General features: G+C 43.6%; 5 protein-coding genes and 1 non-coding gene across 7 annotated transcripts; 3 read left to right on the forward strand and 3 right to left on the reverse strand.

Annotated features, from left to right (window-relative positions):
* Nucleotides 1–2,511: 2,511 nt before the first annotated feature.
* On the reverse strand, nt 2,512–2,584 carry trnak-cuu (transfer RNA lysine (anticodon CUU)). The gene has a single exon. It is a non-coding gene; the product is annotated as a tRNA-Lys (tRNA).
* A 1,136-nt stretch (nt 2,585–3,720) lies between these two features.
* On the reverse strand, nt 3,721–16,101 carry copz2 (COPI coat complex subunit zeta 2). Of its 2 annotated transcripts, XM_069674612.1 has the most exons (10): nt 15,977–16,101; nt 11,509–11,577; nt 10,575–10,659; nt 9,890–9,981; nt 9,707–9,762; nt 7,886–7,963; nt 7,560–7,611; nt 6,184–6,222; nt 5,642–5,674; nt 3,721–4,685 (listed from the first exon to the last, which is right to left on the reverse strand). In XM_069674612.1, the coding sequence occupies exons 1-10, from the start codon at nt 15,992–15,994 to the stop codon at nt 4,638–4,640; spliced, it is 570 nt and encodes a 189-aa protein (XP_069530713.1). In that variant the 5' UTR covers nt 15,995–16,101; the 3' UTR covers nt 3,721–4,637. The 2 variants fall into 2 exon arrangements, with proteins under 2 accessions (XP_069530713.1, XP_069530714.1); XM_069674613.1 differs by lacking the exon at nt 5,642–5,674 and having other exon boundaries at nt 15,977–16,100.
* A 2,641-nt stretch (nt 16,102–18,742) lies between these two features.
* Nucleotides 18,743–23,217, forward strand: praf2 (PRA1 domain family, member 2). Its single transcript, XM_069674856.1, has 3 exons — nt 18,743–18,923; nt 19,961–20,178; nt 20,435–23,217. The coding sequence occupies exons 1-3, from the start codon at nt 18,745–18,747 to the stop codon at nt 20,572–20,574; spliced, it is 537 nt and encodes a 178-aa protein (XP_069530957.1). The 5' UTR covers nt 18,743–18,744; the 3' UTR covers nt 20,575–23,217.
* A 4,028-nt stretch (nt 23,218–27,245) lies between these two features.
* Nucleotides 27,246–40,211, forward strand: nfe2l1a (nfe2 like bZIP transcription factor 1a). Its single transcript, XM_069674889.1, has 8 exons — nt 27,246–27,644; nt 28,418–28,579; nt 34,117–34,275; nt 35,602–35,670; nt 35,763–35,909; nt 36,007–36,169; nt 36,524–37,189; nt 37,341–40,211. Exons 1-8 carry the CDS (start codon nt 27,372–27,374, stop codon nt 38,330–38,332), a joined length of 2,631 nt encoding a protein of 876 aa, XP_069530990.1. The 5' UTR covers nt 27,246–27,371; the 3' UTR covers nt 38,333–40,211.
* Nucleotides 40,212–40,700: 489 nt separating this feature from the next.
* On the reverse strand, nt 40,701–48,743 carry cbx1a (chromobox homolog 1a (HP1 beta homolog Drosophila)). Its single transcript, XM_069674086.1, has 6 exons — nt 48,662–48,743; nt 47,631–47,759; nt 44,676–44,970; nt 44,270–44,441; nt 44,043–44,137; nt 40,701–43,726 (listed from the first exon to the last, which is right to left on the reverse strand). The coding sequence occupies exons 1-6, from the start codon at nt 48,741–48,743 to the stop codon at nt 43,576–43,578; spliced, it is 924 nt and encodes a 307-aa protein (XP_069530187.1). The 3' UTR covers nt 40,701–43,575.
* A 1,827-nt stretch (nt 48,744–50,570) lies between these two features.
* LOC138602690 (NACHT, LRR and PYD domains-containing protein 12-like) lies at nt 50,571–59,187 on the forward strand. Its single transcript, XM_069674220.1, has 12 exons — nt 50,571–50,830; nt 50,921–51,030; nt 51,475–51,803; nt 51,952–52,059; nt 53,195–55,046; nt 55,144–55,317; nt 55,463–55,573; nt 55,768–55,926; nt 56,406–56,579; nt 56,657–56,830; nt 57,453–57,499; nt 58,463–59,187. The coding sequence occupies exons 3-12, from the start codon at nt 51,524–51,526 to the stop codon at nt 59,005–59,007; spliced, it is 3,624 nt and encodes a 1,207-aa protein (XP_069530321.1). The 5' UTR covers nt 50,571–50,830; nt 50,921–51,030; nt 51,475–51,523; the 3' UTR covers nt 59,008–59,187.
* Nucleotides 59,188–70,080: the final 10,893 nt, after the last annotated feature.

The raw sequence follows: 70,080 nt of genomic DNA on the forward strand, positions 1-70,080 counted from the left end.
AGGATGGAGAGTTAAGGCACAAACTAAAGCTTAAAGAGCATCAAACAGAGAGAGCTGCAGAGACGAGGAGAGAGATCGATCACTGTGTACTTTGATGCTTCGGTAAAATCCTCCCCGACCTCCTGTGTTCAGATTTCATGTTTATACATTTTAATTTCTTCATATTTTCAGCAGCAGCGAGAGAGCAGAGCTGAAACTCGACCGCTGTGTTTATACTGCAGGGACATAATGAACGCCTCACACACACACACACACACACACACACACGCTCTCTCTCTCTCTCTCTCTCTTTCTGTTTCTCCCATGTAGTTGCTTTGTCTCTTTACCATTATAACCCCGCCCTCTTTCTTCTCTCTCTCTTCCTCTCTCTCCCATCCTCCCGCCCCTCCCACGTCCAGTGACATCCCAGCTTAATTACCCAATCATCAGCCGTGCCATCAGTCACTGTCACCGCCCTGGCCAATCAGACGCTGCATGTTAATCCTCCCCAGCCAATGGTGTGAGTGTTAGCTCTGCTGTGCTTTATATAAACCAGACAGGCAGTGATACAGGCACAGACAGAAGGAGCGTTCTGTCACCTGTTAGACGTAAGGTGATGTGTAAGTCCCGCCCATGATGTTTGATTGACAGGTGATGTCTGGCACAAAATGATGAGTCATTTTAAACCTGGGTTTCCTCTCTGCTATAACATAAACCTGCTCTGATGGAAACCAGACCATCTGACAGATGATGATGATGTTGAGATGTTTCTGCTGAGTCAGCACCGAGTCCACAGCCAATCATTACACACGTCCGTCCTCCAATGTCCTCCCTTTTTCTCAGTGAGATAATATTTTCCATTTCTCTGTTGTTTTTTTTGCAGGACTCTGTTTCCACCTCGGCTCTGGCTGCAACGCGGTCCAAAGAAAACACAAGAAGAGGAGGAAAAAGTTCACACACTCTACTCAAGTAAAGAGTGTGAACTGCTGTCAGTAGTGTCCTGCAGCGTCCGGGCTGTGAAGCATCCTCACAGTAAGACGTGTCCCTCTGTCTCATACGTTTAGGTTGGAATCAGTCCTGATGCTGGGAAGGCAGCGTGCAAGGATGCTAAATAACCATCATCAGTAATTCTCCTCTAATGCATTAAAGCTAAAGTGACGAGTCTGTTCTGAAACTGTGAGGAGGAGACGGTTCAGATATTTGTGTAAAAACGAGGGGAAACTCAAAACCTGCAGTTCCAGCAACACTCCACCAGAGGGCCACCTCATTCTGAGGGTTTGAACTGTGTCAGTCCTTAGACTCAACATCTCAATCATCTGTAGTCTTGTTATAAACTCCTCTTTAGTCCTCCTTTCTGAGCTGGATTTAGTCTTCTACATGTGTGTTTCTTCTCTGTTGTGTTTTTTGAACTTTTACTGGGGCGCTGTTTGGCCAAGAGTCCCTAAAACGCAGCATATCACCCAGGTGTGCTCCCTTATGTCCTTTGACACAAGCTTCGTATTATGATCATGTCGAGCGACAACCAGAGACAGTGGAAAGTCGGAGGTGGCTGTGTGTTGTTATTGTTTATAAAGATTGATCCATAAATAACCACCTGAGACGCTCTTTCTGTCATTCTCTGCTCACATGAGGATGAAATGTGAATACGTCCTTTTTTTTAATAACAGGTGTATTTACAGATACTTCGCTCAGTTTCTGAAAACTGTGCCTGAAGATGAGCTGCTGTGAGTTTGGAGATATTTTAAATGATTGCCAGGTTGAAGTATCTGAATATTTATTAGAAGCCGTTTGTTACACACACAACTTTCAGTCAGGCACACCTGTGGACAAAGTTTGAAGAAGAAGTTTGTGTGAACAGGAGCGTCTGCTCGGCTGTTTTCTGCTCTCAGGTTTCTGTTTAGCTGCCATGACAGCTTTTGGCCACCAGAGGGCGACATTACATCTTCCCTCTGCAGAAATCATATCCATGTAGCTATCTGTATAATTAAAGGTATGGAGAAATACATTCTTGTATTAAATTGTGACAAATATAAATATCTTACATTCATAGCTTTAATTTCTCTAAGCCTCAACATATTTCCATCTGTCTGTGTGTCTGTATGGTGATGAGGGGGGATAATACTGATGTCACTCTAAGGCAGGATCAGTCAGCTGGATGGAGAGAGTCGTCTCACCTGTCTGACTCATCCTGCTTCAGCGTGAGGTGAAGAGCTCTCTCAGCACAGACGCTGAATATACACCACCGAGGAAAAACTGAAATCACATTGTGTCCTCCCAATCCAACAGCAGTAGACTCTCATTTAGGACAGACTTACTGTACATTACAGAAGTTGTATAAGTTCCTTCCCTTTGTATTTTTCTAGTGTTTTAATAAAAGCTGAATAATTATAAAACATTGATAAATTATCTGTTACCAAATTCAGGATGATCTTTGGTAAATTGACACTTGGTTCAAACTAAATTTAATATTCACTAAGCAACTGTGCAACTGTTTTCTGCGTTTAAATGTTGGGTAAATCAAAATAGGTTGTGCGCCCAACGTGGGGCTCGAACCCACGACCCTGAGATTAAGAGTCTCATGCTCTACCGACTGAGCTAGCCGGGCGGTGTAATGCCTGCACTAATATCACCTTCCTGTAGGGACGCTGTGGTCTGTTATCTACCGGGCCGAACCGAGTTATAATGAAAGAGAAGAACTAGATTTACGAGTACAGGAAATGATCCACGTCGCGTTAGAGGAGATATTTCTTCTTTTTCTTTAAACTAACTCTTTTCTTTTTAACTGTCTTTCATTTCAGAGAATCACACAAACTGTCTGACACATAAAACACAAAGATTTAGAAACATGTTAGAAAAAGATCTGCACAGCTCATTAATGATTCATACATTTCGTACAATATGTCCACAATAGTTCACAGCTGCAAAATAAACGGACTGACCTGTTGAGTCATTACTTATTTAGCTCATGAACAAAAAATATGACTGTTTTTTAATTAAACCACCGGAAAATCAAATTGTAACACAAAATAAGTCAGAAAAATTTAACTCGTTTTACAGAAAAAATGTTTCGGACTGTACTTCTAATATTTGATGATTTTTAATGAAGAAACTAAATAATATAGGTCTACATTTCTTCTTAATAGTACAAATAATTCATATATTCGTAGTAACAATAATAACATAATAAATAAATGATAAATATCAAATAAATTAATGATTCAGTTTTAAATAATCTTAATTCTTAATCAGATTTCTTGTGTTTCTGGATGACTTGTTGGAGGATGAGACAGACAACCAATCACATTACACGGGAATAGAACCAGAACGAACCATTGGCTGAGGGGGTCACATGACGTCACCGGGTTTCCACCAATAACATCGCAGAACACACCCACGGCCCTGAGGTGTCTTTATTCTGCTCATTAATATTCATGAGGGTCGTGGATTTGAATCCTGATTGGATGAGAGACGCTCAGAGGGCAAATAGATTATACTTTAAATGTTTTGAATGTTTATTTAAATATTTCTGAACTTATTTTAATATTGATCCTAATAATATTTTATTTTCTTGTTTTTTTAGAAGCTTTATGTGATTTAAAAGTATCTAGGAGCATAAAGTTCATGTATGAAAAAGAATAATGAGGGATGTATTCAGGATAAAAACACACTCTGAGTCCGGGATAAATAAACAGATTTATTATCAGTTTCACAAATAAAAGACACAAAAAATGTCAGTTTGAAAAACATTCAAATGTAAACAATATAATTAGTTTGTCTTTGGCCTTTTTTTATTCTTTACCTAAGAAAATATTTAGTGTCTATTAACATTTTGAACTCTTAGAAAATAGCAAAAAAAATATTCTTTATAACTCATGAGCTGTTTTTTATATTCTTTGAGTTCCTTTTATTAATATTAATTAAGTGTGCAGATTTTCCTTCATGAGAGAATTCCACCAACAAAAATAAAGTTTAGCAACAATTAAACTCCTACAAATTAGTTTGTTACAGACTTTTATTACACTTTTATGATGTTTAAGGAGCACGTGCAGAATGTGTTAATTTAACACCACTGCCAATCATAAAACTATTTTCTTATCTTGAATTTGCAGATATTTTCTGCAGTATTGTTTATTTATTGATTTTCCTTGGATTAATTTAGATAATGAAGTATAAAGTATCCTAATTACACAGATAATTAAAGATAGCATGACACACTTATAATCAGAAATATATCTAACATTTTAGGGGGGTAAATTCTCCATGTATAAAACAGTGTAGTTTTACATCATTAATATACAAAACAACAACAAATAAAACCTATTAAACCTTACATTCTGTTTTCAGTAAATGAGAGGGGAAGATCCTGCCCTGCCAAAATAAAAGTAACAGCTCATTCATTGCTAATCAGACCTGCACAGAAGCACAGCTGGAACTTTTCCTTACATGTGGCCTTAAATCACTTTTCTACATGAGTAACATCACGCTCAAACTAAATAAATTAATTACACGTCAAACACAGAATCACAAAATGCCATCACACGCAAACTAACTCCAATTACTGGCTGGTTAAATGCTTTATAGAGCGGATTGTGATGCCTTTCCCTTTAGTCTGTTATTATAAAAAATATGTTTGGGATTAAAAACTCTTCTGGTCCGACTCATTTCAGGATGGACCATTTGATCTGCTCCTTGGCCGACTGCAGAACCTGGACGACATTCAGAAAGAAAAACCCGTCAGTGTTGCTTAGTGAACGTCCACAGACTTACACTATTATAACACTTATAACACATTATCTTTTTATTGCAATTTAATACTGAAGTTCATGTTTGTTTAGTTGTTCATTTTTTCAGTGACAAACATTTTTATGATGACACTAAATGTGTAAAGTAAGCGCAGTAATTCAGGAGTCAGGAACTAGTTGCAGTACCACTGTTCACCCACTAGAGGTCAGACTGAGCACATGTCGTACGCCACCACTGTTCTGTTGGGACAGGAACGGGTCGGCCATATTTATCTGCTAATAATATTAAATACCTCCAAATGTAATTATTCTACTTTACTACTTTTTTTCCTTTTATCTGTAGTAGCTTCCGGTTTCATAAGACTTTATTAAAACTGATAGAAAATATAATTTAATGTATAATGATCATTTAAATGACACCTTTACCCTCAAAGCAACTATATTTTACACCTCTTAAACAAATATGAAGATGAAGAGAGAGACTCTTATCTTTTACACTTTCATCTTAACATCTGAGTGTCCTTGTTAAAGAGTGAAATGTTTTAATTAGACCACAAACAGCTGTTTTTGTCGTCCTAAATATTTCCACCTCAGTCAGAACTTCATTTCAGTGAGATTGTTGTTCCTCATTTGAACAGCAGGGGGCGCATGGAGCTCAGTTAACATTCACTTTACTGTGGAACCCTGGGAAAAGCAGTCTTATTTAGTGATATTTACTGTGTAAGCTGCACTTGACCTCTCCAGGCCTGGTGTGTTTAATAGTAAATTATTGCTGTTTTTATTCACTAAAACAAACAGGACTTCACTCCTGTCATCAGAGCACCCGGCTGTCATGTTGTCAGACATGTTTCTAAGGTGATCACAGTGTGTGTTCATGCAGAGTACGCTGTCGTGCTGCGGTGTGGTTAGTAGAGACTTACGTTAGTGGTCAGAGCCAGTTTCTCTGTTATGTGCTGTCGGGTTAAAGCAACAGAGAGAGAGAAGCTTAGAGCACAGAGACACAGAGACACGACGCACCAGTTCAGCAGGTAAATCAGAGGAACAGTCGATGAAGGAAAAGCTGGATGGTTAAACAGATGTGATCAGAGACACTTCCACATCTGTTCTTTCTTTAGAGCCACACTGCTCTCTAGTGTTAATCCAACTATCCTGTTATTCATCCATCAATCCATTCATTCACTGAAGAGCCTGTTAGAGCTGTCCGGAGCTCTGCACAAGAAGCCAAGCTAGCTGCTAGCATGCAGCCTGGTGAGTTAGCAGACAGATGTCAGACTGCTAACAGTCATTGTTTCAGCATGAAGTCGATCAGCATGAGGGAGTTGAGCTGTTGTTCTAGAAGCTAAGTGTGTCACAGGGAAGCAGCTAAAGATTTATGTTAATAACAGAATAGAAATGAGGTAAACATGCAGTGTCGTGTGTGTGTGTGTGTGCGTGTGTGTGTGTGTGTGTGTGTGTGTGTTACCTGGGCCACGCTTTGTTCAGATAATGGGTTATCATCCGCCTGGAAAACAAAGTGACATCATCGTGTTTGCAGGTAAAAAATGCAAAAGTGATGCAAAACACTCGAAACAAACTGAGAGCAAAGCAAACGTCAAGAACTGTGTGAAAACCACGACACACGGCAGGTCAGTGACACTCGAAGCGTGTTAGTTACATAGACTGTACAGAAGGTGTGGATTTTCTATTGTCCAGCAGGGGGCGTAAAAGAAGTCCGATCCTATAGAAGTCTATGAGAACATGCTCCTCCTCCTCTCCTGATGTATTCCCTCAGTAAACATGTTCCTAATGAGTTTATGGTCTCAGTCTCTAGTTTCTTCTTCAACACAGCATGATGTTCATTTAGTCACTGATGCTCCCATTGAGAGTCACACAGACCAGGAAGAGGGGAGGGGTTAGGGCGGGGCTACCTGTGATTGACAGGTTGCTACCACAACAACCTGAAAAGTTGTTCAGCCGTCAGGTGTACAAAAAGAAATTCTGAATCAGCTGAAAATTGCGTTTAAAGACCGTTTGTTGCATATAATTAAAATCACAGCTAATTACAGGAGCACTCTGCTAACCAAACTAGCGCTAGCATTAGCTGTTATCTTAGCGTTTTAGTCTCTTGTCCAGTGATGGTCCCTTTTGGCTCCAAAAAACAAGATGGCAGCTGCAAAAATGCCGAACAACAAATGACATCACTCTGGTTGAGTCCACATCCTCTATACAGTCTATGATTGGTTAACAGCTCAGCCAGTCAAAACCCACGTTAGAGTGTGTAGCCGTGCTGGTGGCGTGGGTCTGACGTGTCCATCACAGACACTTTGGCCCAAATTAAAACACCTGGACCAGTATTTGATTGGAGTCGTGGTTCCCCGAGGACAGATCCAATGACTGTGGTGATCCCTGACTTTTCCTCTAGCGCCACCAGCTGGCCAAAGTTTTAAAACATAAACAAAGAGCTCTGTTCTTCAAACCTCTCTGTTAGTCAGCACGCTCTCTCACCATGCATTTACCTCACTCATCCCTCCTTCATCTCATCTCACCTCTCTCTCCACCTCCCTGTCTCTCTCTCTCACCCTGTCTGTCTGTCTACAGCAGCTGGCTCTTGTCTGTTTGTCCCTCTAGGTTACCGGTGATGTAATCAAACAGGACGAAGCCATAGGCTGGCTCTGACATAAGCTGACACCGATCAGAGGACAGAAGGAGACAAGGAGACAAGGAAAGGTTAAGCAGGTAAGAGGAGAGATGAAGCAGAGGAAGCTGTACGAGGCCAAACAGCTGCTCTACTTTACAACAAGTCAGATCAATAATGAATTGATGTGATTGGTAGTTGGGATTGAGTGACAGTTATCTTACCCTGTAGTTGACCTTCTGTAGGACCTGCTGGGGGTCGCTCTCCAGAATCACCCTGACAACAGAATAAAGCAGCCAAGGTGAGGAGAATCTCAGCGCTGAAAGGTTCTCCCTTAACAGTGTAAATATCTAAGTTAAAGAAATCAACACGCATGAAAACACGTTACGCATACGTCACATGATCGCCCGACGCAGACCTGCCTCTGTGTGTTCATGTTCATGCAGACGTATAAAAACCAGCTTTAGTTCTGAGCAGATGGTTCCTGTGTACGCCACCTTTATGAACACTAAACTTAAAGAAGGATTGCTGAAGTGTGTCTCTCTCTCACCCTCCATCAATGATTTCATCCACCACCAGGAACACTCCGTCCATGTTGTCCAGTAAACACCTCCGCTCCACGTTTTTCCTGCAGAGAGACACAACAATCACGTCCAGCCCATAATACTCACCATCCCCTTCAATATCATTTACATTCATTCATTTCTCACAATCTGACATGGCTTTGAAGTTACTTAAAGGAACAGTTCGACATTATGTTATGTCTTTAGAAGACATGATTGATGCTGGAGCTAGGAGACAGTTAGCTTAGCTTAGCATAAAAACTCTTAAGCAGGAAAAAAGCTAGCCCAGCGGTGTCCAAAGTTCAAAACATACACCAACACACCTGAAGCTCAAAAATAATCAGTCTGTATCTTTAAATATGAAATGTGTGGTTTCTCGGGGGGCTGGTGAAGCTCTGTTTGAAGCCTCTCTGCCTCTCATTACATCATATTCAGACTCAGATTAGCCAACTGACATCCAGACTAACAGGCTTCCTCTAATGATTATTTACTGTGTTTTCTGACGAACGTTAGAGGTCTGTTTTACATTTTATTCTGCACAGAAGAAAAGAGAGATACAACTTTTTAAATGTGAAATCGTCAGTTGCTGGCAGGTATATCTTTTAATGTGGACAAACCCCTGCTTCTAGCCTTTATGCTAAGCTAGGCTAATCGGCTCCTATACTTAATGCAAAGACGTGAGCGTGGTATCAATCTTCTAATCTTCCAGGGCAAATGTCCAGATCTAAGTACATTGTGGTTTGCCAGAGACGGACCTTTTTGTTAATGAGGAAGTTTTTAAAACCAGAGACAGCTGTTTCACTGCTCTTTTCAAAGCCACCAGACTCCATTGAAAAAACTGCAGTTTTACCTCACAGAACACAGAAGTTTCTGGTCTACAGCTGCCACGATTTGTGGGTTTGTTTGTCATCCTGTGTGTTACACTAATCCTTTCTTGCATCCGACAAAGTCATAAACACCAAAGTCAACCAACAACACAAACAAACTCACTGATCGAGGCGGCCGGACACCAGAAACTCCTCGTGTTCTTTAACTTAAAATGACTGTTTTTGCTAATGGAGTCTGGTGGCTTTGAAGAGAGCGACGTACCGGCTGTTTCTCAGCATCTCCTCTGTCAAACACATGAACAGGCCTGCATGAGGATCACTTCCTGTCCATGTTTGAAAGAAGTGAGGAGCGGCTCGACGGCTTCACTCGTGTTAAACTGAAATCTGCACATTTACATATTTTTCAGCGTGAAACTTCAAACAGCCGATAATCTTTCACACTGTACAATAATCTCCCAGAGTCTCCGTCTCTCACGCCCTGCATTACTACTGCATCTGTTCCCATAGCAACCGCATCAGCCTCTGTCTGGCTGATAGTGTTCCAGTCAACAGTGAGACACACAGACACACACGCACACACACACGCACACACACACACACACAGAAACACTCAAAGACAGAAGCAACATAATCTTGTAAAATGTTAAATTAAAACGAGGTCTGTGTCGTCATCCAGCTGCTCCATCTGTCACATGTTCTTCTTAAATTAAATCCTGATTTTCTTTCAGGTAAAAATAAACACTCGGCTTTAATTTCACATCAAATTCATCACAGTGACTCATTATCTGCAGGAGGGAGGGTTAGCACAGATGATGCTAACGCTACATGCAGGAGAAGACTCATCATTTGAGTCACTGGAGCGCAAGATTGATTTTTTATTCATTATTTAGATGCAAAAAATCAATAACATATAAACGTATTGATTCATATGTCCCTAAAGAAACTCTTTAGGCTGCTATGAGGCTGGTTGAGAGGACGTACCTGAGGATCTGACTGAGCGACTCGAACATGCAGTTCAGGACGGACATCAGCATCAGCTGGAGAGAGTAAAACAAGATAACTTTAAGGTAAAGAGCCGAACGTACGACCCTCCTCTGGGACGTGAGAAGGTGCCTCAAATCATTTACATTTTATTATTATCTATTAAAACTGAATCCACGTCACCTCGTTCTCCTGAGCACTTCCCACCACGTAGAAGAAGAGATCGATACTGCTCTTATACACGATCGTCATCCCCTCCAGGAACGCTATCTCATCTGCAGAAGAGGGAGGGAGAGATGGATGGGGTCAGGGATTAAAGGAGGACAGTTATACCTCTTTTATTTGACTTATCAAGACAGAAGTCCAAAGAGATTTGAGACAGAGTAAGGCACATGAGAAGGGACAAACAAGGGGAGCAATATGACAGAGAGGAGACCGTTATAAAGGGAGGGTGAGAAAAACAGAAGAGGGAGAGCAGGACAAAGGGAGGATGAGGAGGGAGGGAAGGAGAGGGGATATAGCATGACAGGGGAGAGACAAGAGAAGAAAGAAGAGGAGAAAAGGAGGAATGAAGGAGGAGTTTGGAACAAAAGGAGGAGTGATAAGGAGGCCGGGGGCAGAGACTCAGGTGTCAGCTGTGAGAAACTCCCTGAACATTAAACTTATTCTGCAGAACAAAGAGCAGCAGAGTTTCCTCCGTGTTCCTCTGAACAGAATAAACGTCACTTTAGTTGCACGAAACATCATCCTTTGTTTTAGGTGAAGGGACGTTCGAGCCTCCCGAGGTTCAGTTAGACAACAGTTAGTTTGTTGAGACGTTAAACCTTGAAAAAGTAAAGTAAAGTTAGACACAGAGAGAGGAACTCACTGTCTGCTTTGTGCGTCTTGTTGAAAACGTTCCTCTCAAAGTTCTTCTGCTCCTTCATGGAGGGGTAAAGCTCTCGGTCGTAGTACTGAAACACAAACACACACGATGACAGTGAATGAACGCTGGCTCGAGCGCTGCAGCTGTCAGGGTTTCACGTTTAGGTCCATACGAAGCTATGAACACGTGAGAGGACGGTACTGAGAGGAAGTGTGGATAAATACATGAACAAGGTCCTGTTACATCTCTGCAGGCAGCTGTGTTCTATGTTTTTAGATCAGTTCAAACTCTTTTCCACCCTGCGTCGCACACTTTGTCACCATGTTATAAACTCCACAACAAAATGACATCACCAGCGAATGTACAGCTGAATGATGTGAAAGACGAAGGCTGCACGCTCGAGCTATGTTTTTATTCTGGGTCCATTTAAACTGGACTTTTCAAACAATGTGCTGCTACTAGCACAACACCGAAATCTCAGACCACACCCTCATTACTTGTGTTGGATTGTGGGTAATGTAGGAACTAGATTTTGAACAGGAAGAGGATTTGTAGAATTTAAACGTTGATAAATTGCTGGTTCTGTTGCAGCCATTTTTAGCCTTTTCCAGGCCGTCAATTTAAGCTAACTGCTAATAGTAACCAAGCGTGTCTTATTGCTGCTGCGTCATGTGAACTGAATCGATCAAAGAACAGAGCGGCTTTTATTGTGAGGAAACATTTAGCCAAGCTTGCTGTTTTTCCCTGTTTCCAGCCTTTGTGCTAAGCTAAGCTAAGCTAAGCTAGCTGCCTGGTGTAGCTGCTTTATTCTTCTACTTCTCAGCAAAAAAGCATGTCAGCATGTTGTCAGAAATAACGCTGTTAATGTGTGTTTTATAATGAGGCTCAGGACGACAAACAAACAGGTAAACCCACAGGTGTGCTGCTCGGAGCTTACCTTCGACAGAAGTCTGTTGCCGTCATTGTCGAGGATAAAAACAGCTTTCACTGTGTAGAGTGACGGTTCCTGCAACAACAGAGAGAGAGGACATCTTTAATATTTGAGCTCTTCTGAGTCACCTCAGAGGTGTCCTTCATACTGACACAGCTATTCCTCCCACACCTGGACAGACGCTTTGATCAACCTTTATCATCCACACACACACGCACAACATCTATCCGTCTCTGTGAAGAGCTTCAGACCCGGGACAAAGTTCTGTTATGCACTGACTAGCATAGATTCACAGTCAGAGTGTATCACAGAACTTAGACCAGGAACTCACAACATCCACCGTCCGAGATCCAGAGAAGACGGTGATGAAGAGGGAGGTGGATCTGGATCGTATCGCCGGTTCTCAGGGCGTTAGAAACGAACGGCTGACATGGTTTATTGAAGGTAGCTAGCTGATGTTAGCTTACTAACAACGAGGGAACTGAACGCCTACATCTCGACTGATTGCCGTGCAAAGAGTGCGTGCGTTCGTCTATTCGTGGGTCCTGGCGCTCGCAAAGTTTGGAAACTCCGGCATGCGTACTTGTAAAAACGTCTGCCTGGAACGGCGGGTCTGGAAATCGTGCATGTGTGAATGGTGCCTGTGGAACTTGCATGCCTTCATCTGAAACAGTAATTATGGGAGAACACAAACACTTTTGTGGGCGGCTGTGGAGCTCCTGCAAGCGGTCGTCAGTTAACTCACACGCATCATAAAACAATGAGTCTGGCAACTCGGGGAAGTACAGGCCTGAAACATGCTCATGCATTCCCATCCTGGGTTAGGGTATATCTAAAAGTTGACTGTGAAACTCGAGCAGCGTAGGTCGACAACATCACGTCTCAAACTCGTGCTGCAGTCGCCTGAAACAGCTGTGGAACTTCTGCATGCAGACATCTTTGATCTGTTGGCGATCAGAGCGGCGCTACGGTTCGATGTTTCTCGTTCTGTTTGCTGTCGTGAAAACACACAAGGACACACATTTAGGACGTGAGCATCCTCTCATTGTAGTGCTGATTCCTGCCTCTTGTTTCAGGCTACTCTTCAGGTCCACAGTCGGTGAGCGCAGGGAGCAAACGCAGCATAGAAGAAGACTGCAAGCTAGCAAGCACCGAGGTAAAGGTACATTTTGATATTAAAAACTTGCTTATGAATGTTTTTAAAGTAAGAAATGACCTTCACAAGTTTGTCAGGACTCAAACGAAGCATTTCGGTAAGAAACGCTGACGGTTAGCGTAGTTAACATATAAGGTTCTACTCTAAGAGAGAGGCCTGTCACCTGTCATATCTCACATCATTAAACACATCATCAACAGTCAGGTCAGATGTGCTGACTTACATATCCAATGTTTTTCGAACGTCTACATCTTTCAAACTAAAAATGTCTGAGAGAATTCTTTATTGTTGAAACATGCTGACACTTAGATCCTCTCTTACTGAACAAGATAACTGGACTACATCTGACCCTGCGAACAGCTGGTGCCACCGCCTGCTGGTCCGGTCATGTCCTCAGGGAGCGAGGGACGCTGGTGATGAACTCACCTGAGATCAGCAGCTTGAGAGGTGTAGCTGCGTGTTGTAAAGGTAAAAAGAGAAAGCTTAACGTCCTAAAGAAAGATCTTCTCTGCTCTGTGTTTAAAGGAGGTCAAAGATTCAGACAGAACCAGACGACTAATTTAGACGTCTGTAGAAATGTCTCAGTAAAACGACATCAAAGCGTCCTGCAGTTTGGACTTGGCAGATCTTTAAACTACAAATTTAAATGACTTTAGATGTTTTACACTTTCAGGACGTGTCGGCCTTTAGCTAAAGAATCACGGACGAAGCTCCGACTGTTTCTGAGCTCCATAAAAACAAATGACAGGATGTAAAAGGACTTTCAGACGGACATCGTCGCCTCCGTTTGCTTCGCTGAACAGAAGCAGATATTTATAAAGTCACTGAGCTCTGCCGTCGCTTTAAAGTCTAATTTGACAGAAGCTTTGATGCAACAAGAAGTAAAAGCAAAACAGGAAAAAGAATCTATTAAAGGAGCATGTCACGCTTTTTAGCTGTTTATCCCATAAATATGTAGCATGATGTAGAAATGACATCACTCTCATAGCTCTCTCGGTTACTCGCCTTTTTCTTCCTAACAGGGTGTAACTAATAAATAGATTGATTTATCTCCAGATTAACTGATTAAATATGGTCTGTAAGATATCCGAGTTGATGTCTTTAAATGTCGTCTTTGTTGTTCAGTTTTATGATGAAAAGGAGAACAGCAGGAAATTTGAGAGGCCGTAAAGTTTGATCAGTTTTAAAACATTTGATGAATATTTTTCTATTGATCCACCAATGGATAACTCGTCTGATCAATGCAGCTCCTCATCACCACTAACACTTTAGAAATGTAAACAATAAAACCTACATAACTGATGGAGTCAAAATAAAAGATGGCAATGTGTTGCATCATGGGAAATGTAGGATTCAGTGTTTTTGAGCCCTACAGTCTGAACACAGTCTTAATATATATCTTTTTTAATCTCTGGAGTCTCTCTACTTGTAAATATTCTTAAGTGATGGAAACTATCATGGAGCTGATGTTAATAACACCTGCACAGAGAGGCCGACACAGGGAGGAAGGAGAGGTGTGAGGGGAAGAGAGAGAGACGAGTAAAGAAGGGAGAGAGAATAAAGAGAGAGAATCTGAGAAAGATAAACATGTTCAAAAGAAGACGAAGCGTGATGTTTTCAAAGAGCGGGGATGGAACACGTTTTAAATCCATTAATGAAGTTACACAAAAAATATATAAATCTTTCATTAATGTGTCCAAACAAGACAAAAACACGAGCGCAGAACAACGAAGACAAACCCAAAAGAAGAGCAACACACTGACAACTGAGGAACTTTAAACCTGGGTCCTCTTCTCACCTGTTCTGGAGCTCTCTTCAAACACACCAGACTCCATTGACAAAATCAGCCATTTTACGTCACAGATCACAGGAGTTGCTGCTCTGCTGCTGCCTCGACCAGATAGCTGCTTGTGCCATTTATTGACTTTGGTGTTTTAACGGGAATCCTTTGGATATTACACACTATTTGAGCAACACATTATAACATGAACACACTAACCAATCAAGGCATCAGTAGAGCACATGCTCCTGTGTTCTGTGGAGTAAAATGGCTGTTTTTCTGAATGGAGTCTGGTGTGTGTGCAGAGAGCGATGTAACGTCTGTGTGTGGTTAAAACAATCATCTTCCTCTGTAACAAAAAGGTCTATCTCTGTAGGGATCCTTTCTGTCATGTTGTCACACACTTAGAAGAACAATCTGAGCCTGTCAGTGGAAACAACAAGAACTTTTAGTGGACGCACTTTGATCAGGTGCAATGGCCCCAAAGATTTACATCACAGCCTGTTTCACTGCTGAGCCCGAAACAAGCATCTGAACAATTCCAAAACTTTGACTCATTTAGAGCCTAAAATATGTAAATAGAGGGCCCAGGTTTAAAACAGTGGAATTCCCCTTTAACTAACTTTAACTTCTTCACTTGATCAGATGAACTGCCACAGAGACATTTTAACAAACAGAGACATGGAGGCAGAGCGAGAGGAGACAGAGATTAGAGAGTGAGGGAGTGAGGGAGAGGCTGAATAAATGGTGCGCGAGGAGAGAGAGAGAGAGAGAGAGGGAGAGAGAGAGAGAGAGAGAGAGAGAGAGAGAGAGAGAGAGAGAGAACGGTGGACGTGGCACCTACTCCGCTCTACACGTCAACGATCTGTGCACATATGCTCAACACAAGCAGACATTTAAACACACAGAGAGCTGATCTGACTGCACACACACACGCACACACTTCTTCTCCTGATGTGTCATATAAACACACACACACACGCACACAAACACACACACACACACACACACACACACACACACACACACTGGATCGAGTCTCTACAGGTGATCCCGCAGGAGCTCTGGCCGCTCCGCTCCTGTCCTGTTGCGCTCGCAGACTCACAGAGGATAAGTGGATAACAGCTGCGGCTCAGTCGGTCTGTTGTAATGGAGTTAACTTAACACCCTGATAAGTTGTCGCAGCGCGGCCAGCACAGCCGATCTGTACTATTTATACACGCGTGGAAGGAAAAACTGCATGAAAACACTGCGCTCAGATCGGGCCTGCGCGTGCACAGACACACAACATGACGGATCCCATTTTAACATCCAGAATAAATAAAACCTGTTTCTGATAAATGAACAATCTGCAGCCAAGCCCCCCTCCTCCTCCTCACCCCTCCTCCCCCCTCCTCTCCACCGAAACTGCCGTAATGCAACAAATGTCCCGCATGCTCATTAAACAGAACACAAACACAACATAAACTGCCGCGCACACAACCCCACAGGTGTCCAAATGTCGGTTCCCGGCCCGGTGGACCGGCGGACAGGCTCACCAGAGACGTGGAGTCCATCGCCGCCGCCGTGCTCGCCTCTCGGTGTGTTGACGTGGACAGCTCTGAGCTGTCACACCGAAAGCTCTGCTTCGCTTTTTTTTTCCCCTTTACGGAGCCGCCCGGGCGCGCTCCCGCTCCCGCAGCATTCAACCGGATAGAACCACAGAGCCGACAGCAGAGCGCGCTCCCGACACTCCTTCACAATAAGAGTCTTTGTGCTCCTCAAGAGGCTCTGTGGTACGGAAGCCCGTTTCCGCCAATGTGTTGGAAAAGTGTCCTGTTGGTGTTTATAAGGACAAACTTGATCAAAATAAAGACAAAGTACCTGAAAACCATGACTCTAAAATAGTGACTGGATTATTATCGATTTATTTTAAGATATAAAATCAATATTTTGAGATATTCAGTCATTATTTAAACTCTGAGTCACTCATGTAAGATATTAAGTCTGAGAAAGACTCATTAGACACAGTCATACCTTTGAGGAATAACTTGTATAATAAACTTAAATTATTAGACGTTTGTTATTAAATACACATTAAAAAAATCATTGAGCTGACAGATTTATAGTTTATTATTCAATTAATCCAACACACACCTGCTGCAGAAGCTCACGAGCATGTATTAATCCGCCTCTGAAAGTAGTGCTCATTGAATTTCCTCCTGGTGAACGTCAGATAAACTTCACTGACCAACTGTTTGAGAAAATAAAAGAGCTGTTTCCACAATAAAAGTAGATATTATTAGATTATTAGAGAGCCAGAGTCAGGCTGCTCAGAGACCGACTTCGGTCTGGTCACTTGTCAGTGTGAAGAATAAAGATCAGCCTGGACTGTGAGCAGGGTTCAGGTTTGTCATGAAGAGGTCGTCATGTAGCATCTGTTGGTCACATGAATATTCCTCTTAATTGTGCAAATGACTCATTCTGAAAACACAAAGTTATTAACAGCATGTTTTGTCTTCTCTCACAGCTGGTTGGGCGAGGAACAGGTTTTAAACGACTCCAAGTAAACCTGCTCAAAGTCTTCACATGCTGAGTGATGATGAGACTCAGTCTGCAGATGTAACTAAGTACAAATACTTTATTAGTGTTCTTACCTTTTCAGACTCCTCTTCTTTACTTGAGTTTTTATTTACTTCCCTCCAACATTTGAACTCAAATATCTGAGCTTTACTTCACAGCTGCTGCACTGTCACTGAGAATGCTCATTTTGGCTAGAAGATCACACTTAAAAACATAGCGAACAAATGAACATTGGACTCCTCAGCATGTCTTGATATGCAACTGAACGCTGAACAACACATTCTTTAGCTCACCTTGGTAGCGACCTGTCACTCACAGGTAGCCCTGCCCTAAACCCTCCCCTGCTTTATGGTGTCTGTGACTCTAAAGCTGCTTTCCCACTGGTCAAATAACCCGCTAACATGCGGCTTTTTTGCGTAGTGGGTATTCAGACCCGGGTCACATGACTCTGCAGTAGACCCGGGTAACTATCGCCTCGGCCCCAATCGGCATTGATGAGAACACAAAACCCGGGTCGACACACTAATCTCCGCCCCCTCTCCGGCGCGATGCTATGCTCCGTCTGTCACTAATGCGACCTCCACCCGTCTCCGTCCGAGCAGCGCTCGAACATTGTTCCAGAATTGTCGGCACCAAGTTTGATAAACAGACTGAATGAGTAATAGATCCAATAAAGACGTAACCACCGTAACACCTTCACTGGTTACTAACCCTGTCTCTGGAACGTTTGTGACGTCAGACGGTGACGCAGCAGAAAAGATAGCAACAGGAGGATACTTCACTGGCAATGGGAACTAAATGACCATCATGCTGTGTTTAAGAAGACTTGGAACTAGAGATTGGGATCATGAGCTTGTTAGGAAAATGTTGACTGAGGGAATAAATCAGGAGAGAACGAGGGCCATTTTCTCATAGACTCCTTTTTACAACCAGTGGAGTCGCCCCCTGCTGGACATAAGAAAGAATGCAGGTTTGAGCCACTTCTGCATTGGCTTCGTTTTTCAGAGCTGGAGGATACGGCTACTTCTTTCATCACAACACGTTTGTTAGAAACGGCGAAACATCGGTTAATACGGCTCAAAGTAAGATTGGTTTGGATTCTGACTTTAAACTTTCATCAATAAAACAAAAAGAAGGACAAAGACAAAATCAAAATGTGGAGAATAAAGTCGATGTGTTAAAATCAGGTTGAAATATTTATTAAAAGGTCAAAGGTTGAGAATAAAGTCGAAATGTGAAATGTGTTAAAGTTGACCTTTCAGAATAAAAGTCTTTAGGCATGAGAAAAAAATTCATCAGTGGGTTTTTGTTTTGAATGTTTTAAATGTTGTCAATAAAGTTGACATTTTCAAAACAAAAAATCTTTATTCAAACATTTTGACTGTTTCCTAGAAACGCAGAATCATATAAAACAGTCTGACTGCTCTGACTGTTTCCTCCTGACACTAGTTTACAGTGTGAAGTGTGATAATATAATATAACACTGAATACGCTTCCATCCCGTCATCAGTCTAACAGTTATTATAATAAATATTTATTATTAGTGACTTTAAACGGACTGGATGGACTACAATGACTTGTCCAAATACTTCGTCGTGTACTCTCATAACTTCAGGTCTCAAAGCGCATTCTCGACGTTCGTGAACGCGCTTCGTCAGAAACTAAGCGACCCTCCTCCTTACGTCCTCCCCTATTCCCTTCGCGTTGCATTCTGGGAAACACAGTTTATCATCGTCGAGGAAAGATGGACGGCGTGCAGCCGCCACCCCTCCGCAGCCTGGATGACTTCCTCCTGAGCTCGGCCCGGTTCGCGGTGCCGGACGTGCGGAACCTGGACCGCTGGAACAACCGCATCATCAACAACCTGCTGTACTACCAGAGCAACTACCTGCTGAGCGCGCTGCTGCTGCTGCTGCTGGTGGGGTGAGTGCTGTGCTCTGACGTGGTCATCCCCCCCTTCCTCTCTCTCTCTCTCTCTCTCTCTCTCTCTCTCTCTCTTTCTCTCTTTTTCTCTGACAGCGAACTTTGATGTTTCTCGTCTTCCTGTTTTTCAATCAGCGTCTTCACAAACATAACAGATGTCACATTAATAACCGGTTAAATGTCTAGTTATCTAATTATCAGGGTGTTTCCCAGAGTTACAGATAATTAGCTTGAAGTCACAAGTTTGCAGCATTTAATAAGATATATATTTCAACCCCACGTGATCTTGTTTCTGATTATTACAGAATATCTAAGGGTCACACTTAAGGACAAAAGAGGAAGAGTTTTTATTTTTGGCATTTCAAGAAGAAAGTGAAAGTCGACATTTCAGTTGTAAAGTCTAAATAAAGTAAATTGTTTAAAATAAAGTTTTATAAGAGAAAAAGACAAAATAGTATCAAATATCGTTTTCATTTAAAATAAAGTAAAGTCGTTGAGGATATAGATGATGCTCAGCCGTGTCACACGGTGTGGACTCATTTCTGTTTCTGTTACATCCTTACACTCGATGACGAGAGGAGGTACGATCACAGTTATGGCTGAAACTACAGTTAAAGGGACAGTTCAGATTCTTTTAGTTGTTAGTTTTTAGAAGTGTTTGTTCGAGGTAGGAATCAGTAGTCGCTGCTTTGTACCACTGGGACGGGTTCAGAGCAACATGTACTTAAGTAGCTTTAGTTATGAATATTTTCACTGCTTCACCTGGCCGTCAGTCAGCTGGTGCGTACCTGTCCTGTACGTGTGTGAAGTGTTGTCTAAAGAAAAATCTCTTCACCTTCCTGATGTTCTGGTTTGCTTCTTTCGTCGTTCAGTTTAGTCGAGAAGTTAAAAACTCCTCACAGTTGAGTCGTTCAGGCTTTGTTGTTTTGTTGCTGCACATCGCCAGCAGCCTTTTCCCTCTCTAATTCAAGCCTACACCCCTTTTATTCTGGTAGGTATTTTCATCACTTCCTGTTTGCTGGTGTCCTTCCTCTCAGGTATTTCCATCCCTTCCAGCTGTTGGTCGGAGCGATGGTGGTCACCTTGTTGTTTGTGGGCTTCGTCTGGGCCGCTGAGAATCAGGCTCCCATTCGCCGCTTCAGAAGAAACCACCCGACAGTCGCTGTGCTGGTCATTCTTCTGTGCAGTTACCTCTTCATATCAGTGCTGGGGGACGTGGCCGTGTTCCTGTTCGGGATAGCCTTCCCTATACTGAGTGAGACACACACACACAGACACACACATGTACTGTACATAATTGCATAGTCCGCCAAAGCATGAAATTAAGCGGACCCCAGCGCGCCGAGCAGACAGATCCAAATAAATCCAACTGTGAAATATCTGCTGTCTTAGAATCTGACAAATCTTTAAACGATTATTTTATATTTTGTTAATCCTCTTCATACTTCCACATTCATTTTCATTTACGAAGTTGTTTGAGTTTTCTTCCTTCTTGTCCCGTCTCCTCGCAGTGGTTCTGGTCCACGCGTCGGTGAGGCTGCGCAGCCTGAAGAACAAGATGGAGAACAAACTGGAGAGCATCGGTCTGAAGAGGACACCCATGGGACTCCTGTTAGAGGCGCTGGGACAGGAGCAGGAGGCCGGGTCGTAGAGAGGAGGAGGAGGAGGAAGAGGAGTTGTGTAGGGGCAGGGAGAGAGGTTTGTAGGAAGGAGAGGGAGGGAGGGAGTTACTGCCAGGCGAGAGGAAGCGTAAAAAGAAAAGGAAGTATAAAGAAAGAGTCGGGAACAAAACATCTGGTTTGATGTGATAAACGAACAAACTTTGCACTATAAGCATGTTTTTTTATTTAACTTGACGTTATATGTTTCAGTTCTTGCACTACATTCTGTAAGTGTGCTTTCTCATAGCCATATGTACATATCCACAGAGCCTTAAACATGTAATGTATTATGAAACGTTTGCAGCCGATCAAGCAGCAGTAACAGTTTTTTCAATGGAGTCTGGCGTCTCTGAAGAGAGCAGCAGCGGTCACACAGGAGCTGCTCGTCTGCCTGGCACAGTTTGATTTGAGTTGGATTCAAACAAACCACTTAAAACACTAAAGTCATAAAACAACACAAACAAACTAATCGGTCAAAGCACTGCAGTGTTCTGAGAGCTTAAATCAGTGTTTTTATGAATGGAGTCTGGTGTGTGTGCAGAGAGCGATGTAACAAAAAGGTCTATCTCTGTAGGGATCCTTTCTGTCATGTTGTCACACACTTAGAATAACAATCTGAGCCTATCAGTGGAAACAACAAGAACTTTTAGTGGGCGACCTTTGACCCATCCAGGATTATGTTGCATACATTACAGCCTGTGTCACTGCTGCAGGATGAAACAAGCAGAGTCATTCAGGCCCCAAATGATGTAAAAACAGGGTCCTGGTTTAAAACACTGAGGATCCTCTTTCAAGCTCATCTGTGTTCTGGATATTCCCCTCCAGTGTCTTCGTTTATAAACCCATTACATTGTTCTTAAGTGATTTACCTGTTACTGAAGCAGTTTCTACTTTAATCTCGAAACATTATTTCAGATAACAAACATGATCTCATGTTTCTGGAACACGATATCTAATTTGAGGGGAAATAATCTGTATTAAAAGACTCCTGTAAATATGTAATGTGTCAGCTGGAGGTGAAACAGACAGACAGGAGCAGAACTACAACATGTAGATGTTAGAGTAACTGGACCTGCACTCATCAAGTGTTTACATTACTTTGTGTTGCATTATAAAGTGACTTAATGAAGAGAAATGAGAGGTTTTATATGAAGGACTCGTCTAATCAGTGACTTCAGTCTGTTAATAGAGCAGCAACAGGAGCAGACGTGACACATGAAGGAATCACGTCCCCTGTTTTAGACTCCCAGTTCTAGTCCCACATCTTTAAGTCTTTATGTATCCAGAATAAACAGGCTCCACCCACAGAGCGACACATCCCGTCCCCCCCTGGAGGATGACTGGGAGAAGTTTAATGGAGCTAACCCTTAAATCCTAATTACCAGAATCACCACTGTTCAGTGAAGCAGCAGGGCCGACACTTGATCCATTTTAATCCATGCCACCGATTCAACCATAGACAGGAAGTGGACGTAGCCACGGTGATGTCACACATTGGTTTGTGGACTATCTGTTTGGTTGTCGCCATCTTGGATTTTTGGAGCAGTTAGTGACCATATTTGAACAACCGGTTGGAGATAGGATGCTGTGATATTGACCTGTCAATCACAGGTAGCCCCACCCTAACCCCTCCCCTCTTCCTGGTCTGTGTGACTCTCAATGGGAGCATCAGTGACTAAATGAACATCATGCTGTGTTGAAGAAGACTTGAAACTAGAGACTGAGACCATAAAGTCATCAGGAACATGTTTACTGAGGGAATACATCAGGAGAGGAGGAGGAGCATGTTCTCATAGACTTCTATACAGCCGCCCCCTGCTGGACATTAGAAAGACTCGTTCTCTAGCGCCCCCATTAGGTCAAAGTTTTAATGATCCAATTAAACATAACTACTGTAGTAATTATCACAGAGTTCCCACATCCACAGTCCTAATATATTTTAGTTATTTATCTATAATAAAGACTTTCTGACTTTTAGTTAGACTTAACCCCCCTCATCACTCCATAACAAACCTCAGAGGTCAGATGGACTTAAAGATGGAGGCCAGCTGCTCTTTAAAGAACGATTGTTGTGAGCTAAGAATGATGGGAACTCACCGCGATGAAAGAAGGATGTTCAGAAGTTTTATAGCAAACTGCTCCATTCCAGAAAAGCAGAGTGAAGGTGTTGTGTTGTGTAGAAGCTGCCTGTCGGTGAGACGCTGAAGTGTAACGCTTTGTTTAAACCTTAAAGGGAAACTAAACACCTGAACACCTGCCTCTGTTAGTCCTCTTCTTTATGTCATTCATTGGAGAAAGATTCTTTCTTGAACAGTTTGTTTCTGTCCAAAGTATTTACTGACTCTTAGAGGTTCCAAACTTTTCTTTACCTGTGCGTTTTCCTTTTGAATCATTCCCTCATTGTGTCTTTGTACCTTTGATATTATCCTTTCACACATTCAGTCAGGAACACGAGTCAGGACGAACTGAGACGAGAGCAGAGAGAACAAGTTAGTAACTTTGTACAGGTAGAGACTCTGAATGTTCAGTGTTGCCTTCCATCCAGCTAAAAGTGTTTGATTCACCAACATCATGTTTTTGCTGGTCGTTACATTTATTTAAGATTTTCTAAATAAAGAAACAATGATGAACTGCACCGTGTATGGACGGTTTATTGATCGAGCTGCTGAGGACGAAACGCTGAACAAGTGAAGTTTAACGTCTGTTTTGTATGTTTCATCACAAACGTGTGTTTTTCTAAAAACTCTGCCTGTTGAATTGTTTCTGTTGTTTTAGGAGGAGAGTAACATCTGCAAAAGGGACGAGTGCTGAAAACTAGCCTTTCGGCTAACGCGGGTGCAATTCATGTTTTTTTGTGTTCAACATTCATGTTATATACATATAGTTTATTGATGGAATATTTGAGTTGATTTAATGGGGAAAGAAAGAGGGAGGGAGACCAAGACAAATGGATTGTACTTGCAAAGCTCCTTTTTCTCGCCTTCGGTCACTGAATGCTGGCGAAGCTGCACGTCACATTCATCCATTCACACATATGAAAAAACACACACACAAAAGAGCACACACACACTTGATTGATAATAACAATGCATTTTATTTGTCGCGCACTTTACCCAACTTTACCCTGTTGGCAAAGGCTGCTATTTCCGGACATAGCGGCCTTTGTTTGGAGCAATGGCAATCAGTGTCTTGCTCAAGGACACGTCGAGACACTTCGACATGTGACAGTGGCAGGGTATCGAACCCCCGACCTTCCGATTGAGAGCCACTGTTCACAGCCGCCCAAGGGGGAGAGGATAGGAGAGAGGCTCTGATCCATCCTGCTAGCCCAGGGAGGGGTCCCCTCTGGTGTTCCAGGATCCAACAGCGCTAGTAGTCTAGGCAGGACGAAGGCTACCAGGTAGGACCGCTGAGCCTGGTAGCCTTCGTGAGTGAGGCACCAAGATTTGGCCTCAGATGTGACTTCTTGGCCGTCACCATCTTGTCTTGACCATATTTAGAGTTTACAAAGATATACAGTCGATCCACAATGTGTATTTATACTCTAGCTTATTAGCTCGTTAATGAGGGTCTATAATAGAGTCTAAGAGCGATCACTGTAAGCCTGAATATAATGTAAACAGGTGAGCTGTATAAAGATTCTCCCCGTACAGTTGTCATGAAGAGAGAAATGAGCTATAGAGACCCAAACTGTTTTTTGTACCAGGCTGTAAACATGTTTATTTCTGCTGTAAAGTTTAACATGGGGCTCTATGGGGACTGACTCACTGCTGGAGACAGCCTCAAGTGGACACCAGAGGAACTGCAGGCTTTGGCACTGAAGTGTTGCCTTCATTTCTAATATATATATTTCTAAATCTATTCTAAAAACTTTTTTTTTGTTAAAATTTTTGACGAATGTTTTTTTTATTTACTTAATTTATTCTTGCTCTGTTTTTATTCTTTTATTTCTAATCTATATTTCTGGCCTTGTTTGACCATTATTTTTGTTAATATATATATATATACGTTAATATAAATAAAGTTGTTGTTATTATCATCACTAAGTTTCACAGCAGATTACAGCAACAGCTCTTAATGATTTATCGTTTTCTCTTCCAGTTCATTGAAGGATATTTGGGATCACATGGGTAAATATTGCCTCACACAGATACACTCTCACACACAGGCACATAAACACCCGGTGCTATTTTTCCGGGGAGGAGTTATGATACGTCATCACGGCGTGTCCGTTTAAATAGGCTCCACCCACCCGGTGTGACCAGAACAGAAACTGAAGCCGGGACAGTCAGAGAGCGAGAGAAACACTGTGAACAACAGACTCCGGTAAGAAACACTGTCCGTTATCACTTGAATAACCCTGTGATGTTTCTATAGCAGCACGCGCGTGTGTGTGTGTGTTTATTTCACACTGATTCTGTGTTTACAGGATTAACTGTCACTGCTGTGTTTCTGTGCGTGTTTTAGTGAAACGTTGCGTGATGTTTGCGTCGCTCCGGTCTTACATGTGTGACAGATATGAGTTCAGTGTGTTCTGCTGATGAAAACATTGTGTAACCTGTTGCTCCGGATCATCTGCACACAGATTCAGCTTCACGTGCACGCGCAGGGAGGAAAACAACCGGAACACCACAGCGGAGTAATAATAGACTCATAAAACAGGACGCGTATGTTAATTTATTGGACTGTTAGTGTTTTATTTAAGCACAGAACTGATACTTTGGTTTTATTCTGCTTCTTTTTGAGGGACGTGTTGTATTTGAGTGACAGGCTGATGTTTGATTTGTGATGCATTGAGAATATTCACAGCTTATAACAGGCTCAAAGGACACACAAGCACCAACATGAATCCAAATATATACTGAACAAATAAAACTATAAAACAAACAATCACCCGGATGTTTTAACGCTCTCAAACAAACGTAGTAACCTTTGCTCTACATAATAAGGACAGTACAGATACATGACTCCCACAGCCTGTTATTAAAACTTCCTGTTTGTGAAATATGTTACAATAAAACCCTTTAGTGCACCAGTAATGATCTGTGACACCTCGGGGTACTTTGAAGTGTTTTCACTTTCTGTAGATGTTGCTGCTGACGCTCGGGTACTTTCTGTGAACTCTTCACAGTGACAGATTTAAATAGAATAAAACCTTATCGTCTGCTTGGACGGAAAGTAGTCTTTGTTTGTTTATGTGACACACAGCACAAAACAACAACAACAAAAAGCCCCCACCTTCCTAATGTTACTCCAGACTGTAGGTGTGAAGCAACACTGAGACCCTGATTGACTCCTGACCTCTCCGAACAAGATTCAACCTGCCCAGACCCTGTTCTAGTTTATAGTACAGTACACAAAGGTTATTTTATACCCCTGTGTGTGAAGGAGGAAGTGAACGGTCTTAGACTCCTGTACAGTCAGCTGTTCCACTTCAGCTCCTGTAAACAGGTTACCATAGCATGAAAGTAAACCCAGAGTGTGTGTGCAGGGAGGAGGCAGAGAGGGTTTTTCCAGGCAACACTTTCATTACATCATGTGGCTGCAGTGAGGCGGCGCGGGGCGGGCAGGTGCTTACCAAGCCCTTTCTAGACTGTTCCAGAAGTAGGTCGAAGTGAAAGGGTTAATGCAGGCGGCTCTGCCCTGTCAGAGCGTCTGTGTTTCTTATCTGCTCACACAAACTGTCAGAGCTCTCAGCGGCCTCCTCTCTGACAGTGAAGATATGTGGTGATAAATGTAGAGCCGTTATTATTATCACCAGCACAGTGATGGCCGAGGGCCGGGGTATTCACACCAGCTGTTGGACTTTATAAACAGTGAAAACATTACGGCAAAAGTTACAAAGAGTTCAGCCCATATATAAAGATGGCCGACGCGTCTCCACCTCCTGTGAAGCAGATATTCACGCTGATGGAAAGTTCAATGACTGTAGTGTTAGTGTTAGTTCCTCTCGCCGTTCCTCCTCTACTCTGCTACTCGGGAACAGAACGCTGCAGGAGCCCCATTTGTCAACAGAGCTGTCAATCATGAGGCCACACCCCCTTTTTATAGCATCAAATAACTAATTAAAAGTAAACTTGCCAGAAAAATGAACACTTGGACATAAATCAGCATGATAAGAACTAACTATAATGACAGAAACCATGTTTGAGAAAAATGTATTTGACTTGTATTTTGATTTTATAGTTTGACTCATGTCCCATCTGTTAACATGGAGGAGGCGGGCTTTATGAGCTATACTGCAGCCAGTCAGCAGGGGGCGACAGAGAGGGAGCCTGTGATTCAGACCTTTAACGGTTGTAAAAGTAGCAGGACAAAGATGTTTAAATACTCTTTTAGGTAGACGAGCAGATTAACTGATACTCGGTTTGTAATATGAAGATATTACATGACAAACGACACGTGCAATAACTCAGACGCTTTGCTCTCTTGTTCACAGGATGGTGCAGAAGTTTCCATGAAGAACCGTTGATCTTGGACACGCCTGTGAGAACATAGAAGATTCACACGTTTAGATTTTAGTTTGGAGGTGATTTTTTTTGGGTCACTGAGCCCACAAACAGCTTCGTCTGCACTTTGATGCGGCGCACCTGTAACTAGAAAGTGTTGCCCTCCACAATACTCCCCAAGGATTTTTTTGGAGAGTTCTGTAGTTGCTTGACCCAAAAGAAGGGGGGGGTTTGGTTCTTCTTCAGCCCCTCTCCTTCCACAGGGAGCTCAGCAGACAGAAGAGACCCTTTCTATCGTCCCAGCTGAGATCTGGACCCTGTGCAGGTCTCCAGAGACGATGAAGAACCTAAAGAAATACTTCACTGAGGGCCTGATCCAGATGGCCATCCTGCTCAGCCTGTGTGGAGTGATGGTGGACGTGGGACTGGAGCCCCCCTCCTGGCACCAGATGATCCTGGGCCCGACCTCGGCGCTGACACAGACGCAGTTCCACAACCTGAGAAACCGCCTGGAGGACGGCCATGACCTGCACCCCAAGAGCGTTGACCTGGACGGGTTCTTCACGGCACGGAGGCTGCTGGGCTGGGTCCGGTCCCTGGACAGACTGCAGGTAGAGGAACACGTCCATCTCCACCTTTACCTGTTTTATACCACTCAGACAGAACTAGTGTTGCTGTAGACAGCACTGAGACTGATAGATGTTTTTCGAGTTGCTGTGAACAGTTTAACTGAGACTCTTACAAATGTTAGTTTTATTTGGTACAGTCCAGGTGTAACCCCGCCTCTCGCCCAATGACAGCTGGGATAGGCTTCAGCCCCCCCCCGTGACCCTGAACAGGACAAGCGGTGTAGATGATGAATGGATTGTGTTGTGCTAATTGATTCTTGATCGAGCTTTAAACACAAACATTTTACCCAAAACAATAATTATATTTATTATCTAATTTTCATCCACCCAGTTTCCTGTTTTTATGCTAAGCTAAGCTAATACAGTGCATGCTGGGGCCTTGATTTTACCGCACAGACATGTAGAGGTATAAATCTAATTCTCCAACTCGCTGCAAGAAAATGAAGAATTCCTAAAATGTCAAACTTCTCTTGTAAAGAAGTCGTGACTGAAGTTTGAGATGTTTTACGGGATGAAAGGAGTTCGTAAAAGGAAGATATTCTTTAGGGATGAAATAATGATTAGTTATCCTTCATGAACGTCTTTGCTTTGCCACCATTTCTTATAAAAGTTTTCCCCACTGATAAAATGTTGTTATAGTTCCAAATTTAAAAATGTCTGTGTCTTTCACTCTGTACCTCCCCCACACGTGAGCGTCTGGTCGGAACACCAGAAAGAAGAAAGGTGTTTGAATGTAGTCACTTTTATCTCCACAGGTTCCTCACGCTGAGCTGGAGACGTGGCTGGTCCAGCAGGAGTCAGATCCTCTTCCTGTTGCATGTCCGGACCAAGGAAACCGACCTGCTCCACCTGTGGACCCCAGACCTGCAGGTTTTACCCTGCATGAAGACGAAGAGGAGGAGGAGGAGGAAGAGGAGGTACGACGATTTAGATGTTTGGTGTTTTAGACTTAAGGTCCCGATGAGAAGAACTCAAACGCAGAGATACCTTCACGGTTTAGTTCAGGTACAAGGTTAGTTCAGACCAGCGATATCTGCCGACCTTTGTGTCATAACCCCGTGAGGCTGTCGTCTCTAAGCTCATGAGCTGCTTAGTTCTGTGTGTTGGCTCACCACACCTGGAGACATAACTGTTCCTGTTCTCACCTCTGAACACCTGGTCGGTCAGTGAAGTTTGTTTTTGAATGTTAAGGTGTGTTCAGACGAAAAGTGAAGCAAATTTTACACAAAGTCAAAGCAAAGACGTGATTGGTTAAAAACAGAATAAAACAGTAGTTAGCTTAAACGACCCGTTAGCGAGGTCAGGGTCGGCTCTGCTAGGCTCGGTACCGGGATCTCTCAGATAGACCAACTACAGGCGTGTGTCAGTGTTCGGCTGCAAGAGGCTAAAATTCAGTCATTAAGATTTTAAAGCTGCGTTTTAAAGCAGGAACTTTCCCAACAGAGAGGGGGCTTTAGGAGGAGCTCAGAGTTCCCACAGCAGAGACCAGGGTCTGAATGAAGTTTCAGGGACTTCATTTGATTCCCTCGTAGCGGGGGAATATTTTCTGACAGCACAGGGACATTTGTCAAAGTACTAGAGCAACACTTCTGTAATAATTTTCCCAATCTTTCCCGGTATTTGGGCCGCAGGGGAACTCAGACAACAGCTTGAGGAACCTTTGAGGCAGCTCCTGGTCTGTCAGCCTGTAAAATCAGAAACTCAAAGTGTGTCCGAAAAGCACTGACGCTCTTAAAAAGCACGAGCGGCAGTGAAGAGATTTACAAACAAACAGAAGATTCAGAAATCTATTTGTACATAAATTATATAAACTAGTGATGTGGACAAAAGTGCTGTTCTTATTTTTGACTGTTACTGTCTGTTATGTCATGTGAGGTAATGAGTCAGAGCTGGATGAGTCACCAGGAAACCTCACCACAGAAGACTCCGCCCAGAAAATGAAGCAATACAGTCGGTTTAGCTGAAATAGAAACACCCTGTTGTGGAGAATACACAAAGAGAGAAAGGGGAATCCTGATGATTGTTTTTGACCTTGGACCTATTTTTAGATGTTTGGTGTGTAAATAACTTACAACATGATCTTTTGGTCCCACTAAAAGTTCTTCTTGTTTCCACTGACAGGCTCAGAAGTGCCTGACAACATAACATTACTTTTTGTTAAAGTTAAGATGCTTTATTTACCCAGAAACAGATGTTACATCGCTCTCCTCAAACACACCAGACTCCATTAATAAAAACAGTAATTTTACCTCTCAGAACACAGGAGCTGTTGCTCTCCTGCTGCCTCGATCTGTGAGTTTATTTGTGTTATTGTGTCACTTCAGTGTTTTTAAAATGTTTAAATCAAATACGACTATTTACGAATATTTGTGTAACTCTCAATCACACAAACGATCTAACCAATCAATGCAGCAGAAGACTGGCAACTCCATTCTGTGCTGTAAAATCCCTGTTTTTCTGAATGGAGTCTGGTGTGTGTGCAGAGAGCGATGTAACGTCTGTGTGTGGTTAAAACAATCATCTTCCTCTGTAACAAAAAGGTCTATCTCTGTAGGGATCCTTTCTGTCATGTTGTCACACACTCAGAATAACAATCTGAGCCTGTCAGAACATTAAGTTAACCCTTAGGATTAGCTCGCAGCCTCTCTTCAAAGCCACCAGACTCCATTGACAAAAACAGTAATTTTACCTCTCAGAACACAGGAGATGCTTGTGTTGGATTCAAACAAACCATGTGAACCATAAAAGTCACAGATCAAGGCAGCGGGAGACCAGGTCCTGTAGCAATATGTAAGGAAGACAAAATATATAAATCATCTCTTTTAATCTGTGGGAAAAAGTTTTCTTTAACTGTGTTGCTTCCATGAACAAACACCATGAGCCATGTTTATTTATGGCAACACCTCAGACATGTCTGGTCAAGCTTTGAGCCATAAGACAGCCTTTAGCACAAACACTATCTGAGTGAGTGACGGACTTCTGTTCTAATTATGAAAGACTGTCGGGTGCTTCACTGCAGATACAGACATGTTGAAACTGAAAATAATCTGTACGGCACATCATGTACTCAGGGGCGTCTGAAGGGGGGGGGCATGCTGGGCCCTGAGGCTCACACAGAGCAGTTATGAGCAGTTAGACAGGAATTATGATTAAAGTAAGTTATTGACGTGCATTAATGAGACATGAACAAGTACAGGTACAGAGAGAGAGAGAGAGAGAGAGAGAGAGGAGCTTGGTGTGTCAGATCCCCCGCGGTCTAAACCTATAGCAGCATAACTCTGGTCCCAGCCTGAGCCAGGCCTAACTATAAGCTTTATCAAAGAGGAAAGTTTGAACTCTTAAAAGAAGAGAGGGTGTCTGCCTCCCGGACCTTGACTCGTACATTGTTCCAGAGGAGGGGGGCCTGGTAACTGAAGGCTCTACCTCCAACACTACTCTTAGAGACTTTAGGTACCACAAGCAGGCCTGCATCCTGGGAGCGCAATGTTCTAGAGGGGTAATATGGCACTATGAGCTCTTTAAGATATGATGGTGCCTGACCATTAAGAGCTTTGTAAGTAAGAAGAAGGATTTTAAATTCTATTCTAGATTTTACAGGAAGCTGAAGAGTCTTTAGAGACTTACAGCAGCCTGATAGTAACGAGTTACAATAATCCAGCCTAGAAGTAACAAATGCATGGACTAGTTTTTCTGCATCGTGTATCCGGCTTGGTTGATTAGTTTATTTAAGTATCATCTGCATAACAATGAACATTCATGGCGATTTCTTTAGGTGATATTACCTAGAGGCAGCATATGTCAGGTGAAAAGAATCGGTCCAAGCATCGAACCTTGTGGAACTCCGTTGCCGACTTCGGCATGCGCGGGAAATTCGTCTTTATAGTGCACAAGCCAAGAATGATGTGATAAATAAGACTGTGAACCAGGTTAGTCTGGTGCCATTAAATGCAATAATATGAGCTCTTAAATATTTATTAATGTGTTACATATGTACAGTGTAACAAACACGACTCCTACACACACTCAGACCTAACACAGAGGCCGGTGCCAACAAACAGACTGTACAGTATGTAAATAGCTCCCATATTGGCTTACACATGCAGTCCAGACATGTGCACACACTCACACGCAGACAGTGTGTAACAGAGTCGTATCAGGGTGTCTCTCCTCTGGCTCATTGTCGTTAATTACACTGATTACACCTCTGAATAAGTGAGTGAAGATAAATTAATACCCAAAGCGCTGAATCACTTAAATTTAGAACCACAGTGATGTTTCATAAAGGGAACACACGCGCAATGATTTAATGAGAAAGCAGGTACTGCTTCATTGTGCACAGAGCAGCAGCATGTCAGGCTGTAAACTTTACAAACTGAGTCTCAAACAATTGTTTAGTTTTCATCGATAATAAGGTTTAACTGGAGCCGAATCATCTACAGACGTGTCCTCTCCTCCGAAACACACAGAGACTAAAGACGGTAAACACACTGATTAAAGCAGTTTCATTTTAAAGTCAGGCTTCCTTAGATGCACCTCAGCGTGGCTTTGAGGGAACTGACCGCTTTTGTTTTCAGTTTAATGGTTGGTAGAAAGAGTGCGCTTGTTAACAGCTTGTTTTCTAACAGAGTTCACCTGTACGTTTAGCAGAGTGTTTAAACACATTAATGATAACTTTAAAATGTTTATAACCAGTTATCTCAGCCCGTCTCTCCTGTACGGTTTGACACAGCGTACAGAACAAACTGGAGAGCTTTAATTTAGCACCTCGAACGTGTAGCAGCTATTGAAGTCGGGAAAGAGATTACGTAATGGCTTTAAATCAAAGTGTTCCGATCACACGTATGAGAACCTCATTTCACTGGAGTTTATCTGTTTCAGCTCGTTGTGAGGAGTTGCAGCTGAAGCTAATCTAACAACAGATTGGACAGTAGATACACTACCTGCTACACACACACACACACACACACACACACACACACACAGGACAGTACAAACTCGATACAGCACATACAGACCTGAGTTCATGTCGGGCTGCTTCCCTCTCGCCGTCAAACTGAAAGTTAATATAACTGTGTTTTTGAATTCTCTTCATGTATCAAATGACAAACGTGCACACACACACACGCGCACACACACACACACACACACACACACACACACACTAAACACTTTATTAGCTTCCTGGCCTTGTGACCGACTAGCTTGTTTTGTAACCTGATCACCGGCATGTTGCGTCCCGACACACTTACATCCCTCAGTTTTGCAATCCCTCCTGTTTACTACACGCACACGCACGCACACGCACGCACACGCACGCACACGCACACACACACACACACACACACACACACACACACACACACACACACACACAGTCCCCTCTCGCTCTACCCGTCACAAACCTGCTCATATGAACTCCGCCATCTAATTGACTCTAATATAACTCACCTGTTTACATTATATTAAGGCTTAAAGTGATTTGTCATTAGGGGCGTGGCCTCTTTGAGTGACAGCTGGGAGCTGCTAGCTGTCTGCTAGGTGTCCCCTCAGCTAACTCAGTCACTGAACGTAACCTCTGGGCCGTGTTTGTGCTGTTGGAGCCTTTTGGAGATTTGTTCATGTAAATATCAGACAGATAATCTGTGTGTGCGCTTTATTGGACTAACAGACCGTCCAACACGTCTCACACACTGTTTATACACTCAGTATTTTATCTATATGTTAGCACTGGTTAGCAGCTAGCTGTGTCTGTGCCTGCCTGTTAGCTCGTTCACTGTTGGTCATACACTGACTTACTTGTGCAGGAGTCAGGACGGCTTTTCCCTGCAGAGAAGATGACAGGCTGTGGTGATGAGAAGATGTGTCGAGTTTACAATAAAAGCATGAATCACTTGTTGTCATTCAGTCATGTAGTTAAGTCAGGGCTCTGTGCACAGGATTGACCCACATGTTAAAGTCCACATGCGTGTCCTTGCCGGCCAGCTGCTGAGGTCTCTGGGTTCGTCCGTAAGCCCCCGGTCTGGTCAGGAGAAGGTTAAAGTTATTCTGAGCCGGGCTGTCCGTCTGTGGGTAAATCAGGCCTCTTTATGTTCTGTACATTCAGACTGGTGGTACAGAAGACAGCACCGCAGTATTATACTACTACAGAGGTTAGCATAGCATAACTGACAAAAAAACAATCCAAATTTAGCATTTAGAATCGAATGATCGTAGATTTAAGGTTGACCGAGCTGAGCTGAGCTGTAGTTGTTATAGACCTCTAAACAACTGGAGCCAGAAGCTGCTTAGCTTAGCTTAGCTTAGCTTAGCTTATTGCAAAGGATGGCTGTGTGTTGGACTGTTTAATGGCCGACATCCGTTTTAAGGCAATGTGTAAAATTTGTAAGTCGTATGTCATAAAACCTGAGCCTCCGTAGTGTTCTGTCTTTGTTGACTACCTCGTGTTTCTGTGCAGGAAGGAACACATCATGTTCTCCATCACAGAGGTGCTCTGGGCGAGGAGGAGGAGGACGAACACCTGGTGAGACGCCACAGGAGGACAGCGGGAGGAGGAAGACCAGGAGGTTCCTACAGCTGTGCTAGCAGAGCGCTAACTCAGGATGAAGTAGACCAGGTGAGACACAGTGGGGATCAGGTGTCTCATCATTTACCTGTTTTAATGCCTTTAAATGAGTGATGATGAAACTTGAAAAATATAGTTTATTGATATCTGCTCAAGTTGTCTTTGAGAGAGAAATCCAACCACTGTTTATTTTAACATCTTCACACACCTGGACCCGACCTGTTTCAGAAAGGTACAACACCTGTGACACACGCCCTCCGACTTTAACGTCCCACAGAGATGTTCCAGAAACTCTAAGACAGTTTTACAAGTATGCAAATTGCAAGACTGCAGTTAAGGTTAAGTTAAGGTTTAGGTTGTGAGGTTACTGTGAGAACTTTACTCCCTATAAAAAGCAGGTAGAAAGATGGATCACGGCAGCTTCAGTCTCAGGATAAAAACCCGAACAGTCCCAGCGCCAGTGGAACCGGCCCGACATGTGGACTGATGTAAACTTGTGTAAGTGTTGTGTGAGGCGCTCGGAGCGCCTGTCATGCTTGGAATCTGAGCTTTTTAAACGCTGGACGGCTGCCAGCTCAGCAGAAAGAAAGTGCTGGTGACACCCTGAAACAGCTGCACCCACCCCGGGGTGCCTGTTACACCCGGTACGTCCCAACATGTTACAGGCACAAGTTCATGTGTGACAAACGAAAGATGAAACAGCTGAAAGTGTGGACAGTAAAGTTATTATAATTCACCTTCTCACACCTGAAACCTTCACAAGCCTCTAAAAGAAATGTCCCGTCAGTTTTGTGATGTTTGGGAAAATCCCAGAATCCACCTCTCTTACAGAGCACTGCTCGTCAGAGGTCAAAGTTCAGAGGTGTCTGATTTGTAACAGGATGGACAGATGTGTTTTCTTAGAAGTCATGTGGGTCAGACTGAAAGTACTTCTTGGAAACGGGACTTTCATGGGAGATGACCGGGTCACGACACAGGACGGTGCTGCGAAGGTGTTACCGGAAAAGAGCCAAAAATTTTCAGTTTAATTTTTTGGCTTTTTTTTCTTAACTTGTCTGAAACCAGTCAGAAAATGTGTCATTTACCAGCCTGAGGAGGAAAGCAGAGCCGGACTGATAGGGGACTTTTTAGACCAATTAGGAGGGATGAAAATAGACCTGTCCTTTGGAAAGATACTGAGAAGGCTTCTGTCTTAAACAATACGTATATTTATTAAACAGTATTAAACTGCTTCATTCGTACGGAGCATGGCCGCAAACCAGATTCCTCCCCTGATCGTTGGGCGGGGCCATTAAGGTTTAAAATGGACCAGTTCTCCTGCAGAGTTTACTCGTCTCCTCTTCCTAAACCTCTTTCCTCTCGTCTCTCTATTTCCAGACTTCTGTCTCCTTCGACGAGTGTTTGAGGCTGCTGGAGGACACGTTTCCCTTCACAGAAGATCAACAGGTACGGCCTCTTTTCCTCTTTCCTCCAGTCCAGTCTGATGTGTCCACCTTCACCTTTAGGAGTACTCAGTTTCTTTCTTTCTTTCGTCTTAGTTACGTGATGTTGGCAGTCGAGGGGGAGACCAGGAGAATCTGCCTCCAGGAAGCGAGCGCCTGCTTCCCCCCATCATCCCCACTGGGAACCCTTCGGTGGACCTGGAGCTGCACTGGCAGGACCTGTTGGCTATCATGGAGCCTGAGGTGACGGGAGAACGGCAATAAATGAATTACAATTTGCAAAAGAGAATAAAATGGAATGAACAGTAATTGAGATGAACTTTTCATCCTTCCCTTCCAGAACTCAGATGTTGACACAACTTTATTTGATCACAACCGGAACCAAAGACCCACTGGGACCATCCAGGGTGTCGGGTCTGAACCTCTGCATCCAAACGGCCGTGACGATGCTGTGACAGAGGCCGATCACAGCGTCCTTTTAACAGAGAATCCCCTACAGCACGGTAAGTGGATTCAAACGCTGACATTTGTGTTAATTCATGAACAGTATGAAGTGATCAATCAGTGATCAGCTTGAGTTGATGGACGACGTCTACAAACGCACTTCTGTTTTTAGAGCGATTATCAAAAAGCTAAATTCTTGTAAGACGACAGCCGATGTGTTCTTGGATTGTATTTCAGTTCGTTTCATCCTTTTTGCTCTCATTACAGACTTTCCCCCTTTTTTCTTCAGGGAAACAAACTCTGCTTCACCGTGGTTAGAAAATAGTTCTGGCGAGGAATGTTGTATTGCTTATTTCCTGAGTGTTCCACGAATCCTCCTACAGATCCTAAACATGTCCTCTCTTTGTCTCTAGGTTTGTTGGGGCATCCAAGCCAATCGCAGCTGGAGCCGACCCTGCTCTCACTCACCCCCAGTGCAGAGCTGGACGACCACAGTTCGTCCTTAAACACAAGGGACACTTTGGAAAGCTCTGTGGTTCCCTTGCACAGACCTCCACACCACACAGACCTACTTGCAGAAGACTTCAGCCTGGGACTAAATGCTGAAGAGAACTCCTTCAACATAAATCTGCTGACGCAGGATCTTGTGGATATGGAAGGCAGATCGAGTTCACAGTACGCCCCTTACCCTGAAAACCCCTTCAATAGCTTTCATGCACGTGCCGTGACACCTTCCAGTTTCAGCTCATCCCCAGAACGAGAGGGGAATGGTATGACCCAAGACCTCCATGCGTCTCCCTCCTCTGTGTTCCTGTTTGACGAGGAGGACCATGAGGATGAAGATGGCCTTCTTAGCCCACTAAACGACCTTTTAGGGGATGCTTCCATCCTGGAGGACATCAGATTGCTGGACCTTGCTCTCGGGGAAGGATTCAGTCCTGAGATGGCTGCAAGGCTGGAAGAGGAGGGCTACCTCGACCGTGAAATAACAGAACAGGAACGTGGAAGAGTTGATGAGCGCTCCGGCTCGAGCGTGGTGATCACTGACGATCAGGATCAACCAAGAAGACATCAACAAGGTAATCAAACAGGGAGCCAATGGACCCTTTTTACAGTGACTAACTGACAAATGGGCAACCATAGAGCTTCCTTAAAGAGCTCACTAATGATCAAGTACTTTCTATTGAACAGTAGAACTTACCCTGACTTTTCCTTGTTCCCTTCTCACAGACGAGGATGAGGCAGAATCAGACTCTGGTCTGTCTCTGGACTTCAGCCACAGCCCTGCTTCTCCAAGTGCTTCAGAGGCCTCGTCTTATTCCTCCTCTTCCTCCTCTTCATCTTCATCTTGCGTGTCAGCGGTGGGAAGTCCTTTCTCTGACGACGAGGACGGAGATGCTGAAGAAGGGTCGGTTGGTTCAGAAATGGAAGTTGAGGTGGTCATAAAGCAGGAGGAGCTGGACGAGGAGGAGATGGGGGCAGTTGGAGGGGGGTATCCTGCAGATGAGCAGAAACCTTTCGCCCCTTCCTTTGGCAGTCAGAAGATGTTTAATGGCTTTCCTTGGCTGGAACATGTCGGACACGATCACACGTACAACCAGCCCTGGTCACCCCCCTCCTCTCCATCCCTGGGAAAGATGCCCACCAAACACTCCAAATCTATCCCGCGACATGACAACGCAAAGCCTTATCATCGCGCCCCTTCCAGACACATCTCGGACAGCAAAATGCGGAGCCGGGATGAGCGGCGTGCAAAAGCCCTGAAAGTCCCTTTCTCTACTGACCTGATTGTTAATCTGCCAGTGGAGGACTTTAATGACCTACTGACCAAATACCAACTCAGTGAGGATCAGCTTAACCTGGTCAGGGACATAAGACGCCGCGGTAAGAACAAGATCGCTGCCCAGAACTGCAGGAAGAGGAAACTGGACGTGCTGCATGGACTGAAGGACAATGTCTCAGGTTTGAGGCGCTACCGTTCGCGGCTGGTGCGAGAGAAACAGGAAGCTCTGAGGAAACTGCAGGAAATGAAGCGTCAACTGGACAATTTGTACCAGGACGTGTTTTCCAGGCTGAGGGACGAGAACGGGAGGCCGCTTGATGCCATGGAGTACCTGCTTGATTTTGAGTCTGATGGTAGTGTTTCAGTGGCCTCACGCCAACCAGGCGCAGTGCGTCCGCTGACAAAAACCAGCAAGAAACAGAGGGACAAGAAGAAGTGAAGATGTGGAGTCTTGGAAACGTAGGAACATTAAAGAGATTTAGCTTCAAAGGAATGTCCTTTAAGCTGCCATGAGATCTTCATACACCTGAACATACCCCTGACCGTGATGCTTTCAGTAAGAGAACTGGTCGAAGGCTGGATGGACAAAGTTCTTCTTTGGAAGAGGAGGTTATCATCGAGTTTACAGAAGTCTAAAAGCTATCCTTAAAGAGGATGTGTTACACTCCATTCTTTATTAACTCTTTATACACTGGAGAAAAAAAAGACTTGTTTGAGCTCCAAAAGAGCTGAACTCAAGTCTGAGCTAAATCTAGCCGAGGTGAGAGATTACCTGGGACCAGCGATTTTAAATTCTAGTTTGACGCTTCTGCACAATCCTGCTTTCTCTTCCATCAGCTGCCTCAGGGAAAATAAGGCTGAACAAGCCAACAGGCTGATAGCAGGCTGGATCCTGGCTGTGAGCTGATGAAGTCGGACAATCGCAGACACTGCAAGGACTCTGAGCCACCGAGGATGCTGGAAGGGAGGTTGTGACTTGGGAGGATGTCGTGTCACTCGAGCAGGGTAAAGACTTTGAGTCAAGGGTTCAAACCTGGGCATGTTCAGATCCCAGACGGTTTACAAAAAGAACATTTGCCACGGTGGCCACTTCGCTGAAATTCTAGGAAAAGTAAAACCGACTTTGAATCAGGCAGTTTCCTGAAACCTTTCGACCAGTTGACCGACTAGAAGGCATCAAGGACGACTCATGAAAGCAAACCTTTGTCTATATGAGCTGTTTCAGAATATGGCAACAGGTGTGAAAGGTGTGAAATCATTGTTGCCTTTGCTCTCTGAGGATTTGTTGAGATTAGGAACAAAAATATAAAATAAGACGGGCCATGTGGTTTAAGGTGAAACAAGGTGACAAGGTGTGTCATCATGAATCGCAAATGTGGCACTGATAGAAAAATTGGGCTATTGAGTTTCTGACTTCATCTCCATCCACCATGTCCTGGCCATAAGAGTGGACGGGGAACAGACCAGGTTTTAAGGCCTAATGGAGAATAAGTAAAGGATTCTTTTTACACATAAAGGTGCCTTCTGTTGTTTTTGTTTTCCTGGAGACTAAAGGGTTCGACCTGTGCCATACACACGTTTGTGTTTTTATGTTTTTTTTTTACTTTCCTTTGGATCTGTGAAAATATAGAAATGGTTTATTTTGAACAAACAGTGTGAATCTGTTTCAAAGCCACATGACCGACACATGAAACACAGGATCTGTTATCACTGTCAGCAGATCTTTAACACGGGGGCAAAGTTAGACAACGGAGTGAAGTTGTTTTGAAAGGTTAAAGTTCACTGTATGTCAATTACCCCCCCCAGTGTGCCTTTAAATTAAAGACAGGTAACTGAGGATTCTAACACTTCTCCAAGTCACAGGCTGACGTGTGAATGTTTGAAGTCAGCGTGTCAGCGTGTCACCCTCTGGTGGTTGTTAAAACAGAAGAGCAGGACGCTGCCCAGAGAGAGTCACATTACATGTACTGTAGGTAAACTGCATTATGAGAGCTGAACATCTATTAATGCAATTAATTACATATTATAGTTTGACTTATTTCATATTTATAAATCATTTTCCCTAATTGTAAATATGTGAGCAGGTGTTTCACTGTTTAACATGCTGGATATCTCACTGTAGAATCAAGCTACTGTAACGCCCAACACACCTGCAGGTATCTTTGCAGTCAGTCTGAATTGTTTACCTTGTAATAACCTGCATGTCCGTCACTACCACTGCTGGGTAACCATTTGGTTGGTTGTTGTTAATCGGTCTGATTTTTGTGAATGCACACCTGTTCTTGCTGGAACTCAAGAACGTCTGAAATAAAAGTTAAACGTCAAGAAACTAAAACATCAGAGTCAGTCGTGTTCTCTCTCTGGTGTCCACACGCTCCAACAGCTCAACTTTACAGGTACAAATGAAGACAAAGCTGCGTCTGACTTTTGTGGCTTCTTCCTCTTTTGTTTAAAAACACGTCACAAGACGGCAAATATAGACTGTGGCCATGTTTTTTTAGACGAGTCTAAATACTAGCCTAATAATTGGCTTTCCAAAGTGTTTGTAAAACATTGTAGAAGATTTCTTTATTTAAAATCTAATTCTTTATAAATCAGTGTCAACACTTGGCGTAGAAATCATGACATCTCCCATTGATTGTTCCCTACCTTTTAAAGCATTAAGAAAGGCAACATTTGGTGCTTTAAAGTGCTTTTCAGTTTACATTGAAGACAGTAGTATGCTAGCATCGCAGCAGAGAACAGCTGCCACAGCTGCAGCAGTTCCACATTTCCTTCTGACTGATTGAGACGCTGAAGGACAAATGTTTATGAAAACGAAAAACCTTTATTGTCAAAACAGACAATTTAAAGTAGATCAGCCATGACGGTGACAAACCAATAAACATGCAACAGGACAACACAAGCTAATCCGCTAAATACAGAGAAAGGTTTGAGACACAAGATAGAAACGCTAACAGGCAGACCCGGCGCAGCTCATTTCAATCCCTCCCTGTCGATGGTGAGCTACAACAGAAGGCAGGTACAATGGTCTGAATACTGATGTACACACTGTGTGCAAATGAGAAAAACACTCTACAGTAACTTCACTGAATCACGTATTTAACCGTGTGAAAGTAGAAAGGGTGGACCGAGCGTGTAGATGCTAACGTACAGGAACAGCTTTAGCACGGCTGGTTCAGTCAGAAACGCTCGACCTCCGACACCTTTCATGTAAACCCAAACAGCTGCTGTGTCAAACATGAAACAGAACGTCCACCAGAAATTAGTTGGACAGAATTTGTGAAAAATATTTTCTGATACATTTTCAGCAGTAAAAAGGCGACTAAAGAAAACAGTTCAGGGATTTAAACTCGCTAACCCGAGTCTGCTAACACAGGAAGCTACTACTCTCGCTTTAATACAGAATACTTAGAAATAAGCACAGCCGGGAAACCTTCAACACACTAAAGCTCTGAGAAATGAGACGCAACACAGTTAACGTAGACATGTGACCCACGCTGAATTAAAAAGTGGCGTCTCGGTTTAACAGAGGACAGTCTGAGAAAAACTCTAAACGAGGTCCTTCTTCATGTCTCGAGTGTTCCCCGGCCGGTGCGAGCTAACATAATACAGCCTAGAAAACACACGTGTGGCTGTGTGGAGGGGAAAAACGAGGGGGTGGAAATTAAGATTTTTTGTAAAACATACTTTGAAGTTATCTCCTCCATTAGCAGTGAAACCCGGGTGTGTGTTACTGAGTGTGTATCTACTGAGTGACAGGAAGCCTCCATCCAGCAGCAGAAGTGGTCCTTTACCTTCAGCCCAGCGGAGACGATGAATGTACAAACAGCTGACGGTTACTGACACGTGTAATTTCCACTTTGTGAATGTCTTAACTTTTGGTGGGCGCTTTACTCTGAAACATATCAGCATGTTACAGAAGAACTGCTGCGTCTCCCACGGAGCCTGAACACAACATGAACTCCTAAAAGATGTTTCTGGAGCGGTGTGGGAAATTACATCCAGCCAGATGTTTGTACACTCAGCCAGCCACTGCAGGTCACCAACCAGCCTCAGTGCCATCACAGAAGAACGCCCAGCAGACAGCAGGACATGTTTAACTGAAACTCACCGTCTGCTCGCCAAAGAAGAAGTTTTATTTCTACTGGAATTAAAATAGATTTTTTCTATGTGGACTTTGCACCCAGAAGATTAAAGATTATTTAAGATATTTAATATTATCATCCAGCATCGACTCAGCTGTGATTCTCTGCTGCAGACAGCGCTGAGGACTCTACAGTACGGAGTCAGAGCGCCCTCTGCTGGACAAACTACACGATGACAGAATCACCCCGAGCATCGTTTTCTGCATTATACGCAAAATATAAACTGTAAAAAAGTTTATAGATCGGCGCGCATCTTAAAACATATATTCCAATTTATCCGTCAGGCTCTATTAAAAATTAATCTGGGAATCGAACCAGCTGCAGATGAAAGAGGATAAACTGAAACCTGGTTCATCTCTTCTGTAAGGCGTCACCCTTACATCCTCCCAGGTTACTGACCGTGTAGAAAATACTAAAGCAGAAGAAGAAGGTCCTAAAATATACTTTAACATTGAGAACTCTCGTTTCACAGAAAACACTGCAGGTTACAGTTTTAAACTCACAGAAAAGACAAAATACAGACTTATTATTTGTTAAAAAGGTGAACAGTAAAGTCCAAGCTTTGAGCTGCAGCATAATTCACGGCTGGGACTTTTTCTTTCTCTTTTAAAAAGCTGTTTGGACAGAAAACGGGAGGACACTCGAACACCGGCTGGTCGGCTGCTGCACTGGCTGGTCGGACACGTGAGGCCAAAGATCTCTTAATGTGAACTGTAACCCCTCTCTGTCAACATCCCAGTGAAATATATACGTCATCTTTTGGCGTTTTAGTTTTTAATTAAGGAACAGCACTACGTCAGCGATAATGAGAATCCAGGTGGCACAGAGAGAACAGATACTTCTCCTGGCGTCGTTCCCTTTCAAAAGAAGTTCCCTCCAATGTATCCTGACAAAGCAGGAAGAAGTTTGTGCTCTGAGACGCCATAATCCACCGGTAACTTTCACCCTCTCGTCAGGTTCAATAACACTTTTATAAAAGGGAACCGGGGATTTGGGCGGAGAGACAAACTTTCCAGCCACCGCCAAACATTCACACATGACCGCACATGTTTAAGAGGTAGCGTGACAACTTGTGTTGTATTCCTGTTATTTCCAACACCAGGCACCTGTCACCAAATGTACGAGACAAACACTTTCATAGTAATTTCACTGGGTTAAGTTCAATATATTTGGCTTGTGACGCCAAGGAGGAAAACTAGCAGAACAAAAGGCACCAATTCCCATCGAGTGACACGTTCTTGGTGAGGAAAAAACATTAAGATAAGGATGTCAACATACCTCTACAAAAACATTTCAGCCCAGATACAGGCGGGAGCATCTTTTGAGGAGAGGCGACGTCTCTTCTCAGGGCAGGAAAACAAACTTCTTCTCTTGTCCTGCAGCTACGTTGGCAGTTCAAGCTCAACCATGTGGGCTGCCAAAGTCGCTGCTCGAATCAAAAACCTGGACAATAGTTCACCAGCATGTCGTTGATTTCCTGCCCTGCACCTTTCTTCTCCTCCTCTTTGAACCTCTGCCTCCTCCCTCCACTCATCTAGTCTTTTTTCTCTTCCTCTTTCTTCTCCTCCTCCTCGGTTGGGTAGGAGTGCCAGGTGAGGCGCTCCTCGTAGAAAGAGATGACCACCTGGGGACATTTGACGTTTGCCTCTTTAGCTGGGACGAGGTCGGCCTCGTCTGAGTTCTTCCTGTAATTTTAATTCAAGAGGAAAAGGCCGGCGGGGCGGGGACGAGAAAGGAGAGCAAGATTAGACAATTAGAACATTTCCCAGAAACGGTTTTTTAAAGGTTAATGAGTTTAGACCTCTTTCCATCGGCGTGACAACAGTATGGCCTGCGGTATGATTTCTGATTTAAAGCCGAATCTTACTGAACTGGAGGTTGTGGAAACAGAGCCGTGAACTCGAGCTGCGAGGCTGAGTGAACTCTGACATCAGCTCAGAGCAGGAGAGATCCGACCTTAAAGCTACACTGCATGTTCAGAACCTGAGAGTGAACACCCACCACTTCATGAGGAACATCAGCTCTCCGCTGGAGTCTGTCGCTCCGATGATCCTCTCCGGCTGCAGACCTCTGCCGAACCCTCGAGCCTTCTCGCCCTGGAGAGAACCAAGAACCACAGATCACATGAGCAAAGAAGAACAGGTGAGTAGAACATTAATACACCTGTGCGACATTATGTAGATGTTTTTTAGTTGTTTAGCATGGAGCTGCCTCTCTGCTTCACTCGCCTCCTCCTTCTTCCTCTTGCTCCCTCGCTCCTCAGAGTCTCCCGAGGCCTCGGTGGTCACTTTCCTCTTGGCCTCCTTCTTCTTCTCCTCCTTCTCTTTGTGTTTCTGCATGTACTCTGCGATAAGGTCGGGACAGTCCAGGTTCTCCTCCGGCTCCCATGTGTTATCCTCACTGCAGACAGGGCGCATGGGTGGAAGATGTTTGAGTTACATCAGTCGAAATGGAGGGGCTCAGTGAGTTTTAGTTTAAGGTGCTAATGCTTTAATTTTACTGTCTGCACAATGTTGTTTAATTCATCAAAGAGAGCGATTGACAAAACAAGACACTGTTACTGGTTACTGGTACTAAACTCCCGGCACAAGCAGCCGTTTAAAAGTGATCTCTATCTGGAACTAGTGCACTCACTTTGAGAAGCCCTTCCATTTCAGCAGAAACTCTGCTTTGCCCTTCACCACTCTTCGGTCCAGAACTTTCTCCACCACATACTCCTCCTCTTCCTCCTCCTCAGCTGGTGGTGCTGCCACCGCCGCTGTCGCCGCCACCACCGTCGCTGCTGTCGCTGCTGCTGCTGCTGGTTCTGCTGGTGGAGCCGCTGCTGGTGAGGTTTCAGCTGCAGGAGCTGCAGGCGGCTCCTCCTCCTCCGCCTTCTTGCCCTTCTTTCCTGCGACGGTCGCCAGCTTGACGTGTGCTGAGGGAGCCTCTGGGGGACAAAGAGAAACATGCAGAGACAGTATTATTATTAGTGAATTATGTGAATTAAAACAGCTGCCCTTTATCGACGAAGAACGAAACCTGCACCTACACATGAACAGGAGACTTAAGAGGGAGTGACACCTGAATGATGGTAATACGTAACAATTTGTTTGGTACTACAAGAGACACATTTTAAGGTATTTCACCTGAGCAGCAAATTTGAGTTGGAAGAGTTTGTTACCATATAAGGCTGTTTGTAGGAAAACTGAATGCAAGCAGACATGACCGTTCCTTTTGCCTGAGTGCGTCACCAAAGTAAACACCTGAACCGTTCTTCTTCAGACAAACAAATAAGGTAACATGTTTGTTTAAGACGTGTCTTTTCTCACTAACTAACTCCAGATCAACAGAAACAGGCAGCAAACTGTGGCTGAGAAACGAAGCCAAGTCGAAGGGTCAAAAAGTGCAGTTCCTCAGGTGTCCACTTGAGGCTCCAGAAACAAAAGAAAAAACATGGCAGATGGGAAAATGCCCGTTTTTACAGCAGACCTGTAGAAGTTTACAGCCTGGTACAAAAAATGGTTTTGTTATAAATAGCTAATTTTACTGTTCCAAATATCTGTATGAATTATTTTTTTTTATAACATCTCGTTTTAATTATATTAAGCCTTAAATTATAGGGGCCAGCTCACTTGAGTGACAGGTGGATCCTGCTGGCTGTCTGCTGGACGTCAACACACACACACTGAACTTTGCCTGTTTGTGTAGTTGGAGCCTTTTGGAGGACAAATAATCTCTTTATGGAACCTTCTGGCGTGTGCTCCAGCTCTTCAGTGAGTTAAATGCTAGTATCACTGGACTGATATATGTTTAGCACTAAGTAGCAGGTATACAGTGCTCGCTTTAGCTGCTTGCTAGCCTGTTCAGTGTCGGCCAGTATACAGGAGTCAGAAGTTGTTGGCTTTTCCCCGGAGAGATTACAGCAGACCGTAGTGATGAGAGGAGCGGTCATTTTAAGTTTCCTGTTACGTATCGTTCACCTGTCGCTATCTCACCTCTCAAATAAACACCTGCAGTCAGTCACCAGCACTAACAGGATCTCCTCTGTGGGAAACACAAAGTTCAACCAGCTCATTCACAAGCTCATGGATCAGCCACAGACGGACTGTTTAGCTTTGATATCTTTTTTCAACCACTCGCTTTTCTGCAGCTCCGCCCTCTCATCCAATCAGGCTCCAGTAAACCAACATGGCGCCGGCCAGATTTCGGCAGTCGACTAACCAAAGGGTGACATCACGGTGGCTACCTGTATTATACCGTCTATGGTCAGTCCCCATAGAGCCCCATGTTAAACTTTACAGCAGAAATAAACATGTTTACAGCCTGGTACAAAAAACAGTTTGGGTCTCTATAGCTCATTTCTCTCTTCATGACAACTGTACGGGGAGAATCTTTATACAGCTCACCTGTTTACGTTATATTAAGGCTTAAAGTGACACATCATTAGGGGCGTGGCCTCTTTGAGTGACAGGTGGGAGCTGCTAGCTGTCACCTCAGCTAATTCAGTCACTGACCTCAGTAGTCATTGGTTTCTTTTCTCATAAACAGTTCTGTGTCTTGGTCATCATACCTGGCCTGTTAGCTTGTTCAGTGTTTGTCACACATTTATATATTTGTGGATTGTTGTTGACTTTTCTTTCCCGCCGTGAGTACACGATGGACAGGTAATGAATTAGCCAAAAGCCCGCCTTTGATAACTTAGCATTTGCTAACCCCTCACCACTCTTGAGCTCCACCCTCTTCTCCAAATATGGTCACTCAATAATGCTCACACTCAATTCGTCAATAATGCCGAACTCAAGGCTCCAAAAATGCAACAACAAGGCGCGATGTCATGGAAGATACGTCCCTTAATAATATAGCCATTGCATTTAACATGTCGGTGTTTTATTTTTCTAACATAGGAGTTCTCATAAACCCTGCCGGAAGGAATGTAATTTTTTTGCTCCGCCCAACAATGGTCACCAATCACACCATGGTGGGTGGGGGTTCAACGTTAAACCCCGCCCACTCTGCAGGCTGCAGCCAGGTATTCTTCAAAGGACTTTAAGGAAACCCCTGTGGAGTCATTTTTTGGGGCTTACTTACAAGAACCAGCATTCCCCACTAACAAAAGAGATCAACTGATGAATACCAGTCTTTTTAAAACCCTAAACCCGGCGGTTGCTTTCAGTGCGTGGCAACCCTAGCTTGGTTGAGAAAATGAAAAACGCCCCCCTCCATGTCGCCGAACAGCGAGCGTGATTTACAGGCTGCATCCGCCGAAAACCACACACTGCAGCGGTAGATAAGTCACACACATGCGGACATAATAAATCACAATGGCAGAGTTTACGAGCCGTTATGTTTTCTTGATTCAAAGTAATGAAACTATCTTTCAACTGTTTCATAGGACATGCACGCGCTGTGTGACAGCCTCGCACGCTGCATTAAATAGTCGACGTATGGCAAAATATGTTTGTGCATTTTAGTTCACTTTCTTTGGATGCACTATATTAAAATCACTAAGACCCGAGCACTGAGGCGATCCAGGCGGCCTGCCCCCACGACCAGAGGGCAACATGGCTGGCGTATGCTCCCTCTCCAGCTAGCTAACACGAGCCTTACCTTTGCAGGGAATGCTTCGGAGCGCTTTAAGGGCTGGCGTTGGGCCCGATGTCGGTCTGTTGCAGACGAGTACACCAATTAATGGCGACACAAAACTACTCGAGTGCCTTGATTTGGATCGACTTTCCCCTCAATGTGCTTTGCAGAAGAATAACACAATGGCCCGAGCGTCGCTAACAACCAAGAACAATCCCGTTCTGCCCGCCAACACCGCCGGAAGTTACGTAAGTGGGCAGTTTGGTCGGCTAAGAATTGTGGGAGGTGAAGTCTTTGTGGTTAGAACAGCTGCATCAGAATCAGGTTTATTGCCAAATAGGTTCACACATACAAATTATTTGTTTTGGTGTTTTTGGAGCAGAACGATTAACACAGAACCAGAATAAGAATAAGTAAAAGACTTAAATATTATAAGATAAAAAAAATAGGCAATAAGCATAAAAATATCAAAAGCAATATTTATAATACAAAATATGTACAACAGGTGTGATTAAAAACTGTACAGGTGTGAAGGATATTAGTAAAAATAGTGCAGTGTACAGACAATATAAGAGGCCAGCATGCGTTAATGTAACACATAGTCTGAATTAGAGTCTTAAACATTCATGAACTGTTGAGTGACTGAGGGGCTGGGTGAGAGTCCATGTCAAGTGGAGGGTGGGGTCAGCTTGGGGCCTTGTTGAGGAGGCTGGCAGCAGAGGGGAAGAACCTGCCAGAGGGGAGGGTCTCAAAGAGACTGTGTCTAGGATCAGAGGGGTCGGCTTCGGGTCCTGGAGGTGTACAGGTCCTCGAGAGATGGCAGATAGCAGCCAATCACCCTCTCTGCAGAGCGGATGATACGCTGCAGCCTGCGCTTGTCCCTGGCAGTGGCAGCAGCGTACCAGACGGTGATGGAGCAGGTGAGGATGGACTCAACGATGGCGGTGTAGAAGTGCACCATCATTGTCTTTGGCAGGTTGAACTTCTTCAGCTGCCGCAGGAAGTACATCCTCTGCTGTCCCTTTTTGATGAGGGAGCCGATGTTCAGCTCCCACCTGAGGTCCTGGCTGATGATGGTCCCCAGGAAGCAGAAAGACTCCACAGTGGAGTCACTGATGGTGGCATTCGAGGCGCCATCTTGGCGTCATGTGGTCATGTGCTACTGGAGTTTGGAGGTCCTTCTTCTGACTTCAGAGTGTTTACAGCTTTAAGTTGTTGTGTGGAAACAAAATGGACGGTACAGATCAGCTCAGAATTAATCTAGTCACAATATAATGTGTACAGGAACTAATGGTTTAAACCTAGCCTATACTGCATCACACACATGTGTCAACTGTAAAAAGATTCTTGCTCTCAACACAAACTTTACTTTCTCCCGCCGTTCTGAGTGTGACCTCAAAAACTTGCTGTTGCTCCTCCGAAACAAACTGTCGTCCATCAAGAGAGAAATTGATTATTAAAGCAGAGCATGAAGAAGCTTCGATGTTATTGCTCGACATTGCTGTCGTCGGTTCAGGAAACATCTGACGTGCACGTTTAGGATCAGCACACTTTAAACAGTTTGTGGTTGCAGGTTTACAGGCTGATTGCTCATATGGATTTGGATGATTTTATCTATGTACATAAAATGACAAAAGGAAATATTAAGGTCTAATAATGTAGCTTCTGAGTTTGGTATATTAAACTTTCATCATTAATGCATCTTCTTTGGGATTTCTCTCTTCGGTAAACAAGTACAAACGTGACATATTTCAGGTCCTGCATGGCACATCAACAAAACAAGAAGTAAAGGTGAAGTCCATTCACAGGTGGTTCCTTTGTTCTTCTCGGTTTGGTGTGAAAGTGATTGACAGGTCTGAGGGCAGGCTTTATAGTGTTGGGGGAGTGGCTTGGTCAGGTGTGGTGATGTAGGATTGTTACTGAGGCAAGGAAGATCAAAGGTTTTATGAAATGTTAGAAAAGTTTATTATAGTTTATTTTAAACTGGAAACACTTCCACTCAGACAATTAAGTCAACAAAAGAGGGGAATGTGAGCGGAGGCCAGCAGGGGGAGGCAGCCCATCACTTAAGGAGTGTGTTCCAGGAGTGCAACTGAGTCCAAACACAACCAAAGGTAAACTTAAATCACCTGGTGCCTGTGGAGAGGGCCAGAGGAGAGGGCCAGAGGGCTTTCTGCTGGAGCTGAAGTAACCTCAGCACACAGGTGTGCCAAGTCCCTCTAAGTAGTTACCTGCAAAGGCACACCTCCAGGATGACACAGAAACCACCACAAGCCAGCAGCCGGCTTCACGAAAGGGAGTCATCAGAAGTATTCAGCAAAGAAACAAAATGACCAAAACCAGTTGGTTCACCTTTACCTGGCTTCAGGTAAATACAGCTCACCACTGGATAACAGAAATATATTAACCGCAAAGCAGCAGACGCTAAGGACCTACAACACACACACGGCTATAACAGGTTTATCACTTTGTAATAACATGCAATACCTTTGCCCATACTCGCCGTTAAACATATGGTGCAAGTCAACAACCCAATCAGACGCCATGCGACCGGACAGACAGGAGGCTGTGTTAAAGAACGGCAACTTAGTCAGCAGGTACGTGCAGAGTCACTGAGAACACACAAAACCATTGAAAACAACATTTAAACCATCTTTGACTGCGTTACCGACCTCAGAGTCGCAGAGACAAAGGACAAGGCGGCCATGTTGCCACAGGTGCTTTAAATATCCTCAAACTAATCAGGGGGCGGAACAAGGGGAGGAGCTGACCTCTGGTGGTGCGTTCAAAGCCAACAGGGAGAAACACATGAACCTGCCACAATCTTCATAAAGAACGTCTCACTTATTCGACTTTGTCGTCTCGTTTGGTGAAGCGACGAAAGATTTACGAAAGAGTATCATTATTACAGACACACTGCGGTTACATGTCTGATATGAACATTTCTGCTGCTCTTACAGTGACGACAGGAGCTTTCATCTATCGTTCTGAAGGATGTCACTCGGGTCTTTGTGATTCACTGTGTTTCTCAGGGAGTATTTGAAACGTTTCTGTGAACATAAATGATCCAGAAGGCTCGTCTCCAGGGTACTGCAGCTGTAACATCATTAAGAAGGTTTAAAGACATAACCATGATGTGACGTGTGTCAGTTACAGACATGGACGGTGGTTAAACATGGAACATTTTCTGATGTGGACACGTTGGATATGCAGATATTATTCAGGTTTAAGGAACAACTTTAAATACTTTCAGAAAATGTGTGAGTTCAGTTTGTGCTGCAGTTTGTGACTCACATCCTCTCGCCTGTCCACAGCGTGTCAGGCCGGGGTTCAACACACTCTCAGTTCCTCCATTTACTCCTCACACTGCGGCTGCACACAGCAGAGCTCCGAGGCTTCAACAAAGATGCACAATATTTCAACAGTTAAGTCAAGTCTCACATTTATGTCTGACACTGTCATAAAATAACAGATGCTGCTTTTGACCAAATCAAAGTTAAATTGATTTATTGATTGAATGTTATCTGTGACACATTCCTCTGCAGTAATCCGTTTTCTGTTGTAGCTGCTAAACCAGCAAAATCAGGACCAAGTATAGAAACATGCTCCAGCATCTGTAGCTGCTGTCCTTCATTGTTCTCTCAGTGCGTGATGATCTGCTGTGTGAGATTTAAAGGGTTAATGTCACCTGACGCAAACAGGAAACATCAGAAGGAGAAGGGTCGGAGAAGGGGGCAGATTTCCTGCCAAACTAACGAATGCATGAAGGTTCCTGTGACGAGGTTACACAGGTTGTCATGGCGATCTAGCCAGGTTTAGGCTCAACATGCCTCTCATTCATCTCACGCAGCACACCCTCTGTTTCCAGGTTGTGTCAGACATTTCCCAGACGGTCCTGTCCTGAGCAGGGAGCAGTGATGGCGTCACATGTGGAGCTGCTCTTTGGAGTTCTGCAGGATTTGGGGAGTGAGGAGCTCAAGCAGTTCCAGTGGTTCCTGAAGCAGGCTGGCAGCGTTGCAGACTTCCCAGGTATCCCGAAGTGCGAGCTGGAGGAGGCGGACAGGCAGGACACGGTGGACCTGATGGTGCAGACGTACGGCCTCCCTGCAGCTCTGCACCGCACAGTGGAGGTCCTGAAGAAGATCGGCAGGAACGATTTAGTGGAGCAATTAACCCAAAGTGCTTCTGAAACCAACGGTAAGTCTTTACAGGGCGTGGAAGTGTCTTTAAAGAATCTTTAACAGCTCTCATTGAGATCAAAGGTCATAAACTAACCAAAGTACCAACAACAGAGTCATTTTAGTTTCTGGGTTTCCTTCATCATCCATCTCTCTCTTCCTGTCAGGTGTTGCTGCTGACGCGAGAGAGACGTCGGAGAACACACGAGCTTCTTCTCTTCAACAGAAACTCACAGCTCTTCCTCTCCCTCCGTCCTCTGCTGCTCAGGCTGAAGGTAAAACGGTTTACAGTTTACAGCCGAGGCATGAATAATGATAAAAACAACAACACTTTATAATTCATGTGACAGAATTATTAACTAAGGCTGGAAGATCAAAAATTACAAAGTTATAGAATATTCTTGTTTCAGAGAAAACACGTGTAAAAATAATTCTGTTTAATAGATAAAGTTCTGAAATTCACATCATAACAGCTCTCATAATCTCTGTTATAGTTTCTACATAAAACTGCAGACCCGGATTTCTGTATCTGAAGTGTTCTGGTTTCTGTTTGTTGTCCGAGTAATATTGACCAATCACGTGTCAGCAGGCTGCGGCGTATGCAGGAAAAGTGTCAGCGTGATCTGACGACCATTTAGCTTCTTATTAATCTCTATAAACAGACGTCTGCATGCTAACAGCTAACATTCTAGCTAAAAGTGAACCTGACATAAATCCCCTTGACACTGGGTCACGAAGGCCGTTTGGATTTCCCGACTTCCTCGAATGCATCAGAGCGATCGGACCTTCGTACAACAAACGAGCATTTTAGAAGTTTTCTTCTCCTCTTGAGGACGGACCTGACAAAGCTTGAGTTTTTACTTCTTACAAATCTGCATCATGATGTTGAAACTTGGGCGAAGGTGAGACCCGTTAATAACAAGTGAATCACAAGAGAGCGGTTTCTCTTTCTGTAACAATGCAGCACGCGGAAAAGGAAGTCTCGACAGGAAGTCGATTATCGCTAACCGCCCGGCACGTTCCCCGCTGTGCCCAGAGGCTGTATCGTCTCAGACTTTAGCCGATGGATCCGAGGTCGCTTGCAGGTAAAACTGTCCGTGTGGAAACCAAATGAGGCGGAACATATTCAGCTTTTAAGTAAGCTCTATAAACAGACATCTGCATGCTAACAGCTAACAGCTAACAGCTACAATTCCCTTGTAGACGTCGTATCTAAACTCCAACTCCATCCTCACTTCTGTAGTTGCTAGTCAGACTGATTGTCAGGATTTATCGTCGTCATAGCCGATGGGTTCCAGGATTGCCTCGACCACGATAGAAAGATTTTGTCATTATTTTATTTTCATGATGATTTGAAATGTTCTGAATCTATTAACTGCGCTGTGAAGAATTTGATTTTATTCCACACAGATTTGTTGGTGCAAAGACCAAAACCTCCAGGACACATCACATCATACCAGCGTATGCTCCAGTCAAACCTCCAGAACAAGTGTATGTGTATACCAGAGGGATCATCGAAGCGGAAGGATAAGAAACTTCTGGACGAGATCTACACGGAGCTCTACATCATCGACGGGAACAATGTGGATGTCAACACGCAGCACGAGGTCAGGCACATTGAGATGACATCGAGAAAACCAGAAGGAGCTGAGAGATCCATTCAGCACAACGACATCTTCAAACACCCCTCTGGAGAAAACACACCTGTAAGAACCGTCCTGACCAATGGGATTGCAGGAATCGGCAAAACTCTCCTCGTTTACAAGTTCATCCTGGACTGGGCTGAAGGACGAGCCAATCCAGACGTGCACCTCGTATTCCCCTTCACCTTCCGACAGCTGAATTTACTGAACGGGAGAAGGTTTCTACTCGCAGAGCTCATTCACAAATGTATCAGGGAGAGTCGAGATATCAAAGAGGAGGCGCTGAAGTTCATCTTCACAGAACTGCAGGATTCAGGAAACACCAACTACGACAAAAGTAACTTTAAACTTCTCTTTGTGCTCGATGGGCTGGACGAAAGCCGCCTTCAGCTCGACTTCAGAGACACAGAAGACTGCTCTGTCGATGAGCCGCTGTTGGTGAATGACCTGCTGGCAAACCTCATCAAGGGGAAACTCCTACCGTCCGCTCGCCTGTGGATTACCACACGACCAGCAGCGGCCAATCAGATCCCTCCAGAGTTTGTTGACATCATGACAGAGGTGAGAGGGTTTACTGACCCACAGAAGGAGGAGTACTTCAGGAAGAGATTCAGCGATCAGGAGCAGGCGTCCAGAATCATCTCCCACATCAAGACATCACGGAGCCTCCACATCATGTGCCACATCCCGGTCTTTTGCTGGATCACAGCTTCGGTTCTGAAGCAAATGTTTGTGGAAGATGAGAGAAAAGAAATTCCTCAAACTCTGACTGAGCTGTACGTAAAATTCCTTGTGTTTCAGATCAAGCAGACAGCACAGAAGTACGACAGAAAGAAGAACTTGAAGGTGATCCAGTCCCTCTCAGAGCTTGCTTTCCGTCAGCTGGAGAGCGGAAACCTGATCTTCTATGAGACGGACTTGAGGAACAGCGGCATCTGTCCTCATGAAGCATCCGTGTACTCCGGGGTGTTCACGCAGATCTTTAAAGAAGAAGACGGGTTGAACGAAGACAAGACGTTTTGCTTTGTGCATCTGAGCATTCATGAGTTTCTGGCAGCTGTTTTCGTGGTCCTTTCACTCTTCAATGACAGAAAGGATGTGATAGCTAAACCACAAACACTTCCCCAGCGTCTGCAGGCGCTTTTCAGGAGAGCATCTGCCGCTGAGGTCTGCATGAAAGCTGTGGACAAAGCCTTGCAGAGTCCAAATGGACACCTAGACTTGTTCCTCCGCTTCCTACTGGGCCTTGCGTTGAAGTCGAATCAGGATCTTTTACAAGGTCTGCTGAAAAGAACAGACGGCCGCGCAGGGACGCCGCGGGAACTCGTGACGTACATCAAAAAGAAGATCAGGGAGAACTCCTCGCCGGAAAGATGCATTAACCTCTTCCACTGTCTGAGTGAACTGAAGGACTGCTCCCTAGTGGAGGAGGTCCGACATTACCTGAGAACAAGAAGCCTCTCCACTGCCCACCTCTCTCCCCCGCAGTGGTCCGCACTGGTCTATGTGTTACTGTCATCTGAAGAAAACCTGGACGTGTTTGACCTGAAAAAGTTCTCCAGATCAGAGGAGGTTCTTCTGAGAATGCTGCCGCTGGTCAAAGCCTCGACGACTGCACTGTAAGAATTAGTTTCATTTGATGCACATGCTTAAATCAATCGATCTTCTATGATAGAATCAGGATCAGGATCTTACCCCTCTCTGATTCGTAAACAGGCTGAACCACTGCGAGCTCTCACAGCGGGCCTGTGAAGCTCTGGCACCAGTTCTCTGCTCGCCGTCCAGCAGTCTGAAGAAGCTCGACCTGAGCTGCAACAACCTGCAGGATGAAGGAGTGGATCTGCTCTGTGCCGGACTGAAGAGTCCACGCTGCACACTAGAATATCTCAGGTGAGTATTTGTGAACCTACTCGAACGTGTTGCTACAGTTCATTTGATAATTCTTTAATTCTTTTTGATGTGAAAGTACTGAAGCTTGTACAACAGGATTTATGTTGCACTGCGTACATGTTCTGTGGTGGACTGTCACATGCAGGTTGTCTAGCTGTGAGTTGAAGGAGGGAGGCTGCGTTTATTTGGCCACTGCCCTGAGCTTCAACCCGTCCCATCCGAGCGAGCCGGGCCCGAAGGACAAGTCCAGAAAACGGTATTTCACAAGAGATGTGGTCAGATAGATTCGTTCGTTTGTCAGGGATAAACTGCGAACACTGTCACTTTGTATTGTTGTGTTGTCCATTTAACTCAAAACTTCATACTGTATTTACCGATGCAGGAGAGTGCATGTGTAACGTTTATTGTTCTACTGACCGTGACGTATTTTGTATTTGTCTCTTTCCGTAGACAACAATCTCCTCGCCTCACAGACCCATGCTGTCACAACGTAGGACAATACTGCAGTCTGAGAGATCTGGACCTGAGTCACAACAGCCTGAGGGATCTTGGCCTAAAGCTGCTCTGTGGTGGACTGGAGAGTCCACACTGCAGACTGGAAACTCTCAGGTCTGTTCGCTTGCTTTAATGAGACAGTGAATTCTGTCTGTCTGTCTGTAGTACATCTGTCAAAGACCAATGTGGACAAATGTGCCCTTTTTCTGGTGCAGCTGTTTTTTGTTTTTTAGGAGACGTGATCATATTTGGACGTCCCCTACGTCCCCTACGTCCCCTACATGTTTTCATTGATGTGCAGATATCTGTTCATGGAGACTAATGTGACTTTAATGGAGGCATCAGTGACTAAATGAACATCATGCTGTGTTGAAGAAGACTTGAAACTAGAGACTGAGACCATAAACTCATCAGGAACATGTTTACTGAGGGAATAAGTGGCGTCGCCCCCTGCTGGACGTTAGAAAGAATGCAGTTTTAAGGGACTTTTGTATTTGCTTCACTTTTTGGCTTTGTCCACATTATACACAGTGTATGGTCCCAGCCCTGTCTTACTGTTATCCACACTAAAGTTCTGCCATGGTCTTCTTCAGGCTCAGTATGTGTGACCTGACTCACAGAGTCTGTAAGTACCTGGCCTCAGTGCTCAGCTCCAAGTCCTCCAGTCTGATAAAACTGGACCTGAGTGACAACGACCTGCAGAGTTCAGGAGTGCAGCTGCTGTCTTCTGGACTGAAAAGTCCGAACTGTGGACTAGAAAGACTCGGGTCAGTATCACTGCACTTGAATTAAACCGTCGTTCTAGCATGAAAGTTTGAGTGCGTGGATGATGTGTTCTCCGCAGGTTGTCAGGATGCTTGGTCACAGAGGAGGGCTGCGCTGCTTTGGCCTCAGCTCTGAGCGTCGGCCCGTCTCGTCTGAAAGAGCTGGACCTGAGCTACAACCATCCAGGAGACGCAGGGGTGGCTCTGCTCTCCGTTGGACTGGACGACCCGCGGTGGAAACTGGAAACTCTCAGGTACTGCTAATGAGTTTACAGCATGATGTTGATTCTGTGAATTAAGGTCCCATTTAGAGTGTTAACAGACCATAAAGCAGGGGAGGATTTAGGGCGGGGCTACCTGTGATTGACAGGTCTCTGCCACAGTAACCTAAAAGACTCTAAGGAGTCGGCTGTAAATTATTTGGACACGATAAATACATTTAGCTTAAAAACTAATACCATAGTTTCTGTGAAATAGGAATGTGCCTTGCTAACAAAGCTAGCGTTAGCATTAGCTCATGAGTGAGCGTTTGCTCCTCTCCAGCTCCACTGTCTCTCGTCCAAATATGGTCACTTCTGGCTCTAAAAACAAACGAGATGGTGACGGCCATATTCCCAAACTTGAGGCTGTGATTGGGTTGTTCACAAACCAATCTTCTTATACACAGTCAGGCAACTTTGTGTGACAGACGGTTATCTGTGTGGAACAAGATGCACACTAACATGGAAGTAGGATCATCACAAGGTTACGAATAACATTATTATGTTATTGATCATCACAAGAGTTCCCGATGTCATTCTCGTCCCTGTTATCAGTCCAGGTCTGAAGGATCAATCAGGCAGGAATAATCAATGTGTGGCATCTTTTCTGCTTCAGAATCGATCACCTCGGAGAGACCGCGTTGTTACCGGGACCTCAGAAATGTGAGTGCGTTTTTACTCTTTTACGCTCCAACATACAAATACACACGGCTCACACACACAGCTTTTACAGCTGTTCTCATTTACCTTCACACTGATTTGTACCTTTATTTCTGTGAGTGTATGTTATATATGTATTTATGATTTCATTCTTGTAGTTACTTTTTATAATTGATTAAAAGGTTTGTGTAAAGAAGAATTAAATAACACACATATATTTATTATTCTAAATGTTGAGAACTCTTGTGTTCTATTTTATTTGTCTTTATATTTCTACATGTATTTTATTTTGGTACCTTTGACTTCCTTATGTTTACCCCTGGTCACAGACGTATTGTAACTATATGTGAGAGTCGTCTACGGGCAGAAAATGTGTTGGAAGAAACTGAAACTGAATTATTTATATTTGAATTTGAATCACATCATTTGAAGTTGAATTTATTAAACTTTCAATCAACTTGAAATTTAATTCAGATAATCTGAGAATTCACACGCCCGGCTGATGAGGAAGAGCAATCGAGTGCAGATTCACAGCGCTCCTCTTTGGCCAATCAGCAGCACCTATGATTGTAACTATGTTCTTTGACCACATGGAGCTTCTGGTAGCTGCCAGAGCTAATAATAGCTATTTATATTTAGTTATATCATTAGTAATAGTTATATTATTACTTTTGGTGGCAACAGAGACCTGCCAGAGCTTCTGCAGACTATTATTAGCTAATGATCGCTAGTTATTTAGCTGCTTACGCGACGGTAGCTTTGCTCGGGGAGCTCTGCTCGGGGAGCTCTGCTCGGGGAGCTCTGGGGGACAGCTGCCGCTGTCGCGGGGAGCTAAAACCGACCGATTGTCATTGTGTTGGTGGTGTGTCAACGACGTGCTGCTGTAACTACAATTAACAATGAAATGTGATCTTAAAAAACAATAAAATTACATTTTAAACCGTGTCCCCTCCTCTTCCTCTCCAGACGCCTGCGAGCTCACACTGGACCCGAACACAGCAAGAAAGGACTTTTACCTGTCTGAAGGTGACCGACAGGTGACGTTGGTGAGAAAGGAGCAGCCGTATCCCGACCACCCTGAGCGGTTTGAATTCAGGTACCAGGTCCTGTGTAGGACTGGTCTGACTGGGCGCTGTTACTGGGAGGTGGAGTGGAAAGGACAAGTCTTTGTAGGAGTCACGTACCGAGGAATCAGCAGGAAACATCGCCAGGACGACTCCCTGCTGGGATGGAACGATAAGTCCTGGTGCTTAAACTGCAACAACAACACGGCCTGGCACCGCGGGATGGTCACAGAGGCGCCTGAAGCGCTCCCGCGAAGCTCCTGCAGAGTGGCGGTGTACCTGGACTGGCCTGCAGGGACTCTGACCTTCTATCAAGTCTCCTCTAACACCCGGACCCGCCTCCACACATTCCACTGCACATTCACCGAGCCGCTCTACCCGGCGTTCAGGGTCCTCGGGACTTATTCGTCTGCATTCCTGTGTCAGTGTTCAGGTCAAAGGTCATGATGCAGACAATGAAAATGTACAGAGTATGTTTTATATACAAGCACAACTTGGTCTGGAACTGTTTCGTAAGTTTTTGTACTGATAGATAAGATGTATTTAGACAACAGGAGAAAGAACACCATGAAGTTGTAATTATATATTTTATGCAGCAATAAACATTAAATCTCTAATTATATATTGTTTCACCAAATTCTTAAAATACTCTTTTAAAATTTAGATTAAAAATATTTTGCTTTGAAGTTTCTGCCTCACATTTTATGCTTTTACTGATAACTGAAAATATTTATTGTTTAAATTCAGTTAAAAGGCAAAATATTGTATTGTATTCCTTCCTCCTCTCCCTCACCTCCTCCGCTCACATCTCAGGTGGAAAGATCCAGGAAAGGAGGCTGGGGAAGGAATCAAGGACACTGTCCTCTTTGGCTGAATTAAACTTGATACAATCCTGCCATCTAGTGGCCAAACGTAGCAGGTGCAGTCTTAATCAGGGCTCGTCTGCATTAAAAAAATGCTCTTAAAAGTTGTTAAAAAATGTCTTTTTATGAATAAAAACGAGGAAAGCTAAATGCTTCAACACATTAGAACATGAAAGGTTTTTAATGTTTCCAGACATTTATGTTTCATGATTATTGTGCTTGTCATAATGCCGCCATATTTAAATTAGAAAAGGTGAACATTGTGTCCATTTGTTAATCACTCGTTACTGTTGTTTGTATTTTTAATTTGTTGCTTGATTACACTTCCGGTGACTCTGACGCTGTATCCAACACACCTATTAGCTAATGTATTAATTGAAGTTATGCTATCTTATCTGAATGCTAACGATGTTTTTCATGTGAACATAAAGAAGATTCATGTTAACAATTATTGATTACGTTGAACTGATCAAATCATGCTTTGGATTATTTATCTTTGTTTATGACAGACTTTACTTCTTGCCTCGGACAGTGTGTCTCTGCTGCCTCTGTTAATGCAACACTGCCCCCTGCTGGACTCTTCTAACTGTGAACCTCTAGAATGCTGTTCGGTTTTCTACACTCACGGAACATACAGGTATGTTTTCACACATGAAATATCTGATAAATTGATGATAGTATTTAAACATATTGTCCCACAATTAACTCTGTGTGAAAATATAGAAATCCCGGGTTCATAAATAATCTTTCTAATCAGTTTCAGACTCACAGAGCTGCCGTGTTTTCACAATGTTCACAATGATAGCAAGCTAATTAATAAAACAAGATCTTTCACAGTACGATTCAAAACATCTTTTTGTATCTGTGTTTAATTTTCTGTTTCGACCCTTCTCTTGCGAGTCTCTTGACTTCCTGAATGTGCAGCATTACATCAGCGTTTCCCCTCTGCGGTGATGACTGATTATCAAACAGTATTTTATCAGGTTTTATTAAAACTTTTTTAACATCATGTTTATGTCATGTATGTGCAAAAAAATAATACATATACAATAATAAGAAAATAGATCCAAAATTCTACAGAATGACCGAAATGTCGAATAGAAATTATGAGCATATTAATTTATATTTTCATTAATTTGCTCATTTATTTATGTTTTGATTGTCATTTAATATAAATATATTATACACATCTGAATCAGTATTTTTCCTGCAATAGTAATTTGTATATATGATGGTTCATATAATTCAAATTAATTAATAATTTCAGGCAAATCCATAATAATAGAAATATATAAATAATGTTTTAATATTATTATATTATATTATATTATTATTTTCATATTCCTTTTTGAATGCACATATTTATTTATTTTTTTAATGTTTGTACAGATTATTTTGGGACTTTAATTATTCCATGTAAAAATGTCAACTGAAAAAAAACCAATTACACAACACATCATGTTTATGTGTCATTATTATTATTATTATTATTATTATTATTATTATTATTATTATTATACATCACCAAACAGAAAATACATCCCGAGTTCCCCCCCGGGGATCAATAAAGGACCATCTTATCTTATATTGAAACTGTGGCTGCAGTGCTGTTTTTAACCACCAGGTGGAGCCTGGGAGTCTCTTCAGCTTCCATCCAACCCAGTTTCATCACACGCGTCTTTCACGTATAAATGAATAAATGTTAGAGACGAGCACCGTCACAACCAGCAGCTGCAATACCTCCATGATAAGAACAACACCTCCTGCTGCTGCTAACCGCCTCGTTATTATAACGTCAGGGATAAAGCTAACAGCTAACGAGTACCTGAAGTCTTACAACATAACAGACTTCTATCTGAGTCCCTTTGTTACATTTATAATATGTAGAAATAAATGAAACAAAAATCATTAATCTTTATTTATTATAAATTATTTATTTGTTTAGAAATCAGAATCTCCTTTTTGTTTTCATCTCGATACAAACACAATTGTTCCTTCTTACATTTATTATCATTTAATCTGAATTTATTTGTTGTTTAAAAATTCACAAAGGTAAATTTATATTTACTTAATACTATTAGTATGAATACTTTAAATTAATACTTAATGTAAAAACAATTAAACTGCTTGTATGTTCTTTGCCGACCTTTAAAATTAGACCTTTAGTTTATTATGAAATTAGAATAATTAACACAGTTACAACGTTGTGACTTTTTTATTTATTACGATTTAGATTTGTTAATTATTTTACAACAAAAATATCTTGATCATTTTATTTAATTTACATGTCACCGACACACATTTATACACATAACAACTCATCGTTCTATAAAATACTTCTAATCATTACACGCGTAAGACATACACATCCAGAGTATCTTTTTAAATGTACTTAAATAAAATAGATAACATTAATAATAAAAACAGAATATAAGCCTCTGGAGGTGCTTCTTTGATCGTCTTTGCTGAATGTTACAGAACACAACATGCAGTGACAGAGATCGGTGTAGTTTCATTTCCTGCCAGCAGAGGGCGCAGTGGTGCTCCAGCCCGCCCTCTGTTCCTGCTCAATGTATAAAACAGTGAATAAATACTAAGTCAAAGTTATTAATATAAGATAAGATATAACGTTTGTGTGGGAAACATTTTAAAGTTTAAATCAAGTTTTTACTTATAAATAAAAGAGAATAAATCAGTTTAATAAACGCAGAGTTGTCAAAAAGACGCTGAACATTTAGAAGTCTGAGGTTTCCAGCTGGAAGGTACGGAGTCACAGAAGTGCCATAAAAAAGGAAACAAGTGTGGGGATGTAATGTGGTTAATTAAAGAATAAATTATCATGTAAATATAAAGACAAATAACAGAATGTAAAATGTTAATTATAAGCACAATTATTACTTCTCTTATTTTCCTCTATATTAATATTTTAAACAACAAATGTATTTATTACTTTTGCTGTCAATCACCTGGCTGTGGGCGGGTCTTCCTGCCCATCATTGTGTATGTTTCGGTGTTCGTCTTTATTTCATCATTTATTTAATAAGAAGTAAACATAAGACCTGCTATTACTGAGCTGAACATGTGACCCATAAAAGTCTGATCAATATTAATGATCAGTTTGAGTGACCATGAAAACATTATCTGCACCATCAGCTCACCACAACACACCCTCTCTCACGGTGTGTGTGTGTGTGTGTGTGTGAGGTGTGTGAATATTGATGTGTGTAATTGTGTGTATTATTCTCAGTGAGTCTTTATAATCGACAACACGGTGGAGTTGTGTGAGCCTTGACTTGAACTTTGACCCTGCGGCTGTCAGCAGAGAAACCTGTGACATGTACTTCCTTAAATCCCAGACAGGAGAAGATTTCAGAAGCTTGTTATTTCATATTTTTAGATATTTCCATCCTGTCAGCTCCGAGTCTGTCGCGGGCTGGAAGAAGTCCGTCTAATACTTGGATGGCTTATGTCACCGTCTACCTGTGCACATGAGCAGAGTCTTCACAAGCTATCTCATGGATTCCTCCTGCGCCATGAGTGAGGTATGTTCATATGTTTGGTGGGGTGGTTTTTATTGGTTAGCTTAGCTTAGCCTAGCTTAATTCTGCAGGTTCCTCAGCGCTGTCTGCCCCGGGTTTAAACGTTCTCGTCATGTCTGGTGTTGCCGTTTGTCCTCTGACATCATCAACCAACATATAACAGGAACTATTTCTTTACCTTACTTTGACTCTCCCTTCACTGTCACTCGTTCATCAGCGACTTTAACGGTCCTAACGAGAGTAAGAAGAGTGCATGTAGACTGCAGGTGTTTTCCAGGTGTTTCTGGGAGCATGTGTGTCAAACAAAGGAGGTTCCATCCCTCCTGGCTCACTTACAGTCAAGGTGTCGGCGAAGACGACAAAAACTTTGATTTATTTATCTTGTACCGTTCCTAAGTTTAGTGCATCCTGGCCAAGCTGCAGCCTCCAGGGCTGAGAAATGAAGCAACCTGCAGTTCCTCTGGTGTCCACTCGAGGCTGTCTCCAGCAGTGAGTCAGTCCCCATAGAGCCCCATGTTAAACTTTACAGCAGAAATAAACATGTTTACAGCCTGGTACAAAAAACAGTTTGGGTCTCTATAGCTCATTTCTCTCTTCATGACAACTGTACGGGGAGAATCTTTATACAGCTCACCTGTTTACATCATATTAAGGCTTCAATTAAAGGGGCGTGGCCTCTTTGAGTGACAGCTGGGAGCTGCTAGGTGTCTGCTAGGTGTCCCCTCAGCTAACTCAGTCACTGAACGTAACCTCTGGGCCGTGTTTGTGCTGTTGGAGCCTTTTGGAGATTTGTTCATGTAAATATCAGACAGATAATCTGTGTGTGCGCTTTATTGGACGAACAGACCGTCCAACACGTCCAAATATGGTCGCACGTGGCCTCATATAAACCGAGATGGAAACGGCGGTGATGCGTATTACGTCTACGCTTCAGGCAGAAATATTAACACATGTTCTATCTGGACTTTTAAAGGCGGTTGTAAAATGTCGCGTGGAGCTCACTGAAACGTTCCGTTAAGGGAGGAGACGAGGGGATGGCGGGAACACGGGAGATGAGAGCACAGAGGTAGTGATGGAGGGATGAGAGAAAGAGAGGGAGAGAGATTTTCATCTGTGGCAGAGGCTCCTCATTTTTCCCCCCGACCTCACAATGACCTGACACGGATGGAGAGAAAGAGAGAGAGAGAGAGAGAGAGAGAGAGAGAGAGAGAGAGAGAGAGAGAGAGAGAGAGAGCAGGTAGTTATTGTTTGTCATTTTTCTCCCCAATTTCTGACCTAATGAAGACACTCACTGGCTCCAGAAACATCTTCTTTTCTTTCATCTTCCCTGTTTTTTCTTCTTCCTCTTCTAATCAGCTTCTCTCTTTCTCCTCCTCTGCTTTCGTCTTACAGTCTCATCATTCTCTCACCTCGTCCTCTCGTCCCTTATTCTTTGTTGTGGTCTGATTCAGAGCAGAAACTCACCCTGAAGCAGGAGACGCTCCCTCTTCTGGAGCAGCGACTAAACGACGCTCTGAGGAATCACCTGCTCATTTTTCTGTGAGAACATTTGGATCTAAGCCTCTTTTTTACAGACCAATTAGCATCCCAGCTAATATCACAGTAAAGGTGAAGTAGGGCTTTACCTTGCTTACTAAGCTAGCGTTAGCATTAGCTCCACTTCAGCTCCACCCTCTCGTCCAAATACCAGCCGTGTCTCAATCCTCCGAAGGACGGATCATTCGTAGCCTGCGTAGACGCTAAAGCCGAACTGACATGAGACGGTCTATGGAGGATTTCGTGTTTGCGTCACCAGCTGTTCCCTCCCTAACCCTTGCATCACAAAGTACCGCTTATGTCGCCTAGCAACAGGTAGCTATCTGGCTAACTAGCTAAAACAACCAATGTCATGTATTTTAAAGAGAATTAAACGTTTCCTTTTGTTTTTAACATTTGAATCTCCAGCTTTTCGATTGAGTTGAAACCTAAAACTTTAACATTCAAAGCGTATTCCTCGGCCCCGTAAGAGTCCGCCTTCTCGTTTGAATTAATCTCGTCACACGTTGGGCCGCGAAGGATGCACTGCTGGATCCTTCGTGAAAAGGAGGACGCATTTGTCGACCACATCTGAAGGAGCCTACGAAATGGAACAGCCTTCGACGCGCTGCTGCGACTCGATCAGCCTTCAAATACGGCCTTCAAAGGATGCAGCCGCTGAATGTGGACACAGCTACTTGTGGCTCCAAAAAACAAGATGGCGACGGCCAAAGTGCCACATTTGAATCTTCAAAACAGACGTCCATAAATGAATGGATGCCTTGACAGTGGCTGAGCTCCGTTTGCTCTCTTTCCTCTTGAACTGCTCTCAGGTGAGCTGAAATGGTTAGCACGCCCTGCTAGCCGGCTTAGCATCTAAGCTCAAAGCCACACAGAGAGATTTCTTTCCTTCGCATTTCTGTCACGGCCCAAACCGTGCTTCTTCTCCTCCTCTTCTCCTTCTTTTAATCACTTCTCTCTTTGATTTATTTTTACCTTCTTTTTCTCTCCTCGCCCAAATGGATTCAAAGAAACGAGGTGTCTTCTCTTGTTTTTTTTCTTCCTCATGTTGGCTTTCCTCCGTGAGCGAGCAGAAGGTGCTCATTTGGTTTATCTGCACACACACACACAACTTAATGCATGGTGGCATGCTGTGCTGTGTGCCCCCGGGGTGTGTGTGTGTGTGTGTGTGTGTGTGTGTGTGTGTGCGTGTGTGTGATGGAGAATAGGAGGAGAGTCGTTGCCCTGCTGTTGAACCCTCCTCGTCTCTGCCCTCCTCTTCCATCTCTCTCTCCTTCCTGATGTATTTCGCTCGCTGAACGCAGAATGAAACCTTGTTTTCTGCACCGATTCGTTTTTACAAACATCAGAATAAACTGAAGGAATTAATGGAATAAAGATACGTGTGTGTGTGTGTGTGTGTGTGTGTGTGTGTGTGTGTGTGAGCTGCCTTTGTTTAAATGTCTGTCTGTGTTTAGGAGTCTCATAAAACACACGCCGCAGCACATCCACTGAGGCTGCAGCCGCTCACAGATAGTGATCAGTGCGTCGATGTGAATCTGTTCATGTTGACACTGCCAATAAAGTTAGTTCAAAGCAGTGACACAGTTCATGTAGACGTCTGTTTACCTGTTTAAATCTTCCTCTAGTCGTGTCCCACCTCCGGCTGCAGCCACAGTTTAAATCGCTCTCTGAAAACGAGACTCTCGATCGTCATCACGTTTTGTTGGAGGCGTCGTCATGTCTCGTAACATTCAGCGTAAAACGGGGAGAGCGCTCGAGCTGCACCGGCTTTGTTGTTTGTATAATTCTGTTTGAAATCTAAAATAGCAACAAAAAAAAGCGACAGAATCTTTAGGATGTTCAGATTTTAGGGATCTGAAGCTTTTGAAGAAATGACATCACAAAAACACAACACGAATGTAAACAGTGAAACTTCTGCTGCAGAGCAAAGCGTCAAACACTTTCACACTCTGCTCATAAAAATGTGAACATTTTAAAAAGTCAAAAATGTTCAGAGTCGTTTTCTTTGTTTCTGACACAACTTAACTGCTTTATTTACTGACACAGTATTTAAGCTTAGCATGTACAGATACTTTGGATATGAAACATTTAAAATGACTTAAAGATGAGCACAGATACTGCGTTTGTGAGGTCAGAGGGTCAAACAGAAGCTAACATGCAGGTCTGGCTGTTGAGCTAAATGCTAATGTTTGAGGCTTTCCTCTTTGAGTCATCAGTTTCTCTCTGTGTGTGTGTGTGTGTGTGTGTGTGTGTGTGTTCATCAGGAGCTGGGCATGGATCCACACACCTGTCTGCCAATCAAGCCTGCCCACCTGCTACTCGTCTGCAATCAAACCACCGGCACACTCGGCTCTGTCTGCCAGTCGTCGCCAGATTGTCAGTTTACCCTGCGTGGCACTTTTTTAAAATCCAGTTACATCTTATTTACCCCGCCTCTCCTCCGGCACCAGGACCTCCAGCGCTGCGGCCCGGACAGCCTCTGACTCTGAAAAGAAGATGTTACGATAAACTCTGTTCAACCTCTGAGACCCGTCTGTGTCTGTACTCGTTATAACACCGACTCCATTCTGTCAGTCGAAGCTCTGCACGAAACAGAGCAGGAGAAACAACATGGCCGACTGTAAACGAGACGTGACGTCTTCTCCTTTAATAAATAAATCTGCAATAACATCGATAATGAAATGTTTAAAATATGGGTTAGGGTTAGGGTTACGTCATCCTCCACAATCACCTGACAAACACGTCCTCCCAACGTGGCGTCTGTTTAAGCTCAAAGGTCTCCGCTCTCTCGCTCTCTCTCTGTCGTTGTTGCCGCTGCCCTGCAGCAGCACTGCGCTCACTTTCAGCCCCACCACCACCCAGCCTCCACCTGCAGGCTGCGACTAGGAGGGTTCAAGATCATCTCATCACTCCTCAGATTTCTGCATGAAAAATAAATCTGCGTTCATGTTGTGCTGCTGCAGCAGACATGTCACACCGTTACAGACGTGAGCTGTCTGACTGAGCTGTGCTCATGTTCCTCGCTGACACATGTTGTTATAAGTTCTACAGTTCAGTAGAAATGTAACCACAAACAGAAACGATGCAGACCCAAAACGGTTTCCTGTCTGAAGTCTGAGAACGACCGAGCGATCAAAGGTAGAGACAATCATCTGACAATAACTGTATTTGTATTCATCTCTATAAACTGATGTGTGTGAAAAACAATCCTTAACTGCATCTCCATTACAGCATGCAGGTTAGCCACGTGTCCCCCAGACATGCTGCAGTCCATCTAAAACACCCTGTGACTCAGGTGTTACTCAGGTATGAATAGTAAGATGTTTTTAGGCCTGTCCGTCATAATGTGAGTCACAGTTTATAATCTGGAGGAAACGCTGCAAACTGAGCGTCAGAAACACACGAGGAGTAAAAGTCGTCTCCGTCAGATTCGTCGTGTTTCTTCTCTGAGAGTTTAAAGACGCAGAACTTGTTTCCATGAGAGACGACGTGAACTCTGAGTCTTTCCTCTGACCTGGATTTGAACCCAGACTGACCCTGTGCTGACCCTGTGCTGACCCTCAGACACGCCCGTCCCCGTTACTGCACGCAACAAACATCAAACAAATATTCATGCTGAAGTGTGAAATATAAGATAACAGTGATAATAAAGGTGAGCTGTCAGCACATTCAGCTGCCTGATCGTGTTTGTTTCTATTTTTCTGAATAAATCAGATTTTCATGTTTCTGTGATTTCTCTTCTAAACAGTAAAAAAACAATGAATCTCTTATATATATAATTTAACCTGATTATTTTCACGTAAACAAAATGTCACTGAATTCCTTATGAAAGCTTTAAATCAGACAGACGAACAGACATCAGCAAACAATGACTATAAATGAGTATAAGTCGCCTTTTAATCAGTTCTCAGAACAGACGAAGAGGCGACCTTTGACCTCACACTGCGGCGAACTGAGTTCGACCCCACACCGACCCCGCCGTGACCCCACAGGACAGGAAGTGATGATGCTGTTTGTGTAGGACTAACAGAGTTCTTTTGTAGCTCCTGAATGAAGACGGAGGCGGAGTGAGATCACAGAGGAGGACGGAGGAGTTCAGACTAAGATGGCCGCCGGAGCTTTTATGTCGCTACGCTAAGATGGACGCTGTGGACGAGAAGGAGACGAGAGTGTGAGTGATGCATCCTGTACGCACTGATGCTCCGCCCAGCGTGTGATGCTGCAGAGCTTAAAGATGTTTAACTCACGTTACAGAAGGGAACTAAAGGAGAAGGAGAGGCTGCGGAAACATTCAAATACGACAATAACAAACATTTAATTAAGAAAAAACTGAAAGTAAAACAGTCTCCACATAGATTCATCTGACACCTGTTTAAAGGTTCACACCTGACAGAGACCCCACAGGAAACTTAAACACCGCCACCGAGCTCGCATCAAAAGAAGCAAACAAACGGCCGAGTGGTCAGAGCAGAGAGAGACGAGCAGAAGCCTGCGGGCTCATCTCACAGCTCCACTGATGACCTGATGAGTCTCAGGTGTGTGTGAGGGGGTCCATGCTGTCAGACAGGTGTGGCACACCTGCAGCACAGAGAGACACACCCAGCTCTCCTCCTAAAGAGAGGTCAACAGGGTCAACGTAGCGTTAGTGATGACACAGAGAAGGCGTGCAGGAGCAGCATGCAGCACCGCATGTGACAGTTTGTGTTCAGTCAGTGAAGAAGAGTCTCATCCTGTCCTCCTCCTCCTCCTCCTCCTCCTCCTCCTCCTCCTCCTCCTCCTCCTCCTCCTCGGTGTTACCTGTTTGCTTCAGGTGATATTAACCCGTTCAGTCTCACTACTATCGTGTTAAAATAAAGTCTAAAGAGCTCTACGATGTGCAGTCGACTCTTCAGAGACAAACAGGAAGCTGTGAGAGCCCGTTGGGTGGTAAAATAAGACATGATTTAGAATTGAACACAACATCTTCTGCAGCATTTCTCTCTTGTTTCAGTTGCAGCAGCAGTGTTGCCTTTTTGCTGTTATAACTTTATAATTTCTGTTCCTCATAAAAGCCCGACTGAAGAAGACCGTGACCGTTTGTTTTTCTGCAGAAGAAGAAACAAACGGACCTTTTTATGTGAGCGCGCTCAGAGCCTGAGGCAGAAAAACTGTGCTCATATGCTACGGCAGCCCGAAGCGGTCATGCATCCACACATGTTATTAAGTCCTTTGTCCCGTGGTAACGAGTGATTTCCAGTTGTGTCTCTCTGACTGCAGCTTCAGGTTTTGTGGAGCTAAATGCATAAAGAAAGTATGTAGGAATGCAGAATGAACGTCTGAGCTGTAATTTAATCTAAAATAATCTCACCTCCTTAAATCTCCTCAAATCTGATCAGATATTTTCTTGAAGTCGATCCTGAGATCAGAAAACAAGTTAAAGTCGTCTCGTCAAACGTGATGAAGTGTGTTAGATATAAACAGCAGCATTACCGTCCCCCTGACCCCTCTCTGACCCCTCTCTGAACCTCTGTGTGTGTGAGAGAGAGAGAGAGAGTCGGCCCTAGGCTGAACCCGGCTGGGGTCAAAGGTCAGGGTTGAAG

This window comes from Semicossyphus pulcher, unplaced genomic scaffold (genome assembly GCF_022749685.1).
Source record: "Semicossyphus pulcher isolate SPU_LCO1_2020_fin unplaced genomic scaffold, fSemPul1.0.p SCAF_23, whole genome shotgun sequence".
NCBI classification, from domain to species: Eukaryota; Metazoa; Chordata; class Actinopteri; order Labriformes; family Labridae; genus Semicossyphus; species Semicossyphus pulcher.

Excerpts from the sequence above, each read along its gene's own strand:
- copz2 (XM_069674612.1), bottom strand. Across the intron at positions 10,660-11,508 it reads GCAACAGACTTCTGTCGAAG|TACTACGACCGAGAGCTTTA; the intron begins GTAAGCTCCGAG and ends TTTGTGTTTCAG. Across the intron at positions 9,982-10,574 it reads CAAGACGCACAAAGCAGACA|ATGAGATAGCGTTCCTGGAG; the intron begins GTGAGTTCCTCT and ends CCTCTTCTGCAG.
- praf2 (XM_069674856.1), top strand. The coding sequence starts at position 18,745 with ATGGACGGCGTGCAGCCGCCACCCCTCCGCAGCCTGGATGACTTCCTC. Across the intron at positions 18,924-19,960 it reads CTGCTGCTGCTGCTGGTGGG|GTATTTCCATCCCTTCCAGC; the intron begins GTGAGTGCTGTG and ends CCTTCCTCTCAG. Across the intron at positions 20,179-20,434 it reads GATAGCCTTCCCTATACTGA|TGGTTCTGGTCCACGCGTCG; the intron begins GTGAGACACACA and ends GTCTCCTCGCAG.
- nfe2l1a (XM_069674889.1), top strand. The coding sequence starts at position 27,372 with ATGAAGAACCTAAAGAAATACTTCACTGAGGGCCTGATCCAGATGGCC. Across the intron at positions 35,671-35,762 it reads CCTTCACAGAAGATCAACAG|TTACGTGATGTTGGCAGTCG; the intron begins GTACGGCCTCTT and ends CTTTCGTCTTAG. Across the intron at positions 35,910-36,006 it reads TGGCTATCATGGAGCCTGAG|AACTCAGATGTTGACACAAC; the intron begins GTGACGGGAGAA and ends CTTCCCTTCCAG.
- cbx1a (XM_069674086.1), bottom strand. The coding sequence starts at position 48,743 with ATGGCGCCTCGAATGCCACCATCAGTGACTCCACTGTGGAGTCTTTCT. Across the intron at positions 47,760-48,661 it reads ATCATCAGCCAGGACCTCAG|GGGAAAGTCGATCCAAATCA; the intron begins GTGGGAGCTGAA and ends AAGCACATTGAG. Across the intron at positions 44,971-47,630 it reads CCGAAGCATTCCCTGCAAAG|AGGCTCCCTCAGCACACGTC; the intron begins GTAAGGCTCGTG and ends TTTGTCCCCCAG.
- LOC138602690 (XM_069674220.1), top strand. The coding sequence starts at position 51,524 with ATGGCGTCACATGTGGAGCTGCTCTTTGGAGTTCTGCAGGATTTGGGG. Across the intron at positions 55,318-55,462 it reads TGCACACTAGAATATCTCAG|GTTGTCTAGCTGTGAGTTGA; the intron begins GTGAGTATTTGT and ends TGTCACATGCAG. Across the intron at positions 55,927-56,405 it reads TGCAGACTGGAAACTCTCAG|GCTCAGTATGTGTGACCTGA; the intron begins GTCTGTTCGCTT and ends GGTCTTCTTCAG.